Raw genomic sequence first — 53,015 nt, forward strand, 5'->3', positions numbered from 1 at the left:
TGGATTATGGTTTAAAGGTGACACTCTGTGTTAATTATTAGTTAATTAATTTGGGGGGCTTTACAAGTTATCTCTCATTTTTGCTTAATTACTACGGGAAGTTTTAAGCTATTTTTTCAAACCTAGAGCGATTATTACAAATTGATGCAAACACATGGATTGATTTTACATTTTTTTTTTTATATAAATTTTAAAAGGCTCTAAATAAAAAATGTGCTGACATGTTTTCCTTTTATATTTATATTTATCTTTTTCATCATTTTTCATTATATATATATATATATAGTTTCCCCAGATAGTACTGTTGATTTTAGTTAGTTGTTGTTCCGAGTTTTGATCGCGCGCTTATTATCACAGTGTCAAGGTTTATTGTAATAAAAGTTATATTCTAGTTTATTTTTATTTTAGTATAATTAGTCATTGTAAAATATATTTACACAAATTACACTGTTTATAAGGATTCTTCTAATCATAAAAATGTATGGCAAAATATAAATTTATAAGAAAATCTTGAATAAGAAAATTTTGATTAGTAATAGCATCTGAAAAAACAAAAAGAATTAATTTTGAACTAAATTTTTTAATATAAAAATATATTTATAATAAAATTAAAAATCCCTAATTCTAAAAAGTTGTGCCAAGTAAAACTAAAAAATCCCATTATTACGTTTTGGTAAACTTAAAAATAAAACTTTTTTTAAAAGAATTCTTTCAAACTTTTTTCTAAGAAACTCTATTTCTGAAAACAATCACAAACCGGCTGCATGTCTACTCAACACTAAGGGAGCTAGGTGGTGTTCATGGTACTTCATAAGGATTTTCGCCTTAATTTGCATGCGAGTTACGTGGAAGGTGGGAGGGTAATGGTTGCATTTGGCTTTTAGATGGGCCCATGTGTAGAGTACTTTGCTTGCTTGTTTCCACGTGTAGAGTTTCATGCGAAAGCTGCCATAAAATATATGTTTTGTTTGCTTTTGAAATTAATTGAATTTGTTTATTACCAGGATGGATTTATCTGACATAGCTTTGGTGCATGGCCTTGGGTTTGCATGATATGATCGCCGCGCTTATATATGTTGCCAAGTAGCTAGCTAGCTTGTAGAACTAGTTAATTAATTATGTCCTAAACTCCTATAGTTCTTCGAAGCTCCATTCAGTCCTTTGATATGTTTTGAGACATGGTTTTCTGCAGATATATTTCTTGTACGTACGTAAAACTACTTATGTCCTATACAGTTGTTTAGGAAAGCGATGGATTTGAATGCCTTAATGACCCTTTTTGCAGCAGTCTTTTCCTTTACTTTCGATTCCCACATATTTTGAGCACTGCTTTGATGCTAAAAGAGCAGCTACCACTAGAGCTGCTCGTGATTTTCATATCAATCGATTGCATATATACGACTTAATTAGAAACAAAGAAAGACCGCGTTAATGATTCGATAATCAAGCAAGTAAACTAATTGAAAAACTAAGATTAAGCGTTTTATTTTATTCAAGAGACAGCCTACAAGGCTTCAAATAAAACTGCTCATATCTAGATAGTAGATATTTCTAGTACGTGCACACGATGATGTGCTTATGAAAGCCAGTCACCATTTATCTAGAGCTAGCATGCAGTGACTTTTATTTATTTATCGTGATTCGTGCTTCTCTAGAACCAGGCGGAGCGAATCTCACAACGCTGGGGGCTGAGGTGGCATTGATTTGGCATGTGCCTCGCACACTCCATCATCTCCCGCATTTCCTCACCCCGGAGCTCACCCTGCTGTTGCCTTACCACCTGCCTCAACCCCTCACATCGGCACTGCTCGTCCATCCTCCTCAACTGTTGGCAGCACTGCTGTAAATGCTGCTGCTGGTTGCCGTCCTCGAAACTCCCGGACTCGCATTGCTGCCTCATATATCGCTGGCAGTGGTTGAGGTTCTGCTGACGCTGAACCTGCTCGCGGCAGCTCTCGCCTCGCCTCTGCTGATTCTCAATGTTATCGTCGACGTCTACAGTTGTTACGGTGGTGTGGAAGGCAGCAGCAGCATGCGCCACCAACAAAAGGGCTGCAAAAAGAGTTGCTAAGGTTGCGAGCCTGGCCATTGTTATGATATGAAACACTTTAGTGGGAATGCGAATGCTTTGATGAAACTCTATGGTGGGAGTGGAGGGTATTTGTAGTGGTTTTTGGGGTGTGCATGTAAAGTACGTGTAAGGAGTGATGCTCAGGCTGGTTTTGGCATTTTTGTGGGGTGGCTATGCGTGGTCTGCCGGCTGCATTCATGCTTCCACGTAGGTTTCCATGCATATGGATGCTGCCACAAACGGATACCAATGAGCCCAGTGACTCCAAATCCCATCCCATAGCTGTATTTGCTCTCTCGAACCTCGGATACCAATGGAAGTTATCACCAGACCATCGATCCTATGCAATTAACTACAGAATAAGTCCTAATCATGAGTGATAAGAAGTCTAGAAACAGTACTTTTAGAGGACCCTCACAGCAACATATATACTACAAAATCAAAAATAATATTCTCAACAATTGCCTCCCTCTTCTATGCCTTTGATAGACAAACTCCAAATTAGTTCCTCAAATCAGTGAAAGCCCATTGTTCCCATCCTTCCTGAATTTTAACCACATGACAAGCCATCATGGCTGAATCTCCTATCACCCAAACTCTTTGAATACATAGGAGCAGTTACCTATATCAGATGAATTCTTAAATCTAATTCCCTCATTGCCCCATGAAAAAAAAAATTCCACAGGTCTTTGCTTCTTAATGAAATATAAAATACTGCCAACCTGATTACAAGGGGTTGACCTGAATTATAGAAACCATGAAGACGCTGTACATTTAACTGATAAGTCTATTTGCCAGTTGAACTTCGACAGCAAGCTTAAGTCTATTTGTCTTCATCTACCGACAATTGTCTATATACCCCACCCACCAAAAAAACAAAAGAGGAAAAAATGCTTCATTCGTCATTGAAGTATGGACTTTTATCAAATCGCTCCCTAAGGTTAAAAAATTATCAATTTACTCCCTAAGTTTAGAACCGTTATTAAATAGATCATTCCGCTAAATTTTTAACGGTGTTGCCATGTCATACGTACCCAATTAGAAGAGGACATACCCCGTTTTAATAAAAAGAACAATTAATATTAAAAAAAAAAAAATCTAAGGTAATCAGTTAGACCACCTCAGATTGACCAGAGGAGGTGGCCGAACCACCCCCAATGGCCTTGGGGTGGTTCAGACACCCCTTCTAGCCAGCCTGGGGCCACCCCTACTAGCCGGCCTAGGGCCACCCCCTATAGCCAATTGGACCGCCCCAAAAAATTTGGTTTTTTTTTTTTCTTTTATATTTATATTTTTTAATTTTTTATTAAACATGAAGGACATGCATAATCTTTTGATTGGGCATGACATGGCAAAACCGTTAAAAATTTAACAAATGGTGGACACTAGGAGATATTTGATAACAGTTTTAACCTCAAGGAGTAAATTTATAACTTTTGAACCCTAGAGAGTGATTTGATAAAACTTTCGTACCTCGGGGACCACCGGAGCATTTTGCCAAAAAAAGAAAAGCCAAAGACGAAAAAGTAACAACGATGATATTATTCAGTTCGAGGTTGTATGAATATAATAAAACAAACATTGCTTGACAAATGGATCATAAATTGGACTAGTATTAGTAATAGAGGCCATAATTTACACAAATAGAACATTTTGAGAAATTTTAAAACAACTAGGAGGATATTTTGAGCAAAACACTAATTCAAATTTAAATTAAAGCAAATGATGATCACAGACCTTTGCAATTGTTTCAGCTGTCTCTTTAAAGTCAATGCATCTAGAGACATTAGATTTTGCTAGAAACTCATCAATCAGTCGAATTCCAATATTATAACCCCTGCAACATAATTAAGCACTCAAATCAACGTAAAGCTTTCCTTTTTTATAATAATCTAATCAACAATTTTGCATCAGAAGAGTTGTTGGCAGTAGGAGACTACCCATAGACACAAGGAAAGTATGAAAGTTGCAATGCAATATCAGAGATGCTAAGGGGAAGTCGAGTGATATAGCTAGCTACAGCAAGGCATTCATCAACCCCCCCCCCCCCCCCGCCAAAGAAAAAATAAAAGATAAAGATAAAACACACCGAATCCATTACTAACTGATTAATTAAGTTGAAAATTCTCATATAACCAGATTGTTAGAGGATAAAATATATTCAGGTAAAGAATCCTCAAATCATGCAGAAAATCCTCCTTGTTTTCCTCTCCAATATTTTCCATGATTTCCTCATCAATGTTCCTTGATTCTCTCCATATTTTATGTCATGTTATGTGGGATGTACTCTCCTTAATTAGCCTATATATTGATGTATTTTGTAACCAAAATTATGTAATGAAATCAGTAAAGATGTAGTCCTTTGGTTTACCTGTGTTCTTCCCTTCTTCTCATTTCCTTCTTTGTGTTTTGCCTTCTCTTTAATCTTCTAATACAGATACACAGATTTGTTACCAGGTTTGGCAATTGGCAAAGGAAATACATCTTCTGTGCATAGCAATAAGGTTGGACCATATCTAATAAAAAAGAGTCTTCAACTACACCAATTAAGTTGTAACACTTCAGTTATTTTCTATTACGTTCCTGTAAATCTTCTATGAAAATCAAGAAATAGAACTCAAATTGAACTTCATTGATGGAATGGAATGGATTGTTTACAAAGTGACCGGTCTGATTCGAGGTAGACCGGGCCTCCAATTAACATTAAGATATTTAACAGAGCTAAGCTATTATTATACATCAAGATTCTGAATGAATTCCTAAAAGCAACTGTTTACATTTTATATCATACCCAAAGCCCAACTGAAAACACAACTCTCCAACCCAGTTGGTTGTTCAGCCTTGAATCACGCATATCAGTTAGCCCATGTGCCAAATAGCCCAATATCAATTGATCCTTCACCTGTTAATCTGTTATATAGGCATGTGACATAAGTCATCCAAAGACAAGTTCTGACGCCAGTGTAGGTTTGTACTATTGCAATAACTAGGGCATATATTGACCTCAATGAAAACTGATGAATTATTCACTTTGTTGAAATATAAATTGTCATCTTAAAAGAATACAGCCATTCAAATCAAAATCTTTCCACAGTTATTTAGTCAAGGACCATTATATGTCCCACTATCAGCATCAGAAGGATGTCGAACCGTAGCCTAGTAGTTATCCAGGCTATCCACCCAGAATGGATTCTCACAAGCAAATCAAATTATTACCTTTCATATCATATTCATCTCAAACGAAACCATAAAGTGAAAATTCACATATTATGGTTGTATTGAGTGCAGAGATCATATATTTTTTAGCTGCAGCTTCAACCGCAGGATTTGGAGGGCTGCTATGAAGGCTTGTGGTTTTGCTGATCCCCCTTGCTGTTGGGATGATTTTGTGGATTGGGGTATCTCAAAATTCCATGGTAAGAGCTTGCAAGCCTGCTTAGGTTGTTTGTGTTTTGGCTCGGTGATGTATCATCTCTGGAAGCATCGAAATGATCTCCAGCATGGAAATATATCGAGTTCAGAGGAAGCCATTTTGATCCAGATTTTCTGGGATGTTCGAACCAGAATTCTAGCTAAAGGAAGGTTTAAAAGTTTATCTTCTTATTTAGAGTTGGTGCATAGGTGGAATCTTCATTCATTGTTGTAACCTACGTAATCCCTGTTGAGTAGTTGTTTGATGCATACTGCTTGTTTGTTGCAGTAGGTGTTTTTCATTTTAGGGTCTGCTGTTTGCTCCCATGTGAGTCATGTTTGTAGACGTGGGCCAGTTTTTATCTTTGGCGTGTAATTGTGGTTATGCTTGTTCTATAAAGTTTTGGTTCATCTAAAAAAAAAAAAAATTCACATATTACCAATGAAATATAAATGGAAACTCACTAATGAGAGACTAAAAATTACATTTGGTCGAGCTGTTTAATTGTTTACTTCCTCAACCTCCTCCAAATCTGTAAGCAATTGGCGCACCATCGCCCCGTACGTCAAGGTAAACAACTCAGCAGTCTACACCATTTTCGAGTTTCATAGATCAACAACACAATAAGAGAGTCAATAAATCACGAGATCGCGTATCAATTGCTTAGTAACCTTGCGAGTTGAGCATCAACAAGAAAAATGTAACAGGTCCATAGTAGCTAGAAGGGCTGGATTGTAATAAGTGGGATATTTGGATAGTTAGTTAGTCAGTTGATTAGTTAAACAGTAGTGATTAGAATGTAGTACTTAGCTGTTATGTTAGTTGAGTCTTGAAGTGTATAAAAAGAGAAGGAAAAGCTGAGAGAATTATCGAGAGAATTGTATTAAGTTGTTCCTTGAGAACTTGGAGGCCATGGCTCCTCGAATTGCCAAGTTCTGTGAATGGAAATTGCTTCCATTGTTTCTTCATTTCTTTCTTAATCTTTCTTCTTAAATATCTCTTAGTTCTTCCTCTTTCTCCTTGAAATTTAGAAGTAAAAGATTAGAACTGTTACAAGTGGTATCAGAGCCCTTTAGGCTTCAACCACTGCTTCTGCTTCTCTTCTGAAAACAACGATGACTCAGACACGTTCGATGTCTCAAGAAGTTCAAGACTTGCAGAATGGGCACAACCAATTGCTGATGATCGTGGATTCGCTTCGGCATGCCCATGAGGAGCTTGCTCGGAAGCAGGCGGAACAACACCAGCACCTCCTGCAAGAAATGCGATTTTTGCTTAAAGGCAAAGAACCGGTGGGTATCAGTATTAATGACGGCAACGAAGAATCCAGTAGGCAGGAAGAACACGCTCCTGTTTTTCAGCCTGAGCATCCTGAGGGCATCGTAAGTGGCAACGGTGAAATCAGCGGAAATGTGACTCATAATTTCCAGAACAATTCTACCGCTGAAATACCTCACAGTCGGCCATCTTGCCTTAATTTTCTGAAGTTCAATGGTGAAGACCCTGAAGGTAGGTGTTTTCGCTCTACCCAGTTCTTTGATTACTTTGTTATCCCTGACCCACATAAGTTTATTATTACTGGGTTCCACATGGAGGGAAAGGCGCTGGGTTGGTATCAAGAATTGCGTAATAGCAACACCTTGACTACCTGGCCTGAGTTCCTGTCACTAGTCTTGGTTCGGGAGTCAAAAAGGGAATCAGTTCTTGAGCCAAGAGGAAGTCAGAAGCGTTGAATGAAGAAGAGTTAGCAGGATCCAGCTGGACGCAATTGTGTTGAAGGACAACATGGTCTTTTATGCATTTGGGCTTAAGGGCCAATTGGGTTGTTATACCGATTGGGCTCTAATATTAGTATTACTTAATTCTAGTCTCCTGGTTAATGGGCTATCCACGTGGCTTAGTGGCCCGGTGGTTATAGAATAAATAGCCCAAGTCTCTCTGTTGGAGGTAGGGGATGATTTGATGAATTGTAGCCATCTAGCTTAGTTCATAGCTTAGCTATTGTAATGGTGTAACGATCCAGTATCAATACAAGCAGTTCTTCGTATTTCTACCTCATATCTGTCTCTCAATTTCACAATTCCCTCTCAAATCCCTAATTTCGTAACATACTTGTTACAAATTTGGTATCAGAGCGCAAAACCTGGACAATTTTTTCTTTGGAAGAATCTATGGCTGACGGTACTAGGATGAACCAGTTGATGGAAACCGTAGCTGCTTTGAAGAAAACTGTGGAAAAAAATGAGGCACAGGCAGCCAAGAATTACTCTGAATTGCAGTCAAAGCTGGATGGAATTGCTCCTGAATTGCTGAAGACGATGGAAGGATCCAGCAGTATGGGCGAGCGTAAGTTTGAGCAGTTGCTGGAGAAAGTTTCTTCTCTCGCCCAGGCTGTGGAGGCTATTAAACTGCCTTCGCAATCCACATTTGTGCTTGGAGAGACTTCCGGTGCTGCAAGAGGAAGTGCTGAATTCGTGCCTCTAGTAATGTTGCAGACGGGAAGGAGCTCAGATCTGGTGCAACCTCCTGCTTTCCGCAATCAGCAATCAGTTGAGATCAGATCTTCCGAGGATCAGCTTCTGCAAGCTCCTCGCGTTCCAGCAAATCAAGGATTGCCGCCTCCAGTTGGTGGAGAATTCCAGATCGGCCAGTTTCCGCAAGGACCATTGCCTTCCCTGCATCAGCATCAATTTACGGAGCACAGACAAGCTGAGGACCGATTCGCTGGTAGATCAGCTTTTCACACTGCTCCTCAGTATCAATTTCCTCCTCCTCAGTATGACCTACCTCCTAGAGACAGAAATTCAATGTATGACTATCACGGTGGGGACCATGGGGGCATTACAACCAGGTCAGTTTGTATTGATTTTCCTAAATTTGATGGTTGTGATCCGGTTGGATGGATCTATAGGGCGAATAAATTTTTCAATTTCCATAGAATTCCCTATAACCAAATGTTGATGTTAGCCTCCATTCACATGGAAGGGAAAGCCCTAGTTTGGTATCAAGATATGGATATGGCCGGAGCATTACCTAATTGGGAGGTTCTTACCCATGCTTGGTTGGAGAGGTTTGGTCCTACTTGTTATGATGATCCTATGGAGTCCCTCACTAGGCTGAAACAAGTGTCTAGTGTGGAAGAGTATAAGGAAAGTTTTGAGGCCATTTCTAATCGTCTAAGAGGTATTAGTGATTACAACAAGCTGAGTTGTTTCCTCAGTGGTTTAAAGGATGAAATTAGACTACCGGTGCGTATGTTTAATCCTCCAACTTTATTAGCTGCTTATGGTTTGGCAAAGGTGCAAGAGGAGCATGTTTTGTTGGGAAGGAAGTCCTATAGGAGTGTGTTTAATTCAGGTGTTCCTAAACCTGGTATTACTCCCACTACTCCACTGCCTACCACACCTTTAAAAGCTGCCATTCCCATTCAGAAGGTGTCTCAGGCCCAAATGGAAGAGCGCAGAAAAAAAAAGGTTTGTGTTATAATTATGATGCAAAATGGCAGTATGGTCATAAGTGTCAAAATCCTAAGCTGTTTTTGCTGGATACTGAGGAACTTGTGGAGGAACTGGAATTGGCAGCTCAATCGGAGTTAGAGGAGCAGGGCTTAGACCTTATTGACTTCAACTATGCTGATTCCAAACCAGAAATTTCCTTGCAAGCCATTACTGGCAGTGCTCACCCGAAGACTATGAGGGTGCTTGGGAGAATTAATGGTCAGCAATTAGTCATACTTATTGACAGTGGCAGTACACATAATTTTCTGGACGCTAATGTTGCTAAGAAGGCCAGAATATTGTTGGATAAGGATTGTCAAATCCGAGTAAAGGTGGCTAATGGGGAAGAGGTGATAAGTGAAGGGAAGTGTAATGCAGTTCATCTTCAGCTTGAGAAGTTGACTTTTAAGGTGGATGCTTATGTGATCATTTTGGCTGGATGTGACATGGTTCTGGGGATTTAGTGGCTGATAACTTTGGGTTCCATTGTGTGGAATTTTAAAAATCTTACTATGTAATTTACTCTTGCTAATGAAACATTTCAGCTGCAGGGGTTGGTTGCTCCAAAATTGTGGGAAGAAGCTCCTTTTCCTAAGTCCCTGTTGGAGAGTCAAAAGGGCCTAATGCTTCATTTATTAGAAAATGTGGGAGATCTTGTGGAGACTGAACTGGACGCTGCTATTTCACAAGTTTTGACGGACTTTACTGACATTTTTGCTGAACCTAAGGGTTTACCACCCTCTAGGACACATGATCATGCCATCCTCTTAAAACCAGATTCCCAACCAGTCTATGTGAGGCCTTATCGCTATCCTTATTTCCAGAAAGCAGAGATTGAAAGGATTGTCAGGGAGCTCCTGGACTTTGGGGTCATCCAGCCCTCTCAAAGTCCTTTTTCTTCTCCCGTGTTGCTGGTTCGGAAAGCTGACGGCTCGTGGCGCATGTGTATGGATTATAGGGCTTTTAACAAGGAGACTATAAAGGATAAGTTTCCCATTCCGGTGATTGATGAACTCCTTGATGAGTTACATGGGTCGAGGGTGTTCTCTAAGCTGGACTTGAGGTCCGGCTATCACCAAATCAGGGTCAAGCCGGAAGACATTCCTAAAACCGCATTTCGGACACATGAAGGGCATTACGAGTTTTTGGTTATGCCTTTCGGCCTAACCAATGCTCCTTCTACCTTTCAAAGTTTGATGAACGATATTTTCCGCCATTATTTACGAAAATTTATTTTGGTGTTTTTTGATGATATCCTGGTGTACAGTCCTACTATGCAGGCCCATTCCCAACATCTAAAGCTGACTTTAGAGGTCCTGCGGGCTCACCAATTGTTTGCAAAAAGAAGTAAGTGTAAATTTGGCTGTTTGGAGATTGACTACCTGGGTCATCTCATTTCTGCCGAGGGGGTTAAGGCTGATGGTAAGAAGCTGGTGGTTATGGCAGAATGGCCTCGACCTCAGTCCTTAAAAGCATTACGGGGTTTCTTAGGACTTACCGGTTACTACCGTAAGTTTGTTAGGGGTTATGGTTCAATTACGGCTCCATTGACTGATTTGTTGAAGAAAAATGCCTTTGGCTGGAATACAAAGGCTGAGGAAGCGTTTGTAGCACTTAAGGAGGCTATGACCAATCCCCCGGTTCTCATTCTACCGGATTTTGGTAAACCCTTCTTGATTGAGTGTGATGCTTCGGGCGGAGGTATCAGGGCAGTCTTAATGCAGGAACAAAGGCCGATAGCCTTTTTTAGCCAGGTCTTGAAAGGCCGGTTTTTAGCCTTATCTACTTACGAGAAAGAATTGGTGGCCTTGGTTTCAGCAGTTAAGAAATGGCGTTCTTATTTTCTTGGGTCATCCCTTTACCATTAGAACTGATCATCAGAGTCTAAAGTTCCTTTTGGAACAGAAAATTGGCACCCCAATGCAACAGAAGTGGATTACTAAGTTGCTGGGGTATGACTTTGTTGTTGAATACAAGAAGGGTCGGGACAATTCTGTAGCTGATGCTCTTTCCAGGCGGGATGAGGACACAGACCAGGAGTTTACTATATCTGTGATTTCCTATCCTACTTTGGAATGGCTAGAAGATTTAAGGAGGAGTTATACCTCAGATCCTCATATGCAGGCTCTGCTGCAGCAGTATCAGGAAGGGAAGCTGTCTCACATAAAGTTCTCTCTCCGAGATGGAATTTTATTATACAAGCAGCGGCTTTATGTTGGAGAATCCTTGCGAGACCAGATCTTGCACTTTGTGCATGCTAGTCCGTTAGCCGGTCATGCAGGTTATGACAAAACTATTTACCGGGTCAGGAAAGATTTCTTTTGGCCTAGGTTGAAATATGATGTTAAAAGGTTCATTCGGGAGTGTGACACTTGTTAGAGGGTTAAAGCGGAGAATGTTTCTCCTGCTGGGCTGCTTCAACCCTTGCCTATTCCTGAACGACCTTGGTCTAGTATTTCTATGGACTTCATTGAAGGGCTTCCCCTTTCAGGTGGATTCAGTGTGATTTGGGTGGTAGTTGACAGACTGACTAAGTATGCTCACTTCTTAGCTCTCAAACACCCTTACACTGCGGATAAATTGGCCCAGCTGTTTCTCAGTCAGTTGTTTAAACTTGATGGACTTCCTCATTCGATCATTTTGGATAGGGACACTGTTTTCACTAGTAAGTTTTGGACTGAGATTTTTAAAGCACAGGGAGTTTTCCTAGCTTTCAGCACAGCTTACCATCCTCAGTCTGATGGTCAGTCTGAAGCTGTAAATAAATTCGTGGAGAATTATTTGAGGTGTACGATTTGTGATAAACCTGGGGGGTGGGTACAGTGGTTACCCTTGGCAGAGTATTGTCACAATACTTCCTATCATCATTCTACACAACTGACTCCTTTTGAGGCTATGTACGGGTACTTACCTCCCCGTCTTCTCACTTATATGCCAGGAACTACTCAGTTGGCCACAATTGAGTCCGAGCTACGTTCCCGTGATGAAATTTTGAAGCTTTTAAAAGAAAACCTGCAGAGGAGCCAAAATCGGATGAAAAAGTAGGGCTGATTTGAAGCAAACTGAACGCCAGTTTCAAGAAGGGGACTGGGTGTACTTACGCTTGCAGCCGTATCGCCAGCTTTCGGTTGCTTGGCGCCGTAACCTCAAGCTCTCTCCGCGTTTCTATGGTCCTTTCAAGATCCTTCAGAAGGTGGGTACTGTCGCTTATCGTCTGGATCTTCCGAAGAGCTCTCTCCTCCATCCGATTTTTCACGTTTCTCAGCTTAAGCTGAAGATTGGCCGCTCGGTTGAAGCTATTTCTCAGCTTCCCCCCATCAACGCTCAAGGGATCATTCAGCCTGAGCCTGCAGAAGTTCTAGATCGTCGGTCTCGCCGAGTCCATCATCGGGCTGTGGCGGAGCTCTTGATTCGCTGGGAGGGACAGCCAGCTTCAGAGGCCACTTGGGAGCCGTATCACCGCTTGAAGACATCTTACCCACACCTTGTGGGCAAGGTGTTGTGAAAGGGAGGGGTATTGTCACTGGTCTTGGTTCGGGAGTCAAAAAGGGAATCAGTTCTTGAGCCAAGAGGAAGTCAGAAGCGTTAAATGAAGAAGAGTTAGCAGGATCCAGCTGGACGCAATTGTGTTGAAGGACAAGATGGTCTTTTATGCATTTGGGCTTAAAGGCAAATTGGGTTGTTATACCGATTGGGCTCTAATATTAGTATTACTTAATTCTAGTCTCCTGGTTAATGGGCTATCCACGTGGCTTAGTGGCCCGGTGGTTATAGAATAAATAGCCCAAGTCTCTTTGTTGGAGGTAGGGGATGATTTGATGAATTGTAGCCATCTAGCTTAGTTCATAGCTTAGCTATTGTAATGGTGTAACGATCCAGTATCAATACAAGCAGTTCTTCGTATTTCTACCTCATATCTGTCTCTCAATTTCACAATTCCCTCTCAAATCCCTAATTTCGTAACATACTTGTTACAGTTCCTTAATCTTTTACAGACTCGGTTTGGCCAAAAAGATAGAATGGTAGAATGGTGTCCGGTCGTTGGGACAGAGACAATTCCTCACTGCGTAGAGTATGAAGAGCTACCTTCAGCCCAAACAAAAGATTGAAGATAACCATCCCCTGTTTCAAGAGCTTCCTCAACCAAGTAGATTGGGGTTGGTCGTTCCTGACTATGTAGTTGAGTCTTGAAGTGTATAAAAAGAGAAGGAAAAGCTGAGAGAATTATCGAGAGAATTGTATTAAGTTGATCCTTGAGAACTTGGTGGCTCCTCGAATTGCCAAGTTCTGTGAATGGAAATTGCTTCCATTGTTTCTTCATTTCTTTCTTAATCTTTCTTCTTAAATATCTCTTAGTTCTTGCTCTTTCTCCTTGAAATTTAGAAGTAACATATTAGAACTGTTACAAAAAATTCAGATAGATCAATCATAGAAATCGACACGTTCAAGAATTACGACAAAATCATCACATCCTTGAAATTCAATTTCGTTACCGAGAGAATGAGGGAAAAGAAATTAGATCAAACCACACAACATAGCTAAAACAAAGAAATTAGATCAAACCTCATCGAATACTATAATGTTCAAGAAGATAATTACAACAAATACATGTGAAATGAGAAAAGTATGAGTGAATAAGAGAGAGAGGACATGACCCGATGGTTACGCATGACAACTCTTTCCCGATTCAACAATAAGAGAGAAAAGTATAGTTCTATTGCATGCAAGAGAGATTTTGTTTCCCAACAAATGCTTGGACACAACACTAGCTAGCTAGAACAACTCGTGATATTCATATCAATCGATTGCATATATATAGATATAATTGATCTTGCCCGGCGGTACTATTAAAACCTTTGCTCTGGCGTGTTTACCGTCAAGCTTTCTCTGATCCTTGGTACAAACAAACCACACAAGTCTAAATACCATTTATTATTATTTACTTCATTTCCGTCTTTCCACAATTTTCCCCTTTCTTTTTACTGCAATGACTAGGTTTTCGCAGTTTTATATGCATGGTTATCACTAATCAGAAAATGTGCGAAACCAAGTAAAGATAATCAAGCAAGTAAACTAATTAAGAAACCAATATTAAGCATTTTATTTTATTCAAGAGAAAACCTACAAAGCCTCAAATAAAAACTGCTCATATCTAGATAGTAGATACTACTACTACACACGATGATGTGCTTATGAAAGCCAGTCACCATTTATCTAGAGCTAGCATGCAGTGACCCTTATTTATTTATCGTGATTCGTACTTCTCCAGAACCAGGAGGAGCGAATCTCGCAACGCTGGGGGCTGAGGCAGCATTGATTTGGCAAGTCTCTCGCACACTCAATCATCTCCCGCATTTCTTCACCCCGGAGCTCACCCTGCTGCTGCCTTACCACCTACCTCAACCCCTCGCATCGGCACTGCTCGTCCATCCTCCTCAGCTGTTGGCAACACTGCTGTAAATGCTGTTGTTAGTTGCCGTCTTCGTAACTCCCGGACTCGCTTTGTTGCCTCATATACCGCTGGCAATGGTTGAGGTTCTGCTGACGCTGAACCTGCTCGCAACAGCTCTCGCCTCGCCTCTGCTGATTCTTAATGTCCTCGTCGACGTCCACGGTTGTTATGGTGGTGCGGAAGGAAGCGGCATGCGCCACCAACAAAAGGGCTGCAAAAAGAGCTGCTAAGGTTGCGAGCCTAGCCATTGTTATGATATGAAACACTTTAGTTGGAATGCGAATGCTTTGATGAAACTCTATGGTGGGAGTGCAGGGTATTTGTAGTGGATTTTGGGGTGTGCATGTAAAGTACGTGTAAGGAGCAATGCTCAGGCTAGTTTTGGCATTTTTGTTGGGTGGCTATGCGTGGTCTGCCGGCTGCATTCATGCTTCCACGTAGGTTTTCGTGCATATGGATGCTGCCACAGACGGGTTTGCATGTTTCGCGGCTGTCAAATTTTTTGGGATAAAGTGAAATAGAAAGAATTCTATTCCTTCAAAAAGCACATTGTTTGATTGTGATTAAACTAGCTAGAGGTTAATGCTACAATTAAAGAAGCGAAAGGATCTGAAACAAGCATTTTTCAATTGGTAAATTGAAGATATCCCTCAGCAATTAAAACAGGGTCGGGCCACGAGTTTAATGCAAACCCCAGCCTAAATCCTTTATGAAAATGGATATCGATAATCTCAAATTACAAAATGGATATATTTCAATATGGAAGTGCACTGAAATGTAAAGATTCGATCACTCTTAATTACTCATAATTTGGAGTTATATTTATGATTTTTGAGGTGAAATCCTTAGAATCTATGGAAAGATCGATGTGAATGCCATTATCCATATTTCAATGGGTGGAATTTTGAAAGCTCAAATATATTATTAGTTTATAACTCAGCTCTTTGATTTGTTCTTTAAAAGAGAAGCAATGAGGCAGAGTAGTACCATGTGAACTCAACATCATAACTCATGTTTGATGAAGAGATAGGGGAAGAGAGAGAGGATGAGACTTTAGGAAACATAAACATGAACATTGACACGTAATAATTATTGTTATTGGTTTGTGAAAGAAAACTCGTATCTCCATATATAGATCATGCATCAAATGGAATCATCCAAAGGATATATAGCACATTGGATCAGAAAACCATACTTATGTATAAAGCAGAAAGCATTGGCTAAGCAATTTTGCTTTTTTGAATAAAATTTACCCTCGGTTTGGTGGCCTTAATTTGGTTGACAGAAAGCTAAAAACTTTTAGACAATTTGAAAGGGAGATTACTCCTTGGTTGACTCTATTTGTGTCGTACATTTTTATTTCTGAAACCTAATGAATGAGTTATCAATCTTCCTAATATTTGTGTTAAAATATCAATCAAATAATTAAATTAATTTTAATGAATGAGGTATCATTCTTAATATTTGTAAAAAGTACTAGAGCGGACAATTTGGATTGAAGTGTCGGGATTGGGTTGGCCCGTCAACAAGGATGAAGCTAGAGGCTTTTATGGGTAGGGACCAGTGGTTATTAAATTTTTTTTGTAGGAGTCAATATGCTAAATTTTTTTATTTTTTACCTTATATTTTTTTATTTTTTGAAGAATTTTTTTTCCAACCTTATAATATTTTTTTTAAAAGAATTTTTTTTTTTTTTTTTTTTTTGGGGGGGGGGGGGGGGGGCTCCCTCCATCCATGCTCGCATGCCTGTCAAACCATTAATTAAGGGTTAATCCTGACATAATCCGTTTAATTAAATAGGTCAGACCTTTCAACTCTAACACGACTCATTTAAATAAGCAGGTGACACAATACAACCTTCTCTGTTTGATCGGACCCACATATATATTTTAAGTTGTTCCCATTTTTAGTTATACTCATTAAGTCGTTGACTTAATTTTGTTGTGTCCACCTGTAAGACAATTTACTTTAGAGAGAAGCCAATACTAGGATTTCAGAAAGAAAGATCTCGAATATATGCAGCAACATGACCTGATATTATTAATCGTATATAATTTGAGGACTCAATCCCACAAACTTTTCATGGTAATCATTGCCTTAAGGTGATGTTGTAGACTTAATGATTTAAGATGATTTCGTGTATCATGACGTAGCTAGCTTAAACCTACCGTGTGATGGTCGGTGATTAATATTATGATTACAATGCTATGTGATTATTACTTAATTAGTAGATACTTTTGTTGTAATGATTAATGTCGATAGTTACAAAAATAAAAAGAAATAAATACCCAATTTTTTGAGCTTTAATATCGATTATGGTTTAATGGTGACACTCCGAGTTAATTAATTTGGGGGGCTTTACAAGTTCTCTCATTTTTGCTTAATTACTACGGGAAGTTTTAAGCTATTTTTTCAAACCTAGAACGATTATTACAAATTGATGCAACCATATAGACAGATTTTACATTTTTTTTTATATAAGTTTTAAAGGCTCTAAATAAAAAATGTCCTGACATGTTTTCCTTTTTTATTTATATTTATCTTTTTCATCATTTTTCATTATATATATATATATATATATATATTTTCCCCAGATAGTGTTGATTTTAGTTAGTTGTTGTTCCGAGTTTCGATCGCGCGCTTATTATTACAGTGTCAAGGTTTATTGTAATAAAAGTTATATTCTAGTTTTTTTTTTTTTTTTTTAGTATAATTAGTCATTGTAAAATATATTTACACAAATTACACTATTTATAAGGATTCTTCTAATCATAAATATATATGGCAAAATATATATTTATAAAAAAATCTTGAATAGGAAAATTTTGATTAGTAATAGCATCTGAAAAAACAAAAAGAATTAATTTTGAACTAAATTTTTTAATATAAAAATATATTTATAATAAAATTAAAAATCCCTAATTCTAAAAAGTTGTGCCAAGTAAAACTAAAAAATCCCATTATTACGTTTTGGTAAACTTAAAAATAAAACTTTTTTTAAAAGAATATATTCTTTCAAACTTTTTTCGAAGAAACTCTATTTCTGAAAACAATCACAAATTAAACTGGCTGTCTACTCAACACTAAGGGAGCTAGGTGGTGTTCATGGTACTTCATAAGGATTTTCGCCTTAATTTGCATGCGAGTTACGTGGAAGGTGGGAGGGTAATGGTTGCATTTGGCTTTTAGATGGGCCCATGTGTAGAGTACTTTGCTTGCTTGTTTCCACGTGTAGAGTTTCATGCGAAAGCTGCCATAAAATATATGTTTTGTTTGCTTTTGAAATTAATTGAATTTGTTTATTACCAGGATGGATTTATCTGACATAGCTTTGGTGCATGGCCTTGGGTTTGCATGATATGATCGCCGCGCTTATATATGTTGCCAAGTAGCTAGCTAGCTTGTAGAACTAGTTAATTAATTATGTCCTAAACTCCTATAGTTCTTCGAAGCTCCATTCAGTCCTTTGATATGTTTTGAGACATGGTTTTCTGCAGATATATTTCTTGTACGTACGTAAAACTACTTATGTCCTATACAGTTGTTTAGGAAAGCGATGGATTTGAATGCCTTAATGACCCTTTTTGCAGCAGTCTTTTCCTTTACTTTCGATTCCCACATATTTTGAGCACTGCTTTGATGCTAAAAGAGCAGCTACCACTAGAGCTGCTCGTGATTTTCATATCAATCGATTGCATATATACGACTTAATTAGAAACAAAGAAAGACCGCGTTAATGATTCGATAATCAAGCAAGTAAACTAATTGAAAAACTAAGATTAAGCGTTTTATTTTATTCAAGAGATAGCCTACAAGGCTTCAAATAAAACTGCTCATATCTAGATAGTAGATATTTCTAGTACGTGCACACGATGATGTGCTTATGAAAGCCAGTCACCATTTATCTAGAGCTAGCATGCAGTGACTTTTATTTATTTATCGTGATTCGTGCTTCTCTAGAACCAGGCGGAGCGAATCTCACAATGCTGGGGGCTGAGGCGGCATTGATTTGGCAAGTGCCTCGCACACTCCACCATCTCCCGCATTTCCTCACCTCGGAGCTCACCCTGCTGCTGCCTTACCACCTGCCTCAACCCCTCACATCGGCACTGCTCGTCCATCCTCCTCAACTGTTGGCAGCACTGCTGTAAATGCTGCTGTTGGTTGCCGTCTTCGTAACTCCCGGACTCGCATTGTTGCCTCATATATCGCTGGCAGTGGTTGAGATTCTGTTGACGCTGAACCTGCTCGCGGCAGCTCTCGCCTCGCCTCTGCTGATTCTCAATGTTCTCATCGACGTCTACAGTTGTTACGGTGGTGTGGAAGGCAGCGGCATGCGCCACCAACAAAAGGGCTGCAAGAAGAGCTGCTAAGGTTGCGAGGCTGGCCATTGTTATGATATGAAACACTTTAGTGGGAATGCGAATGCTTTGATGAAACTCTATGGTGGGAGTGGAGGGTATTTGTAGTGGTTTTTGGGTGTGCATGTAAAGTACGTGTAAGGAGTGATGCTCAGGCTGGTTTTGGTATTTTTGTGGGGTGGCTATGCGTGGTCTGCCGGCTGCATTCATGCTTCCACGTAGGTTTCCATGCATATGGATGCTGCCACAAACGGATACCAATGAGCCCAGTGACTCCAAATCCCAGCCCATAGCTTTATTTGCTCACTCGAACCTCGGATACCAATGGAAGTAATCACCAGACCATGGATCCTATATATGCAATTAACTACAGAATAAGTCCTAATCATGAGTGATAAGAAGTCTAGAAACAGTACTTTTAGAGGACCCTCACCGCAACATATATACTACAAAATCAAAAATAATATTCTCAACAATTGCCTCCCTCTTCTATGCCTTTGATAGACAAACTCCAAATTAATTCCTCAAATCAGTGAAAGCCCATTGTTCCCATCCTTCCTGAATTTTAACCACATGACAAGCCATCATGGCTGAATCTCCTATCACCCAAACTCTTTGAATACATAGGAGCAGTTACCTATATCAGATGAATTCTTAAATCTAATTCCCTCATTGCCCCATGAAAAAAAAAATTCCACAGGTCTTTGTTTCTTAATGAAATATAAAATACTGCCAACCTGATTACAAGGGGTTGACCTGAATTATAGAAACCATGAAGACGCTGTACATTTAACTGATAAGTCTATTTGCCAGTTGAACTTCGACAGCAAGCTTAAGTCTATTTGTCTTCATCTACCGACAATTGTCTATATACCCCACCCACCAAAAAAACAAAAGAGGAAAAAATGCTTCATTCGTCATTGAAGTATGGACTTTTATCAATTCGCTCCCTAAGGTTAAAAAATTATCAATTTACTCCCTAAGTTTAGAACTGTTATTAAATAGATCATTCCGCTAAATTTTTAACGGTGTTGCCATGTCATACGTACCCAATTAGAAGAGGACATACCCCGTTTTAATAAAAAGAACTATTAATATTAAAAAAAAATAAAAAAATCTAAGGTAATCAATTAGACCACCTCAGATTGGCCAGAGGAGATGGCCGAACCACCCCCAATGGCCTTGGGGTGGTTCAGACACCCCTTCTAGCCAGCCTGGGGCCACCCCTACTAGCCGGCCTAGGGCCACCCCCTATAGCCAATCAGACCGCCCCAAAAAATTTGGTTTTTTTTTTTCTTTTATATTTATATTTATATTTTTTAATTTTTTATTAAACAGGAAGGACATGCATAATCTTTTGATTGGGCATGACATGGCAAAACCGTTAAAAATTTAACAAAAGGTGGACACTAGGAGATATTTGATAACAGTTTTAACTTCAAGGAGTAAATTTATAACTTTTGAACCCTAGAGAGCGATTTGATAAAACTTTCGTACCTCGGGGACCACCAGAGCATTTTGCCAAAAAAAGAAAAGCCAAAGACGAAAAAGTAACAACGATGATATTATTCAGTTCGAGGTTGTATGAATATAAAACAAACATTGCTTGACAAATGGATCATAAATTGGACTAGAATTAGTAATAAAGGCCATAATTTACACAAATAGAACATTTTGAGAAATTTTAAAACAACTAGGAGGATATTTTGAGCAAAACACTAATTCAAATTTAAATTAAAGCAAATGATGATCACAGACCTTTGCAATTGTTTCAGCTGTCTCTTTGAAGTCAATGCATCTAGAGACATTAGATTTTGCTAGAAACTCATCAATCAGTCGAATTCCAATATTATAACCCCTGCAACATAATTAAGCACTCAAATCAACGTAAAGCTTTCCTTTTTTATAATAATCTAATCAACAATTTTGCATCAGAAGAGTTGTTGACAGTAGGAGACTACCCATAGACACAAGGAAAGTATGGAAGTTGCAATGCAATATCAGAGATGCTAAGGGGAAGTCGAGTGATATAGCTAGCTACCGCAAGGCATTCATCAACCCCACCCCCCAAAGAAAAAATAAAAGATAAAGATAAAAAACACCGAATCCATTACTAACTGATTAATTAAGTTGAAAATTCTCATATAACCAGATACACAGATTTGTTACCAGGTTTGGCAATTGGCAAAGGAAATACATCTTCTGTGCATAGCAATAAGGTTGGACCATATCTAATAAAAAAGAGTCTTCAACTACACCAATTAAGTCATCCAAAGACAAGTTCTGACGCCAGTGTAGGTTTGTACTATTGCAATACCTAGGGCATTGACCTCAATGAAAACTGATGAATTATTCACTTTGTTGAAATATAAATTTTCATCTTAAAAGAATACACCCATTCAAATCAAAATCTTTCCACAGTTATTTAGTCAAGGACCATTATATGTCCCACTATCAGCATCAGAAGGATGTCGAACCGTAGCCTAGTAGTTATCCAGGCTATCCACCCAGAATGGATTCTCACAAGCAAATCAAATTATTAACTTTCATATCATATTCATCTCAACGAAACCATAAACTGAAAATTCACATATTACCAATGAAATATAAATGGAAACTCACTAATGAGAGACTAAAAATTACATTTGGTCAAGCTGTTTAATTGTTTACTTCCTCAACCTCCTCCAGATCCGTAAGCAATTGGCGCACCATCGCCCCATACGTCAAGGTAAACAGCTCAGCATTCTACACCATTTTCAAATTTCATAGATCAACAACACAATAAGAGAGTCATTAAATCACGAGATCGCGTATCAATTGCTTAGTAACCTTGCGAGTTGAGCATCAACAAGAAAAATGTAACAGGCCCATAGTAGCTAGAAGGGCTGGATTGTAATAAGTGGGATACTTGGATATTTAGTTAGTCAGTTGATTAGTTAAACGGTAGTGATTAGAATGTAGTACTTAGCTGTTATATTAGTTGAGTCTTGAAGTGTATAAAAAGAGAAGGAAAAGCTGAGAGAATTATCGAGAGAATTGTATTAAGTTGTCCCTTGAGAACTTGGAGGCCATGGCTCCTCGAATTGCCAAGTTCTGTGAATGGAAATTGCTTCCATTGTTTCTTCATTTCTTTCTTAATCTTTCTTCTTAAATATCTCTTAGTTCTTCCTCTTTCCCCTTGAAATTTAGAAGTAACAGATTAGAACTGTTACAAAAAATTCAGATCAATCATAGAAATCGACACGTTCAAGAATTACGACAAAATCATCACATCCTTGAAATTCAATTTCGTTACCGAGAGAATGAGGGAAACGAAATTAGATCAAACCACACAACACAGCCAAAACAAAGAAATTAGACCAAACCTCATCGAGTACTATAATGTTCAAGAAGATAATTACAACAAATACATGTGAAAAGTATGAGTGAATAAGAGAAAGAGGACATGACCCGATAGTTACGCATGACAACTCTTTTCCGATTCAACAATAAATGACTAAACCCCTCATTGTATTGGAAATGTCTTCTCTTGTAGATACCTTTTTTGAATTGTGGTTAGGAGGCTTAAGCACTGGCTTAGCCACTTTTGCAATCGTGTGAAAATATTTGAATTAGTGTGGTCAGTACTCTTCCTCACTTTAGTCATCATTTTTCATTGAAAAAACCTTCTATAATTAAGGACCTGACACAAACCAGGTTTTTTGTACCATCAAATAAAAAAATAATATATTAAAATATCACATCAAATCAAATAAACACCGAAACACATGCACGATTCAACCTTCTCCCAAAACTCATCATCTTCTCTTTCCCATCGTCTTCTCCTCTTTTCCATTCAGGCACGACCACCATGTCGCCATTTTCTCATCTCTTGCTTCAAACTTGTCTTTTATGATCGATTTGAAGGTGGTTCGACCATTCCTATAACAAAACATTTGAGCCCTGCTGTCTGGAATTGTCTTCATCGATCTGATAGTGAATCTAGCTAGTGATATGATGGTGGTTCGATATAGGCAGAGGTGTGGGCGATGTTGGAAAAATAGCTGCTAGCTATATAGGATAGTGAGCTAGCCATATTTCTAATCACAACACTATTTTGTGAGTGCTGGTTTTATCTTTTTGTGGCGAGGAGATCGAGGTGGATTTTTGCCTTTGCATGTAAGTTACGTCGAGGATATTTTTAGCACTCATAAAGATATCTAACAAATATTGCTAGTAATTTGACCAGACGTAGGAGATCGAGCTTTTCAGGTATCGGGCAGAGTAGCTTACCAACATAGATCTCATAGAAGTTTTCTATTATTTATTGCCCTGAATTACTATTCAAACAACAAATTAATGACGATCTGGATTTGTTTAGCAATGCTTTGATGCTAAAAGAGTATCCACGTACTAGTTATTTCATATTTATTCAACTTAATTTGAATGTGTAATTGTGTTTTATATAAAATTAACACAGTAAGGCATTCAATCAACTTGGTAAGTGCTGTCTCCATATTCATTCCAAGTTGATCGATCGTATAGTTCTATTGCATGCAAGAGAGATTTTGTTTCCCAACAAATGCTTGGACAAAACACTAACTAGAACAGCTCGTGATATTCATATCAATGGATTGCATATATATGTAATTAATCTTGCCCAGCGATACTATTAAAACCTTTGCTCTGGCGTGTTTACCGTCAAGCTTTCTCTGATCCTTGGTACAAACAAACCACGCAAGTATAAATACCATTTATTATTATTTACTTCATTTCCGTCTTCCACAATTTCCCCCTTTCTTTTTACTGTAATGACTAGGTTTTCGCAATTTTATATGCATGGTTATCAATAATCAGAAAATGTGCAAAACCAAGTAAAGATAATCAAGCAAGTAAACTAATTAAGAAACCAAGATTAAGCATTTTATTTTACTCAAGAGACAACCTACAAAGCTTCAAATAAAACTGATCATATCTAGATAATAGATACTACTACTACACACGATGATGTGCTTATGAAAGCCAGTCACCATTTATCTAGAGCAAGCATGCAGTGACCCTTATTTATTTATTGTGATTCGTACTTCTCTAAAACCAGGAGGAGCGAATCTCACAACGCTGGGGGCTGAGGCGGCATTGATTTGGCAAGTCTCTCGCACACTCCATCATCTCCCGCATTTCCTCACCCCGGAGCTCACCCTGCTGTTGCCTTACCACCTGCCTCAACCCCTCGCATCGGCACTGCTCGTCCATCCTCCTCAGCTGTTGGCAGCACTGCTGTAAATGCTGCTGTTGGTTGCCGTCTTCGTCACTCTCGGACTCGCTTTGCTGCCTCATATACCGCTGGCAGTGGTTGAGGTTCTGCTGACGCTGAACCTGCTCGCGGCAGCTCTCGCCTCGCCTCTGCTGATTCTCAATGTCCTCGTCGACGTCCACGGTTGTTATGGTGGTGCGGAAGGCAGCGGCATGCGCCACCAACAAAAGGGCTACAAAAAGAGCTGCTAAGGTTGCGAGCCTTGCCATTGTTATGATATGAAACACTTTAGTTGGAATGCAAATGCTTTGATGAAACTCTATGGTGGGAGTGGAGGGTATTTGTAGCTGTTTTTGGAGTGTGCATGTAAAGTACGTGTAAGGAGTGATGCTCAGGCTAGTTTTGGCATTTTTGTGGGGTGGCTATGCGTGGTCTGCCGGCTGCATTCATGCTTCCACGTAGGTTTCCATGCATATGGATGCTGCCACAAACGGCTGCATGCGAGTTAAGTGGAAGGTAGGAGGGTAATGGTTGCATTTGGCTTTTAGATGGGCCCATGTGTAGAGTACTTTGCTTGCTTGTTTCCACGTGTAGAGTTTCATGCGAAAGCTGCCACAAAATATATGTTTTGTTTGCTTTTGAAATTAATTGAATTTGTTTATTACCAGGATGGATTTATCTGACATAGCTTAGGTGCATGGCCTTGGGTTTGCATGATATGATCGCCGCGCTTATGTTGCCAAGTAGCTAGCTTGTAGAACTAGTTAATTATGTCCTAAACTCCTATAGTTCTTCGAAGCTCCATTCAGTCCTTTGATATGTTTTGAGACATGGTTTTCTGCAGATATATTTCTTGTACGTCCGTAGAACTACTTATGTCCTATACAGTTGTTTAGGAAAGCGATGGATTTGAATGCCTTAATGACCCTTTTTGCAGCAGTCTTTTCCTTTACTTTCGATTCCCACATATTTTGAGCACTGCTTTGATGCTAAAAGAGCAGCTACCACTAGAACTGCTCATATTTTCGAATTTAGATATATCTGTACATCATATTTTCGAATTAAATAGCACTCTCCTATATTCCACTGACGGTAAAATAAATGTATAAAAAACTTTTATAAAGATGTGCTTATTTAATATAATTCACTAAATTTTAGGATTGTTCATAATTTACCCTATATAGCCGGCCAGATTTTGGTCCCCTAGCCTGTTTCAAATTAATTATGGTATAGTCCCCAAGGGATAGCTTAATCGGTTGGGGACTATGCCCCATGAAGCGGGGGTTGCTAGTTTGAATCCTCACTCCCTCTCTTGTGTGGACATGTCAAAAAAAAAAATTAACTATGGTATAAAATTTAATTGAAGATTGATAGGTTGGTTATTAATTAGTCGATCTTGTTAAGAGTCTCACATTGCTAAGATATGCCTGGGTTGTGGGCTTTATAAGCCTTGAGAATTGACGGCGTCAGCAACTGTAGGGTTTATTTTGTGTTCAACAAGGGATTTTCCCAGTTTGACAAGTATCTGATTATTAGGCAAGTTTTCGTTATTTATTTTTGTGTTCAATAAGGGATTTTTTCAGTTTGGCAAGTATTTGTTATTTTTATGTCAAATTCAGTAAGCTAGGGGTGGCCGCTAATAGTAAAATGTGTGGGCAGCAAGTAAGTCTACTAGGGTAGGATGATGGTTTTATTCTAATCCTATTTAATTCCCTTGTTGTATTCGGTTGAAGACAGATTATGATTACCTCCCGTTTCAATTAAATATTCTACGTATTGGGCATCATCTATCAAAAGGAAGTCTGAGCCTACAAGTGTGGGGGAGTGTTAAAGTATTGATTAAGTGATTAAATTTCCTCACCCTGAAGCTTACCCTGCTGCTGCCTTACCACCTGCCTCAACCCCTCACATCGGCACTGCTCGTCCATCCACTTCAACTGTTGGCAGCACTGCTGTAAATGCTGCTGCTGGATGCCGTCTTCTTAACTCTTGGACTCGCATTGTTGCCACATATATTGTTGGCAGTGGTTGAGGTTCTGCTTACGCTGAACCTATGCGCGGCAACTCTCGTCTCACCTTTGTTGATTCCCAATGTCCTCGTCGACGTCTACGGTTGTTACGGTGGTGTAGAAGGCAGTGGCATGCACTACCAACAACAAAAAGAGTTTCTAAGGTTGCAAGCCTGGCCATTGTTATGATATGAAACACTTTAGTTGGAATGCGAATGCTTTGATGAAACAACATGGTGGGAGTGGAGGGTTTTTATAGTAGATTTTGGGGTGTGCTTGTAAAGTACATGTAAGGAGCGATGCTCAGGCTGGTTTTGGCATTTTCGCGGGGTGGCTATGCGCGGTCTGCTGGCTTCGTCCATGCTTCTACGTAGGTTTCCATGCAAATGCTACCATAAACGGGTTTGGGCACATCTCTTACTTTTATTATTGATTATGAATTAAAATTAATTAATAGATACCGCAACTAAACGTACGTGATGTTAATGATAGAATTTAGATATATCTGTACATCATATTTTTGAATTAAGTAGCACTCTCCTATATTCCACTGACAGTAAATTAAATGTATAAAAAGCTTTTATAAAGATGTGCTTATTTAATATAATTCACTAAATTTTAGGATTGTTCATAATGTACCCTATATAGCCGGCCAGATTTTGGTCCCCTAGCATGTTTCAAATTAACTATGGTATAGTCTCCAAGGGATAGCTCAATCGGCAGGGGACCACGCTTCATGAAGCAGAGGTCACTAGTTTGAATCCTCCCTCCCCTTCTTGTGTGGACATGTCAAAAATAAAATAAAATAAATTAACTATGGTATAAATTTAATTGAAGCTAGATTGATGGGTTGGTTATTAATTAGTCGATCTTTTGTTAAGATATATATTAATTAGTAGTCTTTAATGACTCAGCCCAAATATATATGCGGATCGGGTTGGCCCGTCAAACTATTAATTAAGGGTTAATCCTGACACAACCCATTTAATTAAATGGGTCAAACCCTTCAATCCCAACACGATTCATTTAAATAAGCAAGTAACACAACACAATATATATTTTAAGTTGTTTCCATTTTTAGGTATACTCACTAAGTCGTTGACTTAATTTTGTTGTTTCTACCTATAAGACAATTTACTTTACAGAGAAGCCAACACAAGGATTTTAGCAAGAAAGATCTCGGATATATGCAGCTGCATGGCATGATACTATCATCGTATATCATTTGAGGACTCAATCCCACAGACTCTTCATGATAATCAGTGCCTTAAGGTGAGATGATTTCGTGTATCATGATATTGCTAGCTTAAACCTACTGTGTGATGGCCATGGCCGGTGATTAATATTCTGATTACAATGCTATGATTATTACTTAGTAGATACTTTAGTTGTAATGATTAATATCAATAGTTACAAAAATAAAAAGAAATAAATACTCAATTTTTTGAGCTTTAATATCGATTATGGTTTAATGGTGACATTCCAAGTTAATTATTAGTTAATTAATTTAAGGGGCTTTACAAGTTATTTCTCATTTTTGCATACTACGTGAAGTTTTAAGCTATTTTTTCAACCTTAGAGAGATTATTACAAATCGATGCAACCACATGGATTGATTTTGCATTTTTTTTTTCCTAAATTTTAAAAGACTCTAAATTAAAAATGTGCTAACATGTTTTCTTTTTATATTTTTATTTATTTTATTCATCATTTTTCATCTTTTGCCTCTTGGATATCTGTCAATCTGTTTTCATATATATATATATATATATATTTTCCAATCAGATAGTGTTGATTTTAGTTAGTTGTTGTTCCCAGTTTCGATTGCTTATCATCACAGTGTCAAGGTTTACTGTTATAAAATTTATATTCCAGTTTATTTTTATTTTTATTTTAGTATAATTAGTCCTTGTAAAATATATATATTTACACTATTTATAAGGATTCTTCTAATCATAAATATGTAAGATATTATCTCCTTATATGGCTTTTATATCACATATTACAGTGTTTATTATATTGTTAATAAATAAATATAATATACGGTATTACGGTTATGGTAATTTCTATTAATTTATATTACCGTAATGAAATCGTTTAATTGATTTTAAATCAATTAATAATATTGTTTCCTTGATGGGATGAACAATACGGTATTTACCATATTTGAGGGTCCCTGACCTAACCTATAAATTAATAGTCTGTGTACACCATCAGTTCGGCAATACAGTAAGACATAAATTAGAAGATCCCTCAGATAACATATTATTTTGTTTTTCAGATTTTCGTCGTAACGCTTGAGCAAAGATGGCTATAGGTAAGCCTAATCCTGTTCTTTTTTTAATTATTATTTTTTTTATTTTCCGCTGCACATGTTAGTTTGGCATAATTTGTTTATATGTTCTAACATGTGGTATTAGAGCCAACCTCTATGCCGTGTTGCTTAGCATTTAGTTTTGCTATGCGTTATGAATAACAAATTCAATATATTTTATTTGTTATTGTTCATTATTTTTTGACAATATTGTTTAAGCAGTATTGCAATATTATTTTCTCCTTGTGAAAGAGAATTTTGTCCTGGATTGCAATATTGTTTAAGTAGTATTGTGAAAGAAATTCATAATTTTGTGCTGCAAAATTACAGTTTTGCCCCTGCTTGGAAACCAATCTGAGGACCCCTGTTTCGCCTTTTAGCCGCCTCGCAGAGCCGCTGCCTCTCCAGTGACCAGGGTCGCCGTCTTGTCTAATCGAGAGGCCGCTACTTCTCCGATAAACTCCGACCCACAAGGGTCGCCGTGGAAGTAAGAGCGGCGACTTCTCTTGGCCGCCACATCAGGAGCGGCAGGGTGGCGGCTAGGGTTTCATATTTAGGTCTCTAGGGTTTTCAACCCATTTGGAAAAATAGCAAATCGGGTCAAGTTGGGAATCGAGTAGGGTTTAAAACCCATGAGCCCAACCCGATATCAAGTGGGTTGACCCATTCGAGTCAGCCCAATCCAGGAATTGACCCATTTGGGTCAGCCCAAGAGGCCCTATTCAGTTTATTCAAAAAAAAAAAAAAAAAAAGGAGTATTTAAGTGGGCTGACCCATTTGGGCTAGCCCAATGCAACAACCCATCAGGTCTTTTAAAAGGACACTTAAGTCTTATGGGGCTTAAGACTTGGATTCATCAAGTATAAAGGGTCTGAACCATTGAGTCATTATGTCTTCTAAATGTTTTTATTATTTACATTGTTGTAAATAAATTAATTTATTTAAATGCATAGATTTATATTGTTTAAATATAAATTGTTTGATGCTTAGACCTAAGAATAATTAACAATACCATATATGCTAGTATGTTTACAGTAATATCCAAGAATGTAATATCTAGAAAAGTTCTGGCTAGAAAAGTCTTGGGATTTAAGTGTGTCCAAGTGACTCCCCCTCACTTTCCTGAGAACTCACCTGGTTGCACATTGGAAAATGTTGTTTTCCTCATTTAAGTATCGGTTTGTTATATTCCTGGGACTATTTATGGAGCATCTATAAAGTTGTTAGATGATGTTAACAAAGTCGCAATTATTACCATAATTTTGGGAGAGCCAAAGCATCCCAATTTTTAAATGATAATTTCATCAAAATTGTAAACACGTAATTATCATAATAATTATGGGAGAGCCAAAGCATCCCATTTTTTAATGATAATTACTTCAGGATTACATGCATGAACCTCATAAAGAATTTTTATTAGATGTTCATGGATTGCAGCGTGATTATTATGATTTTAGGAGAGCCAAAGCATCCTAATTTTATAATAATTGCATAAAGATTGTACACATGAACTGCATATAGAAAAATGAACATCGTGTTGAAATTAATTTATAAATTTAATTACTTATTCCCAAATAGAAGTTTTTGTTTTTATGACTTAATTAGAATAAGATAACAAATTTAGTATTAACAATAAAATTTCTCTCGGTTGCCCAAAGGTACAGAGAATTTTATTTATTAATATATAAATTTATTAGTCTTATTAATAAAGACTAAATTTCATACGTGATGCAACCTTTGCCCAAAGGTAGGTTGAAATTTACTGTTTAAATTGGCATTGGCTAATTAAAATAAAGTTACTTCATAACATTAAAGTATTCTTATTTTAATTTTCTTGGTGATTGTAGCTATTCCTATTACTCTACATTTTGGTAGTTTTAAGTTTCAATACTTTATGGTAATATTTTTTCTGACTGGAAAAGATTAATATGTTTTTTCACTTGAGGTGCTAAAAAATTGGCACTCCGTGTGGACAAACCACCTACTCTCGCGGAATTAAGTACGCCATATGAGATTATTAAGCATGAACGGTGAGAGTGATTTAATCACCTAAGTTAGATGTTCATGAAATCTCATGTCACCAAAGGCGTCAGGGATTTATTCCTGAATGTTTTAAGGCCAAAGATTAAGGTGCCAAGAAATATTATGGCGATCAAGATACTTATTTCTCTTGCAATAAGAAAAACTGAGAGCATATAAAGAAATATTGCATGAAGTATGAGAAATGACTTAAAATAAAGATAATCTCACATATTTAATGTGTCGTGAATCTTTTTTAGTGACTCATTCAAATATGTTGTGGATTGATTATGGTTTAACAATCCACATTGTCAACACAAATGCGGAACACTTATTTTTATAATTGGAGATTGTTGGGATTTATAGATTAATTTTAAAATTCAGTTATAATTTTGACCTTAAAAATGTTTTATATTCCATAATCTTTTTGAAATTTATTTTCTAGTTTAGTTAGTTAAAAATTTCAATTTTAAACTTGAAATTTTTTCTTATTTTGGGTGGAATATTGGTTGAGGGTCTATTTAAAGTCTATTTAAAATTGACCTATATCCCAATTTTTGAAACAAAATTATTTCTGCATATTGATGTTGATATAAAGTTGAGTCTTTGTCAATTTAAAAATGCTATTGTTATGGCATTGGAGGTTGAAATATATCTCCATACAGAAAATAAAAGTCAATAAATAATAATTAATTTACTGACTTTAGTACTTGTGTGGACTGCATAAGGGAAAGCATACCAACAAGACCACTAAAGATGCTGAAGATAGCTTTTTGAGATTCTTGAGATCATGTACATTGAAAAGTATTGACCTTTCCATACTCATTGCCTAAATGGTCAAAGATATTTTTATCTCCTTTAGTGATGACCATATAAGGTTTATATATCTCTATCTTCTAAATGATAGAGCTGGGGTATTGAATGCTTTCAATACTTATAAGGAAGAAAAAGATAAACAACATGAAGATCATAAGATCTGATATAGGCAAAGAGTATTATGGTAGGTATATGCAAAAGGGAAATGATTAGTAATACTAATCTGCTATTACCCTTATAGAGTAAAGCTTTGAAAACCGTTGTGTATATATTAAACTGAATTCCATTTAAAGTTGTCCTTAAGACACATTTTATGAAATAGATAGAAGCCAAGTTTAAATTATTCACACATATGGGGTTGCCTTGCTAAAGATGGGATTTACAATCCTCGCATAAGGAAATTAGATTCAAGAACTAGCAGATCTTTTATAGGCTATCTAGTAAACTGTAAGGGATTTTTATGTTTTATTATCCTTCATATAATCCTAGAGTTATTGATTGTAAAATTTCTAAAGGATGTTGAACCTAGCTAGTAGGAGTGTTTATCCTCAAAAGATTTTACTTAGAGGAAACACGATAATTGACTGAAGCTCCTTCATATGAAGGATGTTTGATTGTACTTATGGAAAACCAAATTGATTACCATGAACTACAACCAGTTTTAGAATTGTCAACCCATAAAGAATATGTTCAGTTTGAATCAACTTAGACTTTGCAAAATGCAAAGAAAATAGAATTAAGAAAATCCTATAGAATAAGAAGATCAACAATCTCTAGTGATTATGTTGTATAACTCAAAAGTTTAATTTTGACGTCAGACCTAAAGATGATCCAAAATTACTTTCACAAGCCATGAGTAGAGATAATTCCACATTGTGATACAGTAGCTCATTTTGATCTAGAACTACATCAAATGAATGTGAAAATAACTTTCCTGAATGGAAATCCTAAGGAAAGTAAACACGTTGTCTACTCAACACTATTTTGTGACCTCTAGGGTTGTTTTATTTTTTATTTTTTGTGACAAAGGGAGGTGTTGTTTAGGAAAGCGATGGATTTGAATGCCTTAGAGCACTAGCAGCATATTCCCAACCATTTTCCCTATATTTAGGGAACAAAACTACTTTTTGCTTCCCTATAAAAAAATACCCCACAATAGATTCCCTTACTTTTCCCTATATCAATTAAATATTATTTTTTTACTCTTATTTTATTCTTTTTCTCTCTTTCCTACTTTTTCTCTCTTCCCTATATCAATTAATTATACTTCTTTTTTATTAAAATAATACATAGGGAATGAATAGTAGACATGTATACATAGGGAATCACTATTCATTCCCAACTCCCTCATCTAAATATAGGGCATCTACTGTGGGAGGTTTTTTGATGTTTTTCATGAAATTTTTCCTAAATATAGGGAAGGGAACCAATATAGGGTAACTGCTACTAGTGCTCTTATTGACACTTTTTGCAGCAGTCTTAACCTTTACTTTCCCACATATTTTGGGCACTGTTTTGATGATAAAAGAGCAGCCACCACTAGAACAGCTCGTGATGTTCATATCAATCGATTGCATACGACTTAATTAGAAACAAAGAAAGCCCGTATTAATTATAAGATAATCAAGCAAGTAAACTAATTAAGAAACTAAAATTAAGCGTTTTATTTTATTCAAGAGACAGCCTACAAAGCCTCAAATAAAACTGCTCATATCTCGATAGTAGATACTATTTGTACATACGATGATGTGCTTATGAAAGCCGGTCACCATTTATCTAGAGCTAGCTAGCATGCAGTGACCTTTATTTATTTATCGTGATTCGTACTTCTTTAGAACCAAGCAAAGCGAATCTCACAGCGTTGGGGGCTAAGGCAGTACTGATTTGGCAAGTCCCTCGCACACTCCATCATCTCTCGCATTTCCTCACCCTGGAGCTCACCTAGCTGCTACCTTACCACCTGCCTCAACCCCTCACATCGGCACTGCACGTCCATCCTCCTCACTGTTACTATAAATGCTGCAGCTGGTTGCCGTCTTCGTAACTCCTGAACTCGCATTGCTGCCTCATATACCGCTGGCAGTGCTTGGGGTTCTACTGATGCTGAACCTGCTCGAGGCAACTCTCGCCTCACCTCTGCCGGTTCTCAAGGTCCTCGCCGACGTCCATGGTTGTTAAGGTGGTGTGGAAGGCAGTGGCATTCGCCACCAACAAAAGGGCTGCAAAAAGAGCTGCTAAGGTTGCGAGCTTGGCCATTGTTATGATATGAAACACTTTAGTTGGAATATAATGCGAATGCTTTGATGAAACTCTATGGTGGGAATGGAGGGTTTTTATAGCGGATTTTGGGGTGTGCATGTAAAGTACGTGTAAAGAGTGATGCTCAAGCTGGTTTTGGCATTCTTTCGGGGTGGCTATGTGTGGTCTGCTGGCTGCGTTCATGCTTCCACGTACGTAGGTTTCCATGCAAATTAAATGCTGCCATAAACGTGTTTGTTCGATCGCGGTTCTCAAATTTGTTCATGGAAAACGAAGTGAAGAAAGAATCATAAACATATTTTGGGCACGTCTCTTACTTTTATGATTGATTATGAATTAAAACTAATTAATAGATACCGCAACTAGACGTACGTGATATTAACGATAGAATTGTGATATATTTGTACATCAGATTTTCGAATTGAATAGCACTGTCCTATATTCCACTGACAGTAAATTAAATGTATAAAAACTTTTATAAAGATGTGATTATTTAATATAGTTCACTAAATTTTAGGATTGTTCACAATTTACCCTATATAGCCGGACAGATTTTGGTCCCCTAGCCTCTTTGAAATTAACTACGGTATAAAATTTAATTGATGATTGATAGGTTGGTTATTAATTAGTCTTTTGTTAAGATATATATTAATTAGGATGCATTTGGAATTGCAATGTTATTAAAATATATGCAATAAAATACAATGAATCACTGGCCGGTCTTCTTCCTGTAAAGGTTAAGGGCCTTAATAATCTGCGAAAAGAAGGTCTCCAATATTCACAAGATCTAGAACAAGAGAATATAGAAACAAACACAGTAAGTTAATTATGCCTTACCAAATTTTTGTCATCAAGGGGAACTCCAGACACATTGGCTGACAAACGATCCCCAGTTTTTGATGGTGACATAGAGAACTTAATTATTACATCTCCTAGACTTATAACCTGAGGAAGATCGAAAAGAGAACAAAATGTGACATTTGTGAAAGAACAAAAGACCAACCTGTGAAAAATAAAAGCAAACCCAAAGACATAAATTTGCAATAAAAATGAGTTTAAAATAAGCTCAGTATTATCTGAGCAAGAGCATGCTGAAAATTCAAAAGTTTAGGCATGTAGAACAATACTGATCATATTTTATTTCAGTATAAAAAAAGTAATAGAATTTATATTCCGTTGTGGATTATATATATTTATAACCACATTGTTATTTTTTTTTTCTCTTTTTTAAAAACTAGCGGCGTAAAAGTCTCTAATTTGACAAATCTCAAATAAATTTGATAAATAGGAGATTTTTTTTTTTTTTTTTGAAACAAATAACAATTTGTGAGAGTTTCCTTTCACAAACTAATGACAATGATTATTATGTGTCAATAATGTTCATGTTTACGTTTCCTAAAGTCTCTCTCTCTCTCTCTCTCTCTCTCTCTCTCTCTCTCTCTCTCTCTCTTCATCAAACAGAAGAGTTATGATGTTGAGCACTTGAGCCCACATGGTTGCTACTCTGCCTCATTGCTTCTCTTTTTAAGAACAATTCAAAGAGCTGAGTCATAAACTAATAATAAATTCCACCCAATGAAATATGGATAATGGACTTCTCCTCAAAAATAATAAATAAGGACATATTTCTTTCAAACTACCATTTATTTGTCAATTATTAGATCAAATATATCTTTATCTTCTGATAAAGATAAATCTGTCTAGATTTAAAAGGATTTGTTTTATCCTATTATCTAGGCTAAAAGTTGTTTAGCTTATCCTATTATCTAGGGTAGAAGTTGTATAGCGTTAGGTTTATAATTCTCTGCTATTGATAAGCTTAAATGATAAAGCTGTAATACCCCAGATTTTAAGACAAGGTGTTTTAAATAGAATTTAAGATCTATGGCGATCAATTCACACTTTTAATTGCTTGATCGACATTATTCTGATAAATTGCATCTTTATGTGCTATCTGTTTCAAAACCTAAATATTTAGTAAATTGATTGGAATAATAATATCTCTAATATTATTATACGAGAATATTTTGTAGAATAATATTATTAATATATAATATTATTTTGAAATAATTATTGTACAAGATATTATTTTATTTTGTATAATAATATTATCCGTATAATAATGTTATTTAAAAATTAACATTATTTATGAAACGAATTAGATTCAAAACAGGTTTAAAATTATATTCTAATGACTTATTAAATGGTAAAGACCCGATATAAAAATATTCAGAAAATATTTTATATACAGATTAATTGAATCTGCAGATTAGTCGAATCTGCGGGTTAATTGAATCTGGGTGAAGGAATCTATTGCGTAATCTCTGTGCGTCATCTCTTGTGAATCACCCTTGCTGCCCACGGATTCTCTTCTATAAATCCGAACTCCCATCTTCATCAGAAACAGGCACCTCTCAGTAAAAATTCAGTGGGTTTCTTCTTCCTTCTTTTATTTTTTTCTCCTATTTCCTCTGTTATGTTCTTTCTTTTTTGTTCTTCATCCGAAACACAGAGAGAGAGGGAAGCCAACTGAGGGAGAGAAACCCAGTTGTTCTTTTTATTTCTTCTTCTTTCCCTTTCTTTCTTTTCCCTCTTCCCCTCCTTGTTCTTCCTGTTCTTCTCCCAAAAGAGAACAGAGAAGCCGAGAGAAAGAGATAGCCCGAGAGTGAGAGAAAGAGAGGCCGAAACAGAGGGAGAGAGAGAATCAGAGAGAGAAGAGACGCCGATCGTGAGAGGGAGAGAGACCGGAGCTGAGAGTGAAACCGGGAGAAGCCCGGAGAAGACCCGACCGGTGGCCGAGCTTCCGGTGGAGCCAATGAACCCAACGGACCCAGAAGGATCCGAAACCCAGAACCCAGCAAAAACCCGACCCTCCAACGACCTATGACCCAACAAACCCATGACCCGAACCTCTTCTTTTTCTGCTTCTTCTTCTTTCCTCCTTGTCTGGTCGAAACAGAGAGAAGAGAGATCGGGAGAGCAGAGAGGGGGAGAGTGTACCGCCGGAGATGAGACCCAGACCCGGTCCTTGTTTGGGTCGTCGCCAATGGGCCAGAGGACGCAATTCCGGTGGCCTGAAGCATGATTTCCGACGATCCTTCGTTGAATTTCTAATGGATTTTCACAGAAAATCCTCAAGGTAATTTATGATGAATTATCGTAATTCTATTTCGAAATTGTTATGGGTTTATTTTGATTTACGGGTTATTGTTGATTTGTTGGGGTTTTCTCTGATATTAGTTGATTTCCCGGTTGTGTGGTGTTTGGTTGGTTATGGGTATTTCGTGTAGCCTCTTTCCCTTGTTTTTGACTAGTCGATTAAGGTTTGGTGTGAAGGCTTTGGGTGTTTTTCAGAGGGGTAGATTCACGATTTTGGTTGTGTGGGTGTTACGGTCGAGCCAGGATTGTAGATGTTTTGTTGGTTCTCTCCTCTGTTCTGGTTATTGGTGTCCAGCCAGTGGGAGTGTGCTCTAGCCCTGTGTTCCCTGTCAGCCAATTTCCACATTGTGTTGAACTGATTGTGTGTATTTTTGAGTAGAAGCCGTGTGTGTGTGTGTGGTATTTTTCCCCGGTCCCGGCCACTGTGTTTTGGTGTGTTTCGGTTTTGTAGCCTTTTAGCCAATTCTGGATTTGGGGATTATTACTGGGTATTTCATGTGGGTAATTTTCTTTTGAGGTTTTGGAAGTCTAGATGTATCCCCTGTTTTGTGATTTGGACCAGTTGAGGATGATTTTTGAAATGGGATTTTTGTGAGTAGGTAGTGGTCATGCTGGCCGAGTAGTGTTGGTATGTAGGTTGGAATGTTTCATTATTTGATGGTTAGTTTTTGAATGAGGTTTTGTTAACTAAACTTTATAAGGATTTTTAATATGGATATAAAAGTGGCAAATGAGATGTTTGGAAAAGAGAACTGATACTAATATCCTATATATATAAATATATATTTATTGCAGAAAAATGAGCCATTATGAGAACTGCACCAAAAGGCTGTAAGTATCTCTATACTTACTGAGGACGAAGCTGGTGGATTTTTCCATGATATTGTGTTTACTGCTTTATTTATTTGTTTGCGCATGTGATCTTACATGTTTTCTATTTTTAACTAAAATGGTTAATAACAAAGCTGGTATGCAGCGGGGGGGTGATGGCTGCCAGTGGAACCTTTGGCTTCCGTGACACTTAATTAAATAAACGGGTTATGACCTTTGGCTCATAGTCTGCTGGGACCTTTGGATTCCAGTAACAAACTAATAAATGTGAGAGTTGGCTAATATAGCTGGGGTGTTGATGGTATTGCCAACTGGGACCGTTGGCTCCCGTGACACGCTAATCCGGACCGTTGGTTCCTTCACGAGAGGAGTGCATAAAATTGATAATTAAGCCTTGCATTTAAAACTGTCATATTACTGTTTTATGGTTAGGTATACATTTAATATATGACTGTGATTGACTACCACGGTTTATATATTGCGTATATACGTGACTATAAAACCATATTTGCATTATGTGGTATTTATTAAATAAATCAGCATTCATATTATTATGGGAAACAGTGGACTCACTTAGGTTGTTTTGTGTTTTTATTTCTATATATATATATATATACATTGGTGCAGGTCTATAGACAAAGACTAGAGCTCGAGTGGTCTTCAAGTTAAAGATACATAGTTCGTATTGTGTTTGTAGTCTTCTGTGTTTACAGCATTTTATGTTGACAAGATTGCTAATAATTTTCATGTATATTCTTGTGTCACTATGGACACATGTTTCCATGTATTTGTTCTAAGTATTTTCTAATGAATGTCTAGAGGTATTTAATTTAAAAGCTCTGATGTGTTATTTAATCCAAGTCTGTTGGATAAATTATATTCCGCTACCAATTTATAACTCTGATGTTGTAGTAATGTCACGTGAAAATCGAAATTTTCACTTACGCCTTTTTGTAAAAGGCGGGCCATTACAGAGTGGTATCAGAGCAGTTTGCTCTGAGGACCTTAAGACTTGACCTTAGAAGTTTAGAAATAACACAAGAGCTATAAGTATAAATCATTTTTCTAAAAAAATATTTTGTGTGAATTTTGATATTGTGTGATGTATGCTTGTGTATGCTTCCATCCTTGATGATGTATGAATATATGCTTTTCAATATCTTGTACTATATTGGAAAACATATTAATTTGATTTGCATACTAAGGGAAAATTTTACTAAATATGAAACTACTTTTATTAAGAAATGATTTTGAAATGAGGAAAATGTTTTAAGGATATACTTTCCACATTTATTCCCTTGATTGCTTAACAAAAATAATGTTTTGATGCTATGAAAACATCTTAAAAAGTTTGTAAAAATAACAAATACGTGCATATTTGTATTTTTGTTAAAAATAAAAAAAATAAAAAAATTTGTATCTGGATGAAAAATACTCTTTTATGTACTACTAATATGGTTCAAAAAGATTTTGAAATAGAGTTTTATGAAAACAAAGGAGTTAATATGAAGAAGCTTTTAAAATATATATATGGCACATAGTACCACTTTTGATTTCATTTATAAAAAAATGTCATCAATTTCTCATATATGACCTCGAGTTTAAAATCTATTATTTTATAAATATTGAATGGATATTGTGAGTTTATTTGATCTATCTACAAAGCTCATAGATAGATGATGGTATTGACATTTGATAAGCATTAATGTAGAGTAAACATTCTGTTATCAAGGTTTAATAGATTTAGATGTCTTAGTGCAGAGATCTCTCACCCTAATGACGATCCGAGTATAAGATGGATAAGACACTTGAGGTATGTGAATAGAAGTAATTTCATGATTAAGATGATTTGATATCTAGTATTATCTTGAGGTATAATCATGAAATATTTTTGGAGATATAGAATTCAAATGCTCAATACTTTGACAGAACTTATGGATATTAAGTTGGTAAATTTATTAAGCACTTTGCTAATAATTTTGTGTTTTGGAAATAATATTTTCTTGTGACCATAATAAGGATAACCTGAGAATCAAAAGATAATTTTGAGGCTTTGAGGTCTATCCGATTAACCCTAGAATGTAAGAAAAGATATGTTGTGACTATGAGTATCTATTATTCCAGATCTGGTATCTTTTGAAGATAGGTGTATATATTATAGATTGCTGATTTATCTATATTTGAGGAAGTTAGTTGATCAAATGATTTGATGATATTGGAGAGATTATCTTCCTATGCATCTGATGGATTTTGGAAAAGATGATATATTGATGTATCGTTGAGGTTTTCAAGAGTTTAAGTTAAGAATTAAATATGTGATTTATTTGTTCTCTTAGAAACCCTTGCTTGATGGACATACATGTTAATTATTAGAGTAGCGCAGCGGAAGCATGGTGGGTTGCATTATTAAATTAGATTGATATTTGGAATCTAATCTAATGACTTTCGAGGATAATAATATTTATGTAGGGATAATGAGAAGATCATGGTACTATATAAAGAAATAAGGAAATAGAGGTTTGAGAGATTATGATGATTTTATAAGACCATACTATTTCCTCTCACATCTTTGATAAGATTGATTATATGTGATTTGGGTAATGCAATGAACTCACAATAGGAGGCCGCAATACTTCGAGGTATGGATTATTGATCATTCAGGTATTTTAGATTTACATTGCTAAAGATTTGGTAAAAATCATGGTATATGCTACCCAAGAGGATATTTGGATCCGCGGATTTTGAAGTCATACAGGCAATGGGTTGCTGATTTAAATTTTGAGATAGAAATTTTGTAATTAATCATTTGAAGAGATATTGATATCCAAGCCTTTCCTTTTGAGGTATAGATTGATATACGTGGCATATGTTTTGCTTTGAGTCCTTAGTCCTACGAGATAGTAAGATGATAGGTCTCATTTTATAACTGACATTGTTTTTCTTTCCTATCACTTTAATGGTTGATTGGTTATCCTTGCCACTGTGTTTGTCTGATTGACTAATTGATTGTTCTTCGCCACAATTGAACAACGATGACAAGGAGAATAACGTCAACAAAAGGCATGCAACGTTCGGAACCAAGAAGGATTTTTCACACCATTGTTGGATAATGGAAACCCTTACGTCTTGATAAGCCGCGCCTTGAAAAGGGTGATCTTGTCTTAATCGTTGCAAACACAAACCAATGGGTTAAAGACTAGTCTAAAGAAACATCAAAAGGAAGCAATGGCCAGCAAGATCAGAATCACGCATACTCACGCTCACACCAAGAAGACTAAAAGTTGATACGAGGCAAGATTGCTATTGGTTAAGCGTACAAGGTAAGTATGTAAACCCTCTTGGTTATATTTTAAAATTGAGTAGAGCTAGTACTCAACTTTTTGGATTAAGAATTTATATTCTTAAGAAGTACAGTATTAGCATGATAGCCTTATTCATATAGGGTTAGTACTCACCAAGACTAATATATATATATATTGAGCTATGAAGTTGGTTCATTTTTAGAACTCCTGATTTCCAGTTTTAGTTATGATAAGCTTGAGGATGAGTTAACATTTATTTTGATGATTTTGAATTGATGCTTAGCCATACTGATGAGTTTAAGTTGCTTTGGCTACTGAGATGTGATTATGATATTTATGAATCTTAGCCAAATGCATGGAGGAATTTCATGGTGATATTTTAGATGATCTGAGATAGATTTTAATTGAGGATTTGCAAATTGATTTTTGATGGGCTAAACTTGAGGATTTTCAAAGATTAAATATTGTATTCGCCAAATATTGGAGACTTGATGATGAGTTGATATTATTGGAGTAATCTTTAATTTCGAAATTGAGATATGATTCGAGTTACGGAAAGGATTTTGATGACCTAGTAGAAGAACTTAAGTGTTTTATATTGGAAATAAATCCATTCTTGAAGTTCATTCGGATAGAAATTTTGTTTATGGATTTATATTTTGGAATCATGATAGAATGATTATGACGACATGGAGACTAGGTTATGATATACCGCTAATATCGATGCCCAGTTGAAATTTAAGAAAGTGAGAAATGCTACGTGGTAAATGAAGGAAGATTGTTTCTAAATCAGGTAACTGATTTTGATGTTTGATGTGATACCTTATTGGTTTTGGAATGACTGATTCCTTGAATTGTCTGTTAAGTGAATGTTTGTTTACTAGCTGATCCATATCGAGGTTAAACCTTGCAATGGAATGCAAGGAGGGTGTTTAAATTATAAATTGAGGTCTATGGACTAATTTGAAGATAGAATTAAGAGACATTATTTTCTTACACCCTTTTTGTGGATAAAGAGGAGCAAGAATTAATTGAATAAGGGTTATTTGTGGCCTTACACCCCAGTTAAGAATATTATGAATTTTAAAGATAGTGGTGATTGCATAGATCAAAATACTTATGGACTAATACAATCTGAGTTCGAGGTAAACTTGGTGATGTATGACAATTTGATTCATCGGACAAAAAGAGAAATACCTTAGTTCCCCTCTAAACCGCACTTGTGAATGATTGAGGTAAGTGATGCCTTGATTCGAAATTCTTGCTTAACGTGATCTATTATCATGATATGATTTATGTTTTTTTTTTTTTTTTTTTTTTTTTTTTTTTTTTTTTTTTTTAGTCCGAAGAATTAAGGACTAATTCTTATTTGAGGAATAGAAATAATTAGACCGGATTTATGTTAAAGGATTTTCTAATGGAAAGAAATTCCGACCCCTAAGGAATAACTAAAGGACGAACCTTTAAACGAGACGTTGGACTTTGAATAAGATTCTTCCCTAGGATTGGGAGCTGGAATTTCAATAACGTAAGATGGAACTTTAACAATAAGAGATAAGATGAGATTCTAGCATATTACTTGAGATATTTGGAAATACAATGATCTGATCAGGTACTACTAATACGGACAAACAAAGTAGATGGAGGTCTACGATAAGAGCAGACCTTTACATTAAAGCAGAGAAATGGAAATGGAAATGATGTGGATGGTGAAGGTCAGATAGAAGATCATATAAGTTAAGATGTTATGACAAGATATTCATTATTATTCATTCCTTATAACACTTTTATGTAGTGACTGTTAGAGTAATTTATGTTCAACAATTAAGTTTTCTGTCTTAAAATCTGACCCTTGACTTTAGATTTAGAAACCTAAATCTTTGTTAAGGAAAACTTTATAGTTTTCGAATTTCGAGGACGAAATTCTGTTAAGGGGGGAGGGATGTAATACCCCAGATTTTAAGACAAGGTGTTTTAAATAGAATTTAAGATCTATGGCGATCAATTCACACTTTTAATTGCTTGATCGACATTATTCTGATAAATTGCATCTTTATGTGCTATCTGTTTCAAAACCTAAATATTTAGTAAATTGATTGGAATAATAATATCTCTAATATTATTATACGAGAATATTTTGTAGAATAATATTATTAATATATAATATTATTTTGAAATAATTATTGTACAAGATATTATTTTATTTTGTATAATAATATTATCCGTATAATAATGTTATTTAAAAATTAACATTATTTATGAAACGAATTAGATTCAAAACAGGTTTAAAATTATATTCTAATGACTTATTAAATGGTAAAGACCCGATATAAAAATATTCAGAAAATATTTTATATACAGATTAATTGAATCTGCAGATTAGTCGAATCTGCGGGTTAATTGAATCTGGGTGAAGGAATCTATTGCGTAATCTCTGTGCGTCATCTCTTGTGAATCACCCTTGCTGCCCACGGATTCTCTTCTATAAATCCGAACTCCCATCTTCATCAGAAACAGGCACCTCTCAGTAAAAATTCAGTGGGTTTCTTCTTCCTTCTTTTATTTTTTTCTCCTATTTCCTCTGTTATGTTCTTTCTTTTTTGTTCTTCATCCGAAACACAGAGAGAGAGGGAAGCCAACTGAGGGAGAGAAACCCAGTTGTTCTTTTTATTTCTTCTTCTTTCCCTTTCTTTCTTTTCCCTCTTCCCCTCCTTGTTCTTCCTGTTCTTCTCCCAAAAGAGAACAGAGAAGCCGAGAGAAAGAGATAGCCCGAGAGTGAGAGAAAGAGAGGCCGAAACAGAGGGAGAGAGAGAATCAGAGAGAGAAGAGACGCCGATCGTGAGAGGGAGAGAGACCGGAGCTGAGAGTGAAACCGGGAGAAGCCCGGAGAAGACCCGACCGGTGGCCGAGCTTCCGGTGGAGCCAATGAACCCAACGGACCCAGAAGGATCCGAAACCCAGAACCCAGCAAAAACCCGACCCTCCAACGACCTATGACCCAACAAACCCATGACCCGAACCTCTTCTTTTTCTGCTTCTTCTTCTTTCCTCCTTGTCTGGTCGAAACAGAGAGAAGAGAGATCGGGAGAGCAGAGAGGGGGAGAGTGTACCGCCGGAGATGAGACCCAGACCCGGTCCTTGTTTGGGTCGTCGCCAATGGGCCAGAGGACGCAATTCCGGTGGCCTGAAGCATGATTTCCGACGATCCTTCGTTGAATTTCTAATGGATTTTCACAGAAAATCCTCAAGGTAATTTATGATGAATTATCGTAATTCTATTTCGAAATTGTTATGGGTTTATTTTGATTTACGGGTTATTGTTGATTTGTTGGGGTTTTCTCTGATATTAGTTGATTTCCCGGTTGTGTGGTGTTTGGTTGGTTATGGGTATTTCGTGTAGCCTCTTTCCCTTGTTTTTGACTAGTCGATTAAGGTTTGGTGTGAAGGCTTTGGGTGTTTTTCAGAGGGGTAGATTCACGATTTTGGTTGTGTGGGTGTTACGGTCGAGCCAGGATTGTAGATGTTTTGTTGGTTCTCTCCTCTGTTCTGGTTATTGGTGTCCAGCCAGTGGGAGTGTGCTCTAGCCCTGTGTTCCCTGTCAGCCAATTTCCACATTGTGTTGAACTGATTGTGTGTATTTTTGAGTAGAAGCCGTGTGTGTGTGTGTGGTATTTTTCCCCGGTCCCGGCCACTGTGTTTTGGTGTGTTTCGGTTTTGTAGCCTTTTAGCCAATTCTGGATTTGGGGATTATTACTGGGTATTTCATGTGGGTAATTTTCTTTTGAGGTTTTGGAAGTCTAGATGTATCCCCTGTTTTGTGATTTGGACCAGTTGAGGATGATTTTTGAAATGGGATTTTTGTGAGTAGGTAGTGGTCATGCTGGCCGAGTAGTGTTGGTATGTAGGTTGGAATGTTTCATTATTTGATGGTTAGTTTTTGAATGAGGTTTTGTTAACTAAACTTTATAAGGATTTTTAATATGGATATAAAAGTGGCAAATGAGATGTTTGGAAAAGAGAACTGATACTAATATCCTATATATATAAATATATATTTATTGCAGAAAAATGAGCCATTATGAGAACTGCACCAAAAGGCTGTAAGTATCTCTATACTTACTGAGGACGAAGCTGGTGGATTTTTCCATGATATTGTGTTTACTGCTTTATTTATTTGTTTGCGCATGTGATCTTACATGTTTTCTATTTTTAACTAAAATGGTTAATAACAAAGCTGGTATGCAGCGGGGGGGTGATGGCTGCCAGTGGAACCTTTGGCTTCCGTGACACTTAATTAAATAAACGGGTTATGACCTTTGGCTCATAGTCTGCTGGGACCTTTGGATTCCAGTAACAAACTAATAAATGTGAGAGTTGGCTAATATAGCTGGGGTGTTGATGGTATTGCCAACTGGGACCGTTGGCTCCCGTGACACGCTAATCCGGACCGTTGGTTCCTTCACGAGAGGAGTGCATAAAATTGATAATTAAGCCTTGCATTTAAAACTGTCATATTACTGTTTTATGGTTAGGTATACATTTAATATATGACTGTGATTGACTACCACGGTTTATATATTGCGTATATACGTGACTATAAAACCATATTTGCATTATGTGGTATTTATTAAATAAATCAGCATTCATATTATTATGGGAAACAGTGGACTCACTTAGGTTGTTTTGTGTTTTTATTTCTATATATATATATATACATTGGTGCAGGTCTATAGACAAAGACTAGAGCTCGAGTGGTCTTCAAGTTAAAGATACATAGTTCGTATTGTGTTTGTAGTCTTCTGTGTTTACAGCATTTTATGTTGACAAGATTGCTAATAATTTTCATGTATATTCTTGTGTCACTATGGACACATGTTTCCATGTATTTGTTCTAAGTATTTTCTAATGAATGTCTAGAGGTATTTAATTTAAAAGCTCTGATGTGTTATTTAATCCAAGTCTGTTGGATAAATTATATTCCGCTACCAATTTATAACTCTGATGTTGTAGTAATGTCACGTGAAAATCGAAATTTTCACTTACGCCTTTTTGTAAAAGGCGGGCCATTACAAAAGCTTAATCTCAAATCTTGTACAGTCCTACTAAAGGACTAACACTATTGTTCTTATATATAGAACTCACTGCCCTACGGTTGAAGTAGGCAATCAATCAAAACTACTCTAAATTCTATATAGTATCAGAGCCAACCAAGACTAACGTCTATGACTATTCCAACTCCTAAAACCGACTCCTCCACCCTAACCTCACCCCTCTCTCTATCCTTACCCCCTCTGCACCACCAACACAACTTCAGACGAATGTGCGTCACCATATCTCCGAGAAGCTTACCCAGGAAAGCTACATCTTGTGGCAATTCCTAATGGTCCCCTTCCTAGAACGCCAAAATCTATTCGGGCATGTTGATGGATCAACTCCACGACCCCCTCTGCTCATCCCAGACACAACCTCTGATCTTCTTATTGCCAATCCAGATTATCAAACCTGGTTTCATCAAGATCGAACGATATTTAGCGCCATCATCTCTATGCTATCCGTAGAAGCTTTACCTCATGTAATTGGCCTATTTACTTCCCGTGAAGCCTGGCTTACTTTGGAGATATTTCTAGACTTATTCAGGATCCGAATTTATCATTTGCTCTCAAAGACCTTGGACCTTTACATTTCTTTTTAGGTGTTGAAGCCACTTAGTCCTCAGATGGTCTCCATCTTTCTCAGCAAAAGTACATCATTGATATCCTGAAGAAGACCATGTGGAGCTTGCCAAACCGGTTGCTACTCCAATGTCTTCCTCTTCAATTCTCAGCAAGTTTGAAGGCTCTACAATTACGGATCCTACACTATATCGCAGCACCATTGGATCATTTCAATACTTGTCTCTTACTCGTCCGGACATTGTCTTTACTGTCAACAATGTATTTCAGTTTATGCAAGATCCAAGAGACCCTCACTAGACTGCTGTCAAGTGCATCCTACGCTACTTAAAGGCCACAATTGACTACACCTTTTGCATCCACAATCATCACATCAGCTTATTGCTTTTTTGGGTTCTGACTGGGCTGGCTTTCCAGATGACGGAAATCGACGTCTGGATATTGTGATTTTTTGGGCAAAAATTTGATCTCATGGAGCTCCAAGAAGCAGCCCAATGTGTCATGTTCAAGCACGGAGTCGAGTACAAAGCACTTGCGAATGCCTCTGCTGAATTGATTTGGATTCAGACTCTCTTACGTGACCTTCAAGTTTCACTTCCATGTGCACCAACCTTATATTGTGATAACATTGGTGTGACTTATCTCACTTCCAATCCAATCTATCATGCGCGTACAAAGCACATTGAGATAGACTACCACTTTGTTCAGGATCAAGTTGCAAATAAGTATCTAGAAGTTTGGTTTATTTCCGGAAAAGATCAACTTGCGAATGTCCTAACAAAACCTCTTCCTTCAAGCAGATTTCTACAGCTTAGTTTCAACCTTAACGTCAAGGTGCCTACGTCGAGTTTGAGGGAGCGTATTAGATCAGATATATCTTTATCTTCTGATAAAGATAAATATGTCCAGATTTAAAAGGATTTGTTTTATCCTATTATCTAGTCTAGAAGTTGTATAGCTTATCCTATTATCTAGGCTAGAAGTTGTATAGCATTAGGTTTATAATTCTTTGCTATTGATAAGCTTAAGTGATAAAGCTTAATCTCAAATCTTGTACAATCCTACTAAAGGACTATCACTATTGTTATTATATATAGAACTCATTGCCCTACAGTTGAAGTAGGCAGTCAATCGAAACTACTCTAAATTCTATATCAATGTCCCCCACAAACTATCAATTGTGTCAAGGTCCTCATAAGACCAACAAAAAGACAAAAATGACCATTTTTTTTAATAAGACAAAAATGTCCCTATGAATTCAAAAAAAAAAAAAACTAAAAACAAAAAATAATAATAAATAATTAAATAAATAACTGAAATAAATTATTTTAAAAAAAATTAAAAATTGGATCAAACCCCCCAAAAAAAAATTAAAAAAAGAAAAAAGAACGAAAAATTGGATCAAACCCCCCATAGTAGCTAGAAGGGCTGGATTGTAATAAGTGGGATAGTTGGATAGTTAGTTAGTTGATTAGTTAAACAGTAGTGATTAGAATGTAGTTAGCTGTTATTTTAGTTGAGTCTTGAAGTGTATAAAAAGAGAAGGAAAAGCTGAGAGAATTATCGAGAGAATTGTATTAAGTTGTTCCTTGAGAACTTGGAGGCTATGGCTCCTCGAATTGCCAAGTTCTGTGAATGGAAATTGCTTCCAATGTTTCTTCATTTCTTTCTTAATCTTTCTTCTTAAATATCTCTTAGTTCTTCCTCTTTCCCCTTGAAATTTAGAAGTAACAGATTCGAACTGTTACAAAAAATTCAGATCAATCATAGAAATCGACACGTTCAAGAATTACGACAAAATCATCACATTCTTGAAATTCAATTTCGTTACCGAGAGAATGAGGGAAAAGAAATTAGATCAAACCACACAACACAGCCAAAACAAAGAAATTAGATCAAACCTCATCGAATACTATAATGTTCAAGAAGATAATTACAACAAATACACGTGGAATGAGAAAAGTATGAGTGAATAAGAGAGAGAGGACATGACCCGATGGTTACGCATGACAACTCCTTCCCGATTCAACAATAAATGACTAAGCCCCTCATTGTATTGGAAATGTCTTCTCTTGTAGATACTTTTTTTTGAATTATGGTTAAGACACTTAAGCACTGGCTTAGCCACTTTTGCGGTCGTGTGAAAGTATTTGAAATAGTGTGGTCACTCCTCCTCACTTTGGTCATCATTTTTCATTGAAAAAACCTTCTACAATTAAGGACCTGGCATAAACCAGGTCTTTTGTACCCTCTAATAAAAAATAATATATTAAAATATCACATCAAATCAAATAAACACATGCACGATTCAACCTTCTCCCGCAACCCATCATCTTCTCTTTCCCATCGTCTTCTCCTCTTTTCCATTCAGGCGCGACCCACCTTGTTGCCATTTTCTCATCTCTTGCTTCAAACTGTCTTTTATGATCGATTTGAAGGTGGTTCGACCATTCCTATAACAAAAAATTTGAGCCCTGCTGTCTAAAATTGTCTTCATGGATCTGATAGTGAATCTAGGTAGTGATATGATGGTGGTTCGATATAGGCAGAGGTGTGGGCGATGCTGGAAAATAGCTGCTAGCTATATATATAGGATAGTGAGCTTAGCCATATTTCTAATCACAACACTATTTTGTGAGTGCTGGTTTTATCTTTTTGTGGCGAGGAGATCGAGGTGGATTTTTGCCTTTGCATGTAAGTTACGTGGAAGGTGGGAGGCCAGGGTAATGGTTGCTTTTGGCTTTTAGATGTGGTGGCAAATGGCAATGCCTGGTATAATAGATGCATGTTTGCTTGTTTCCCCGTAGAGTTTCATGTGAAAGCTGCCATAAAGTATATGATTTTTTTTTTTTAATGAATGATTAATTTGTTTTGAAATTAATTGGTTTGTTTATTACCAGAATTAATGGAAGGATTTATCTGACATGGCTTAATTAGGTGGCCTTGGGTTTGCAGGGGATCTGATCTCCGCGCGCATGTTGCCAAGTAGCAAGTAGAACTAGTTATATCCTACAGTTGTTTGAAACTCCTTTGATATGTTTTGAGACATGGTTTAAATAATTTTCTCGAGATCGATATTTCTTGCAGAACTAGTTAAGTCGATAATATAGTTGCTTAGGAAAGAGATGGATTTTAATGCCTTACCCTTTTTGCATGTGCAGCATGTCTTTTCCTTTTACTTTCCCAGATATTTTTAGCACTCATAAAGATATCTAACAAATATTGCTAGTAATTTGACCAGACGTAGGAGATCGAGCTTTTCAGGTATCGAGCAGAGTAGCTTACCAACATAGATCTCATAGAAGTTTTCTATTATTTATTGCCCTGAATTACTATTCAAACAACAAATTAATGAAGATCTGGTTTTTTTATATAGCAATGCTTTGATGCTAAAAGAGTATCCACGTACTAGTTATTGCATATTTATTCAACTTAACTGGAATGTGTAATTGTGTATTATATAAAATTAACACAGTAAGGCATTCAATCAACTTGGTAAATGCTGTCTCCAAATTTATTCCAAGTTGATCGATCGTATAGTTCTATAGCATGCAAGAGAGATTTTGTTTCCCAACAAATGCTTGGACACAACACTAGCTAGAACAGCTTGTGATATTCATATCAATCGATTGCATATATATATATATATATATATATATATATATATATATATAATTGATCTTGCCCGGTGGTACTATTAAAACCTTTGCTTTGGCGTGTTTACCGTCAAGCTTTCTCTGATCCTTGGTACAAACAAACCACGCAAGTATAAATACCATTTATTATTATTTACTTCATTTCCGTCTTTCCACAATTTCCCCCTTTCTTTTTACTGTAATGACTAGGTTTTCGCAATTTTATATGCATGGTTATCAATAATCAGAAAATGTGCGAAACCAAGATAATCAAGCAAGTAAACTAATTAAGAAACCAAGATTAAGCATTTTATTTTACTCAAGAGACAACCTACAAAGCTTCAAATAAAACTGTTCATATCTAGATAGTAGATACTACTACTACACACGATGATGTGCTTATGAAAGCCAGTCACCATTTATCTAGAGCTAGCATGCAGTGACCCTTATTTATTTATCGTGATTCGTACTTCTCTAGAACCAGGAGGAGCGAATCTCACAGTGCTGAGGGCTGAGGCGGCATTGATTTGGCAAGTCTCTCGCACACTCCATCATCTCCCGCATTTCCTCACCCTGGAGCTCACCCTGCTGCTGCCTTACCACCTGCCTCAACCCCTCGCATCGGCACTGCTCATCCATCCTCCTCAGCTGTTGGCAGCACTGCTGTAAATGCTGTTGTTGGTTGCCGTCTTCGTCACTCCCGGACTCGCTTTGTTGCATCATATACCGCTGGCAGTGGTTGAGGTTCTGCTGACGCTGAATCTGCTCGCGGCATCTCTCGCCTCGCCTCTGCTGATTCTCAATGTCCGTGTCAACATCCACGGTTGTTATGGTGGTGCGGAAGGCAGTGGCATGCGCCACCAACAAAAGGGTTGCAAAAAGAGCTGCTAATGTTGCGAGCCTGACCATTGTTATGATATGAAACACTTTAGTTGGAATGCGAATGCTTTGATGAAACTCTATGGTGGGAGTGGAGGGTATTTGTAGTGGTTTTTGGAGTGTGCATGTAAAGTACGTGTAAGGAGTGATGCTCAGGCTAGTTTTGGCATTTTTTTGGGGTGGCTATGCGTGGTCTGCCGGCTGCATTCATGCTTCCACGTAGGTTTCCATGCATATGGATGCTGCCACAAACGGCTGCATGCGAGTTAAGTGGAAGGTAGGAGGGTAATGGTTGCATTTGGGTTTTAGATGGGCCCATGTGTAGAGTACTTTGCTAGCTTGTTTCCACGTGCATGTAGAGTTTCATGCGAAAGCTGCCATAAAATATATGTTTTGTTTGCTTTTGAAATTAATTGAATTTGTTTATTACCAGGAGGATTTATCTGACATAGCTTTGGTGCATGGCCTTGGGTTTGCATGATATGATCGCCGCGCTTATATATGTTGCCAAGTAGCTAGCTTGTAGAACTAGTTAATTAATTATGTCCTAGACTCTTATAGTACTTCCATTTTGAAAAATGTTATTTAAATGGAATAATAGTAGTAATTAGCTAAAATAGTGAAGTTGATGGGAGTGTTTTAAAAAAGTAAATTGTGAAGATAGAAAAAAAAATAGTTTTTAACTATTTTGACTAATAAAATTTGATAAGACTATTGCTCTTAGACTGTATATTTATTTGATTGTTCTTTATTTAGTGATTTAAAAATTTTCAAGTTGATAAGGTATATTTAGGTAATACATTTTTTTATTATATTTTATTAATTTTCAAGTACTTGATTGGGTTGTTTTGTTAAATTTGAATTCTACTAATGTTTTATTCAACTTTTTTTTTTTTTTTTAATTTTGAAACAGTTTTTTTAAATCATCCGAACATAATTTTAAAAAACAAATTTTATTAATATTAACAATTTTAAATATAATAGAAAATAATACAAAAAAAAAAAATATACACCTAAACGTACGCTAATTTACTTAAGTAGGTGATGTTGAGCCTTTTAAAAGGGGTAACCAATATGAGTATTGAAGCTAGCTCATTCACAAAGCCTTGGGCACTACGATACCTCAACAACTCACCTAACTTATAAAACCCTATTTTCATCCAAACCTCATACAACTTAAATCCCTAGCTCTTTACGAGTTTCCCTCTTCCTCCATAAAATTATTTATACACATTTTTGCAACTTCTCGACTTTGGGTATCATAAGGAGGAGCACCTTCTCACTCAAGGTGGGGAGTTTGTGGGGTTTAATATCTCTCATAAAGTTAGCCCAACCGTTGAATCGAGCTAATAACTCATTGATAAAAGTTGATTAATAATGGTACCAAACAACAGTAATTATGATATAACATTAATAGGGTCATATTTGGTGTTTGGACAAGGAACTCTTTGATTGCCTTTTGGCGTGCACGGGAGTGGTTCGGGGGTGGTTTAGCCACCCCAAGGGCAAAACCGATCTTCCCAAAATTTTTTTATTTTATTTTTTTTTCTGTCCATGAGGTGGTTCGGCCACCCCAGACCGGCCGGTCACCTCCCTGGCCAAAATGGGGGTGGCCAGCCACCCCCAATCAGCCACCCCCTTTTTTAATTTTTTTTTTTAAAAAAAATTTTTAATTAATTTTGAAAGATTTTTATTTTTAATTTTTTTATATAGTGCCACGTGTCAACTTCTGAGGCTGACACGTGGCGGACCGTTAGTTTTTGGACGGAGAAGTTAACCGAGGTACTAATTTGGTCATTTCCAAAAACTGATGTATCATCTGTGATGCAAATTGAAACTCAAAGACTAAAAAATAAAGTCTTCAAAACTCAGGAACTAAAGGAGTATTTAACCCTAAATTTTAATTGATGATTGATAGGTTGGTTATTAATTAGTCTTTTGTTAAGATATTGGTCTTATTTGGCAATGACAGGTGCAAAATAGAGTAGTTGGTTGCTAATTTTGAAATTAGTAAAAAGTGATGATGTGATGTAAAGTAAAAAGAATTTGTATAGAAAAGTGAAAAAGTTTTGTATTGTAGTGATTTATTTTATT

General features: G+C 36.8%; 5 protein-coding genes across 5 annotated transcripts; 1 reads left to right on the top strand and 4 right to left on the bottom strand.

The window, feature by feature from the left end:
- Nucleotides 1–1,651: 1,651 nt before the first annotated feature.
- LOC133876305 (2S seed storage albumin protein-like) lies at nt 1,652–4,585 on the bottom strand. Its single transcript, XM_062314581.1, has 4 exons — nt 4,443–4,585; nt 3,809–3,908; nt 2,694–2,793; nt 1,652–2,106 (listed from the first exon to the last, which is right to left on the bottom strand). Exons 1-4 carry the CDS (start codon nt 4,583–4,585, stop codon nt 1,652–1,654), a joined length of 798 nt encoding a protein of 265 aa, XP_062170565.1.
- A 3,069-nt stretch (nt 4,586–7,654) lies between these two features.
- On the top strand, nt 7,655–12,485 carry LOC133876306 (uncharacterized). Its single transcript, XM_062314582.1, has 6 exons — nt 7,655–8,917; nt 8,989–9,429; nt 9,526–10,791; nt 10,886–11,284; nt 11,360–11,737; nt 12,090–12,485. The coding sequence occupies exons 1-6, from the start codon at nt 7,655–7,657 to the stop codon at nt 12,483–12,485; spliced, it is 4,143 nt and encodes a 1,380-aa protein (XP_062170566.1).
- A 5,903-nt stretch (nt 12,486–18,388) lies between these two features.
- On the bottom strand, nt 18,389–18,823 carry LOC133874853 (2S seed storage albumin protein-like). Its single transcript, XM_062312738.1, has one exon. It carries the CDS (start codon nt 18,821–18,823, stop codon nt 18,389–18,391), a length of 435 nt encoding a protein of 144 aa, XP_062168722.1.
- Nucleotides 18,824–23,860: 5,037 nt separating this feature from the next.
- On the bottom strand, nt 23,861–33,440 carry LOC133876307 (2S seed storage albumin protein-like). Its single transcript, XM_062314583.1, has 3 exons — nt 33,319–33,440; nt 26,103–26,208; nt 23,861–24,373 (listed from the first exon to the last, which is right to left on the bottom strand). Exons 1-3 carry the CDS (start codon nt 33,438–33,440, stop codon nt 23,861–23,863), a joined length of 741 nt encoding a protein of 246 aa, XP_062170567.1.
- A 17,076-nt stretch (nt 33,441–50,516) lies between these two features.
- LOC133876308 (2S seed storage albumin protein-like) lies at nt 50,517–51,240 on the bottom strand. The gene is made up of 2 exons (XM_062314584.1): nt 51,120–51,240; nt 50,517–50,968 (listed from the first exon to the last, which is right to left on the bottom strand). Exons 1-2 carry the CDS (start codon nt 51,238–51,240, stop codon nt 50,517–50,519), a joined length of 573 nt encoding a protein of 190 aa, XP_062170568.1.
- Between the last annotated feature and the right edge of the window lie 1,775 nt (nt 51,241–53,015).

Source organism: Alnus glutinosa, chromosome 8 (genome assembly GCF_958979055.1).
Source record: "Alnus glutinosa chromosome 8, dhAlnGlut1.1, whole genome shotgun sequence".
Classification (NCBI taxonomy): Eukaryota; Viridiplantae; Streptophyta; class Magnoliopsida; order Fagales; family Betulaceae; genus Alnus; species Alnus glutinosa.

Coding starts and splice junctions, on each gene's coding strand:
- LOC133874853 (XM_062312738.1), bottom strand. CDS start 18,823: ATGGCCAGCCTCGCAACCTTAGCAGCTCTTCTTGCAGCCCTTTTGTTG.
- LOC133876307 (XM_062314583.1), bottom strand. CDS start 33,440: ATGGCCAAGCTCGCAACCTTAGCAGCTCTTTTTGCAGCCCTTTTGTTG. Junction 26,209..33,318: donor GACCTTGAGAACCGGCAGAG/GTGAGGCGAGAG, acceptor AACAATGGCCAG/GCTTGCAACCTTAGAAACTC. Junction 24,374..26,102: donor GACATTGGGAATCAACAAAG/GTGAGACGAGAG, acceptor CTCCAAAAACAG/CTACAAATACCCTCCACTCC.
- LOC133876306 (XM_062314582.1), top strand. CDS start 7,655: ATGGCTGACGGTACTAGGATGAACCAGTTGATGGAAACCGTAGCTGCT. Junction 10,792..10,885: donor AGAAAGAATTGGTGGCCTTG/GTTTCAGCAGTT, acceptor CTTTTGGAACAG/AAAATTGGCACCCCAATGCA. Junction 11,738..12,089: donor CTGATGGTCAGTCTGAAGCT/GTAAATAAATTC, acceptor TTACGCTTGCAG/CCGTATCGCCAGCTTTCGGT.
- LOC133876305 (XM_062314581.1), bottom strand. CDS start 4,585: ATGGTCCAACCTTATTGCTATGCACAGAAGATGTATTTCCTTTGCCAA. Junction 3,909..4,442: donor AGAAGAAGGGAAGAACACAG/GTAAACCAAAGG, acceptor ATTATGTTGCAG/GGGTTATAATATTGGAATTC. Junction 2,107..2,693: donor TAAGAATTCATCTGATATAG/GTAACTGCTCCT, acceptor TTCCCACTAAAG/TGTTTCATATCATAACAATG.
- LOC133876308 (XM_062314584.1), bottom strand. CDS start 51,240: ATGGGCCCATCTAAAACCCAAATGCAACCATTACCCTCCTACCTTCCA. Junction 50,969..51,119: donor TGGAAGCATGAATGCAGCCG/GCAGACCACGCA, acceptor TTCCAACTAAAG/TGTTTCATATCATAACAATG.